This window comes from Arachis ipaensis, chromosome B1, assembly GCF_059453495.1.
Source record: "Arachis ipaensis isolate K30076 ecotype BB chromosome B1, ASM5945349v1, whole genome shotgun sequence".
NCBI classification, from domain to species: domain Eukaryota; kingdom Viridiplantae; phylum Streptophyta; class Magnoliopsida; order Fabales; family Fabaceae; genus Arachis; species Arachis ipaensis.
Window position 1 is genome coordinate 151,722,027 of NC_142436.1, and position 70,900 is coordinate 151,792,926.

The 70,900-nt window shown below is 33.8% G+C and overlaps 6 protein-coding genes and 1 non-coding gene across 13 annotated transcripts in view; 5 read left to right on the forward strand and 2 right to left on the reverse strand.

The window, feature by feature from the left end:
• The window catches only part of LOC148578892 (uncharacterized), a 2,097-nt gene extending 122 nt beyond the window's left edge, over window positions 1–1,975 (forward strand). The window contains exons 1-4 of the mRNA XM_088501544.1: window positions 1–330; window positions 405–495; window positions 613–1,657; window positions 1,818–1,975. The exon at window positions 1–330 is cut by the window's left edge and continues 122 nt beyond it. Coding sequence (XP_088357670.1) covers window positions 1–330; window positions 405–495; window positions 613–1,657; window positions 1,818–1,975 — 1,624 coding nt within the window. The remainder of the gene's footprint in view (window positions 331–404; window positions 496–612; window positions 1,658–1,817) is intronic.
• A 4,310-nt stretch (window positions 1,976–6,285) lies between these two features.
• Window positions 6,286–10,716, forward strand: LOC107620509 (mannosyl-oligosaccharide 1,2-alpha-mannosidase MNS2-like). The gene is made up of 14 exons (XM_016322659.3): window positions 6,286–6,608; window positions 7,103–7,150; window positions 7,275–7,481; window positions 7,812–7,924; window positions 8,103–8,168; window positions 8,321–8,492; window positions 8,814–8,903; window positions 9,092–9,216; window positions 9,330–9,395; window positions 9,511–9,619; window positions 9,693–9,791; window positions 9,887–9,967; window positions 10,041–10,211; window positions 10,335–10,716. The coding sequence occupies exons 1-14, from the start codon at window positions 6,408–6,410 to the stop codon at window positions 10,581–10,583; spliced, it is 1,797 nt and encodes a 598-aa protein (XP_016178145.1). The 5' UTR covers window positions 6,286–6,407; the 3' UTR covers window positions 10,584–10,716.
• Window positions 10,717–14,606: 3,890 nt separating this feature from the next.
• Window positions 14,607–14,679, reverse strand: TRNAA-UGC (transfer RNA alanine (anticodon UGC)). The gene has a single exon. It is a non-coding gene; the product is annotated as a tRNA-Ala (tRNA).
• Window positions 14,680–27,467: 12,788 nt separating this feature from the next.
• Window positions 27,468–32,110, forward strand: LOC107642822 (Double Clp-N motif-containing P-loop nucleoside triphosphate hydrolases superfamily protein). 2 transcript variants are annotated; one of them, XM_016346312.3, is made up of 3 exons: window positions 27,468–28,967; window positions 30,194–30,335; window positions 30,421–32,110. In XM_016346312.3, exons 1-3 carry the CDS (start codon window positions 27,589–27,591, stop codon window positions 32,017–32,019), a joined length of 3,120 nt encoding a protein of 1,039 aa, XP_016201798.1. In that variant the 5' UTR covers window positions 27,468–27,588; the 3' UTR covers window positions 32,020–32,110. The 2 variants fall into 2 exon arrangements, with proteins under 2 accessions (XP_016201798.1, XP_016201789.1); XM_016346303.3 differs by having other exon boundaries at window positions 30,197–30,335.
• Window positions 32,111–33,837: 1,727 nt separating this feature from the next.
• Window positions 33,838–35,238, forward strand: LYSOPL2 (lysophospholipase 2). Its single transcript, XM_016346350.3, has one exon. It carries the CDS (start codon window positions 34,111–34,113, stop codon window positions 35,080–35,082), a length of 972 nt encoding a protein of 323 aa, XP_016201836.1. The 5' UTR covers window positions 33,838–34,110; the 3' UTR covers window positions 35,083–35,238.
• A 1,368-nt stretch (window positions 35,239–36,606) lies between these two features.
• LOC107642834 (CLEC16A-like protein) lies at window positions 36,607–44,666 on the reverse strand. 6 transcript variants are annotated; one of them, XR_015902642.1, is made up of 23 exons: window positions 44,478–44,666; window positions 44,106–44,367; window positions 43,925–43,976; window positions 43,761–43,837; window positions 43,541–43,674; window positions 43,334–43,430; window positions 43,138–43,195; window positions 42,681–42,789; window positions 42,431–42,554; window positions 42,143–42,329; window positions 41,706–42,031; window positions 41,045–41,133; window positions 40,900–40,970; window positions 40,266–40,376; window positions 40,087–40,152; window positions 39,776–39,913; window positions 38,977–39,082; window positions 38,814–38,885; window positions 38,660–38,718; window positions 38,383–38,542; window positions 38,236–38,313; window positions 37,471–37,637; window positions 36,607–37,366 (listed from the first exon to the last, which is right to left on the reverse strand). XR_015902642.1 is itself a non-coding variant. In XM_016346331.3 (22 exons), the coding sequence occupies exons 2-22, from the start codon at window positions 44,156–44,158 to the stop codon at window positions 37,037–37,039; spliced, it is 2,586 nt and encodes an 861-aa protein (XP_016201817.1). In that variant the 5' UTR covers window positions 44,159–44,367; window positions 44,478–44,666; the 3' UTR covers window positions 36,607–37,036. The 6 variants fall into 6 exon arrangements, 2 of the variants coding, with proteins under 2 accessions (XP_016201817.1, XP_016201810.1); XR_015902641.1 differs by having other exon boundaries at window positions 36,716–37,366; window positions 38,133–38,313; XR_015902640.1 differs by having other exon boundaries at window positions 36,716–37,366; window positions 38,814–38,903; window positions 44,478–44,642.
• A 6,701-nt stretch (window positions 44,667–51,367) lies between these two features.
• LOC107620519 (uncharacterized) lies at window positions 51,368–51,838 on the forward strand. The gene has a single exon (XM_016322666.3). It carries the CDS (start codon window positions 51,486–51,488, stop codon window positions 51,693–51,695), a length of 210 nt encoding a protein of 69 aa, XP_016178152.1. The 5' UTR covers window positions 51,368–51,485; the 3' UTR covers window positions 51,696–51,838.
• The last annotated feature ends 19,062 nt before the right edge of the window (window positions 51,839–70,900 follow it).

Here is a 70,900-nt window from a genome sequence, read left to right on the forward strand (position 1 = left end):
AAATTTACAGTTGACTGATGAGATAAGTATACGTAGATATGTGAAGTGCCACATTATGTTGCTGATCGGGATAATCTTATTTGGGGATAAATTTGGGGCAGGTGTCCACTGGAAGTTTCTACCATTGCTACGTGATTTTGGTAGTATTGTACAGTACAGCTGGGGATCAGCCTGCTTAGCACACCTCTACAGGGCATTATGCCGGGCATCTCGCTTCAACTGCAAGGAAATCGATGGTCCCCTCACACTCCTGCTCACATGGGCTTGGCTCCGACTGCCTTATCTGTCTCCGCTTCCCAGGGAACCCCGCAGTTTTCCCCTAGCAAACAGGTAATAACATGTTACAATGTATCTGTTTCTTGATAATAAGAATTCAGTTGCACTTAATAAATATATCATATTAGGTGGCGTAACTGGGAGCGGGGTGACCGACGATATAGATATATGAAGCTAGATCACTTCAGGAAGGCCTTTGATGAACTTCAGGAAGGCCAGGTTGGTTTGCTTTAATTATGTATTACTTTCGGCTTTAGTGTTTAGCTAAATATGATGAAGCATTGGTATTGTAAGTGTGAAAGTGGTTGTAATAAGACTTTCATTCATGATTGGCAGTTTGTGTGGGCTGCTTATTCAATGGATCGCGTGGACCCGAATATAATTCCTGCTGAAATCTACATGCAGTCGGTTGTCTGGAGCGCAACAGTTCCGTTGGTGTCATTCGAATGCATTGAATGGCATGCCACCGATAGGATTAGGCGACAATTCAGTTTCGTTCAGGGATTACCTAACCAGGAGCAGAATCTGGACAAGGCGCATGGAGAAGTCCTAACTGGTCCTAAGAATCTTAACTGGGTCACGACACCAACTCATTCATCCTGGGTCATGTATTGGACAAACAGGTATAACCATGTTCTTTCTGAGGTTCCGATGCCCTCACAGTATCCATTGGAGTCTTATATGTACTGGTACCGATCAAAATTTGGGAACCGCTTGTACTTGTCAAACCTTGTAGCAGAAGAGAATGATGAGGGTAATCAGGATATGGATGAGGTTAATGATGATATGGATGAGGGTAATGAGGACATGGACCAGGGTAATGACGATATGGAAGAGGGTAGTCAGGATGCGGATGATGACAATGAGGAACAGGAGCGGCTATCGCCGCAACCAATGCCTCCCAATCCGATTCCACAAGAGCAACCTCATTCCTCGGGCCAGTATGTACCTCAGACACAGTTCACCCCGTCATTTCCAATGCAGCAACAATATTGGGGTATGCCACAGTATGAAACAGGAGAAGGAGGTTCCTTTAGCCAATTGCTTGGGTTCATGGCTGCAGATGCTGCACAGTCTCAATATCACAGTCAGCCTGATTTCATGGCAGGTAGATATTCATTGGATGCAAGGCTTCCAGGCCATACCTCCTCGGTTGCTTCTGGAGGATTCGTGTCTGTTGACTCCAGTAGAAGTGAAGGTGGGCGTGGAGTTCTTAACAGTCAGAATCCTAACCGTGTATCCATGGTACCTGTTCAAGAAGATGATAACACACTCGGCGAGGACACCAATGCATATCTAGTAGATGAACCGGATGACGAGGATGGTGAAGAGGAGGACGATATAGAGGAGTTCGATGAGGATGAAGAATCGCGTAATGATGGTAATATGATTGTGTATTTTGCTTTACATCCTTTATTAGTGACTTATTTTGTGTTCATAAATTGTATCATCCTCTTATTTGATTAAAACATATGTGGTATCTGTATTGTTTTGATTATGTACAAGCATAAATATAATTCTATTTATTAAATTGTATGCAGGTCAATGTGACACTCCGGATGACAAAGGCAAAGGTTACAATCTGAGGACTGATCCGCCACGTCGTAGCGCTAATCGCTACACTCCGTCCGTGTTCAAAAAGGCCGCTAAAAAGTGCAAAAACTTTGTTAAGGACGTGAAGTGGGCAATGAGAAAGTAGTTGTGGTGTAATAAATATATTTGTACAGTAGTGATGTGGATCATGTTTAGAATAACTTATATGTGTCAGACAGTATGTATTATTTACCTGGACTGTTGTAACAATACTTTGTATGTTGCTAATATTTTATGGTTAATGACCTTATTTATCTATTCAGGTCCTGGACTATCCATTAGTGTATCAAAATTTCGAATGTATTACTACGAACGGCAGTTGATTTCATATAATATAATATCACAGGTGGAGAATAATACTATATTGTTAATCTTTATAAAGCTACATGGAATTGGTCATGTTCCAATTCAGTTGATGTCATATTATTTAATGTTAAAAAGTGGAGAATAATACTAGATTTGTCTACAAAGATGGTCATCTCATGTCATATTAAGAATTGCTACATATGTGTAACCCCGTTAGAATGTGAACCTAGTGAGTATCGCCGCCGGGGTTTGCACGGCCGGTCTGACGGCATCTGCTACGGCTGTGTCCCTCTGTTCCACAAAGCGTACATCGTCTAGGCCGACGTAGCATACGCATGTCCATTTCATTCAAGAAGCGCGTCATTCTGGGCCGACCTTTTGTCACGCGTCTCAGGTATGGATTCGGTATGAATCGAGGTCCATTGTAAGCAGGCTATGTACTCGGATTACCTAGTGGCCTAAACCTTGCTCGGTACACACGCCGAACTTGGTCCATCTTATAGACATCGTGCACATACAGTTGCCAATCCAGCCGCTGGTTGGCACAACATGCGAACACATGCATAATCTGGAACATTTTATAAATATAGACAATTACGTACCTGCATTCGTATAATCTGGAAATTCCGGAACATGCATGGCTTCCAAATCCAAAACTCGCATAAATGATGGCTCCTCAAACGGAACTTCGTTTGCCAATGCATTTGCCACATCTGAGACATCCGGAGCCACAGCTCCGTCACCTTGATCTTCATCTCCATCTGCACCAACAACTTCGTAGTTGCTTTCGAAATCTTCTTCGCTGTCACTGTTGTAATCTTCCTGTAGAATATTCCGGTCGGCCTCAGATTGCTCGAACTCAACATACAACTCGATGAACGCGAGTTGACTACGATTTTCAATATACATTGAAAACATCTCTTGCATGCTCGCCTCGTCGGTTACATATTTGGTTTGAAACTGGACGAATCCACCAAACACTTGTACAAGGTATCTATACAGAATACAGGCTATTCTTCTTGCCCTCTCAGACTGAATCTTTTCACAAATCAAACCTTTAAGCTCTTCAAATGAGATTGTGAAGGGAATCACAACATCTAATGGATTTTCACAAACAAATCTCACTCCTTCAGGTGTTTGTAACAAAATCTGACCAAAATAATACACCTTCAATAAAACTCTGTCACTCATTACTCTTAATCACCTAAAGAAACTCAACAAAATTTAAGAAGTAGATCTGTACCTATTGTCTATTGCAACGAAGAAACAGGGAACAAAAACCAGACGAAAGAAAGAACCGTTGAAGAAGAAGAAGACGCGAGTAGGATCCTCACCAGCATTCACACACTTTTGTTTAGAGTGACCAACAACTCGGACCCTCCGATTAGTTCCACTTCAAAAAATTATTTAAATATACTAATCGTACCCTCCGATTAGTTCTACTTCATTCAAAACAAAATATTTTAACACACTAATCGTACCCTCCGATTAGGTATACTTCGTTCAAAAAATTACTTAAATTAACTAATCGTACCATCCGATTTCGTGTCTCCAGTTCATAAAAATTTTCTACGCATGCAACTCGGACGGTCCGAGTTCCAATCTCAGCTCATTCGAATTTTCCTCTTCCTCAAATCGGACCTAACGATTTGTTTGGCCAAATGTGAAAAACAAACATGTCGCAGGGTCCGACTTCCTCCACCTGACACCAGAAAAAAGGCTGCCCCACAGATTGGTATGGAACCCCATCATGCCATATCGAGGGATGACACGCAACCTGCTTCCATATCAATAAAAATGAGCCGTTATGATGAATGGATATTGTAATAGGATATGATACTATATGAAACATCCAAACGCATAAATTTAAAATCTTATAAGATATGAAAATACTATATATATATATATATATAAAATATTTTTTAAATAAATTATAATGATATTTTAGTATTTTATTAATATTAAAATATTAATTAAATTTTATTTATTTTTAATATTTTTTAATTATATAAAATATTTAAAATATTTTTTATTTTAATAATTAATAATATATATTATTTTTAAATTTATTTTAAAAATATATATTAAAAATAAAATTATATATGTTGATATCTAATGATATTTAGATGTGTTTAAATGTGTTTGAAAATTTTTTTATTTTTATTAAGATATAGTTTAGGCACAAAAAACACGCATATGAGACGAATATCAATAAATATCTATGTCTAAAATATGTGGGATACGCAAATATAACAACTCAGCCACGCCTAGGGGCTGACAATATATACTCTACTCTACCCTGTTCTACCCGCACTCCTAATATATATATAGTGAAAAAAGTAAGTGATGAACTCATAATATTCTTTTTATAAATACTTGAAATAACCACTAAATTAATTAATGATCATATTATTTATAATTTTATGTTGAATTTCTTTAAAATTTTATTATTTTTAATTTTAATTTAAACTTAATTTTTTATTTTTTATTTTATCAATATGTATATTTAAATTTTATTGTTTGTTTAAAAAAATTTTATTTTTCTACTAATAAAATTAAATAAGAGAGAATTTAAAACTTTAAGATCCGAATAGAATTAGGATAGAATCCAAACATTACCTTATCCTATCCATTTACCAACCCTATCCGCGCCTCGGAGTGCATGTGCCTCCAGAAAGAAAAACTAATAAAAAACCTATTAGATGATGATGTGAATGGGAAAGGTACATTCCGTAATGTAGAAGTGGTGCTGTAGAGTAACCACTTGTAGTGCTGTGTGTTTGTTTTCTTTGTTTGTTTTGTCTCTTTTCTTGGGCCTTGGTCCCTTTACTGTACCTGAAAAAAAATGTTTTGCATGAAAACTAAATCCATTGACCCTGTTTTTGGTTTCAAAAAATATAAAAGCATGTGCACCAAAAAAAAAAAAAAAAGCATATACACATGCACAAAATACGCAAGAATGCAAGCATAGGTCCCGTTAGTATTACCAAAAATAAAATAAAGAAAAAAAAAAGCATTGTGCCATTTTTGTCCATTTGATAAAGGAGTTTTAATCTTTGAAGTCTTTAACCTAATTTTTATGGGGTTAGGAGTGTTAATGGATCAGATCCAATCTGCATATCCGTGGTATTTATCCGAATCCGTTCTAAAAAATGTGGATATGGATCCGATCCGCAAGGCTTTTGGATCGGATCGGATCGGATCCGCACACTAAACGGATCGGATTGTGGATTTTGTGTTGGTATCCGCATATCCGCGTATCCGTAAAAATAAAGAAATAAATAAATAAATATTCTTTTTATGTTTTATTTCAACTAATAATTATCATATATGTTGTATTATTTTAATTTATTATTTAAGAAAAGTATGTTTAATATTATTTTAAGAGTAAACATATTTAAAAGAATAGAAAAAATGAATTTCATTGATATTTTTTTAATAAAAATAAGCTTTTAAAAATATTTTTGTGTTTTGCGGATATATCCGATATCCGATATTCGATCCAATCCGCAAATGTGCGGATCAGATCGGATCGGATCCAACCTTAAAAATTACGGACATTGGATCCGATCCGATCCGATGATTCTAGTGCGGATCGGATCGGATCGAAATTTTGGCCATATCCAATCCGATTCGATCCACGTGCAGCTCGAAATGGGGGTAATGCTAAGGAGAGAAAAAATACAGACAGAACTTACCTTATTTAGCATTCATTAATTGTCACAACAATTAATAAATACTATATAAAATAAGTTATGACTGTTTTTGGCTAATTTTTTTTTGTTACCAAATATTTCCGATTCTAAATTAGGAGATATAGTAAAAAATAAAAAAATAATAAAATAAATACAAAGTAAAACCTTTTTTTATACTGAGTTATTAGGAGTGAATTCTCCAAAAATAATTTAAACTATGTATTATAAATTAGCGTAAAACATGACAAGATTTGGTTATAGATACTATTGAATAATAAATAAGTATAATTTTGAGGAGATGATTATAGATGGTGATTGATTTACGTAAATAGCAAGCTTAAGTTTTCCCAAAAATGGAGACTTTCGTTAACCTCCATACGTTGGTTAGTGCGTATTGTGTAATGTGAAGAGAAGATACAAACTTTACGAGGCAGAAACAAAATAAAAGCTAAATTCCTTCGTTCCGATAATTAATGCTCCGTCAGAATAATCCTTGGGCTCCCTTCAATCCAAAAACCTTTCCATGATTCATTCATAATGGGGAAGAAATCGTCGTCATCATCGTATTCATCAGCATCAGGATCGTCATCGTCGTCGACCACATTGCGGCGGAGATGGCGGTTTTTTCAGCCAAGGTACTACGGAAAGAGGCCAAAGAGACTCGCTTTGCTCATTCTCCTCTGCGTCTCTGTCACTTGGATTTTCTATGACCGTCAATCACTCAACAGGGACCATCAGGTTCCTTCATTTTCATTTAATTTCCCTCTTTTCCTTTGTTTCACCTTCATGGCACATGTGTTTTCTGGTTTTGGAGCTTTAAAGTTTAACTTTTTATGTAAAATATATAATGGGGGTGGACAAAATGTCTAAATTCTAGGCTATGTAGTCATAAACCATTTATTTGAAGATATTAAAGTAATGCTGAGTACATAGTCAGTCTTGGCATGCTTCAAGCTAAGGGATTGGAAAAGTAATGGGAAAAAGAGAAAGCTGATTTCTTTATCTTCAGGCATTTGATTGCTGTCAATTGTTGTTCTGAGAATCTATAGAAAAAGTTCCAAGTTAATAAAGATGGATTATTACTCCATAGTAGTATGCATGCTTCATCTCATACCTTATGTTTTGAAACGAGTGTGTGTTTCCCATCATTGTTGAAGTACCATGTGTTGATCATGTTTTACATGTGGCATTGTTCAAGTGAATGTCTTGTTTTATTTCCTTTTTCTGTTCAGGAGGAAATTTTGAGATTACAAGAAGAGGTTGCCAACTTGCGAAGTGCGGTAAGATCTGCATATTGTGACTCTCCAAAGGATTGCTTTATTTTATTTTCTTTTACTTTAGAAGTTAAAATTTTTTCCCTTTCAATGGCAATGTTGGCTTAGTTTAAGTTATTTGAAATTGCAGCTGGAAGCTATACATGACCATATGAAAACCTCTGCTGAAACTGAAAGCATCCAAAAACATGAAACAGAAACTAGTATTCACACCAAGAGCACCTCTGCTGAGGACGATGATTCTATTTGTGAAAAACGGAGACAGAAAGTAAAAGATGCTATGCTTCATGCATGGTCATCTTATGAAAAGTATGCATGGGGCACGGATGAACTTAAGGTTTTTGCATAATATTTTTAGTTTGGTAATAGTTAATCTATCTCTTCATAGGTCTATCACTTGCATTGCTTGTTCCCTCCTTTTGCATAAGGTAGATGAGTTGTCTTATGTTTTACCACACAAGTTAATGAGTAATTGCTATGTAGAAGTCAAACTGAGTTTTATCCAGAACAGAGATGAAAAACTGCAACATAGCATGTCCTTCATATTCATTCTTAACTCTAGTTTGGAATGGTCTTCCTCATGTAAATCTGAACGTTTTGTTTATAGTGTTTGCTCATATTTTGGCTCTTGCGTGCAACTCAGTTGTTTGTTATTCCTCTCTCCCAGCCAATATCAAGGATCGGAGTTGACAGTTTCGGTGGACTTGGTGCAACTTTAGTAGATTCTCTTGACACATTATATATAATGGGTCTTCATTCTGAGTTCCAAAAAGCCAGAGAGTGAGTTACCTTATCTTTAATGCAGCGAACTATGTAATTGGTTTATAAGTGTGTGTTTTCTTATATGTTTTCAAAGGAGAGAGGAGTTCCTACAATTTGTGTGTGTTAGTTAATGTTAATATGTTGCTGTTGTTCTTTTGTTCAACAATTCTAAGAGTGCAATATGATAATTTTACAGGTGGATTGAGAAATCTTTATATCTTAAGAAGAATGTTGAAGTGAGCGTGTTTGAGACAACCATAAGGTTGAATTAGAAGGTTCAATCTTTTTTTTTTTTAATTTTTTTTAGTGCTTTCTCTCCAGCCTAATTATTATTGCAAATTTGGCTGATTGTGGCAGATTTTGCATTCTGGTCCATTCTTCTCTCATCTATCTATTATCTTTTGTTGTATTCAGAATTCTAGGTGGCCTTCTTAGTGCATACGATCTCTCAGGTGAAGAAGTCTTCCTTGAAAAGTCAAAAGAACTTGCAGAGAGGCTATTACCTGCTTGGGATACACCTTCAGGAATCCCCTATAATAGAATTAACTTGGAACATGGCAGACCAACTAATCCTAGGTGGACACGGGTATGTTTGCTCCTTAATATGCACTCCAATTCATTTACTCACTCACTTTTCTATGGCTAATGTCTTGCTAAATTTAGAAGCTCTGATTTTTATCATAAAGTTTTCTCATTACTGGTAAAATATTGTTGTCGATGATAGTCTTTTCGCATCTTTGTTTGGAGAGCTTTTGGATGTGGCCTTCTCAGACCCTAACTTGTGATGCTTGAGCATCCGGCTGCCCTTTATTTGAAATCATATTGTTGCTCAATGAACCTGTTAGGTTCTTTTATTTTCCTTGTAAATCTAACAATATGTTGTTAATTACTTGTTTCCTGTTACTAGGGAAGCAGTATTCTTGCAGATTCTGGTTCAGAGCAGCTTGAATTTATTGCTCTCTCACAAAGAACAAATGACCCTAAGTACCAGGAAACGGTAATCTCCTGCTTTATTTTAGATTTTTGACAATCAATAATTGTCAACATTATAAGTGTCTTCATCGAGGTGAACTTGTTCCAAGTACTGCTGCCTTTTTACATGCATAAGCATATCTATCGATAACGAGAATGTTCTGATTTTCTGCAAGAAAGTGGAAGTTTGTCTTCTGAACTTTGATATTTCAGGCAGAGAAGGTAATTGAACGGTTTCGTAGAATTTTTCCTGCGGATGGGTTGCTTCCCATATATATAAATCCACAAACTGGAATCAACCCAACTGGTTCAATTACATTTGGTGCTATGGGTGACAGGTGATGGCTCTGATAATATCTAAGAAACAATAAAAATCTGGTCTTGTTTCGTTATAAGGTTAGCTACATTAAACAATACCATACTTAAAAGGTTGCCAATTTTTGTGTTTCAGCTTCTATGAATATCTACTCAAGGCATGGATTCTTGGAAACAAGACTGAAGCAGTAAAATACTACAGGTATTGAACTTGGAAAGTCAATTTTCTTTCGAAAGTTGAGGCACAAATTTGTTGATCCAATTCTCCTGAGTCATAAGGCATTTGACTTTGCCTGTCACAAACAAATGGTATTCAGGGAAATGTGGGAGACATCAATGCAAGGTCTTGAAAGCTTGATTAAGAGATCAACACCATCATCTTTTGCATACATAACTGAGAAGCTTGGAAATACTGTCTATGACAAGGTACTATTTATTTATACATCCTTAACTGTGTATGTTGTGAAAAGAATCTCTAATCTCATTGTCTTCATTTCAGATGGATGAATTAGCATGTTTTGTTCCTGGGATGCTTGCTCTGGGATCTTCTGGCTATGACCCTGAAGAAGCAGGCAAGTTCATGTCTCTAGCCGAGGAGGTAATTCTTCTGAGAAGTTCTCGTGTTAATTCTTCGTATTTGTTGGTTCCGATTGCTACTTATCTTTCAGGCTTATACTGAATTCAATTTTGCAGCTTGCACGGACGTGTTACAATTTCTACCAGTTAACACCAACTAAGTTAGCTGGGGAGAACTATTACTTCCGCCAGGGAGAGGTTTGAATCTTCCATTAACATTTTGTTCTCCAAATTTCCAAGGTTGTTCTGCTAAAAGTAAAGAAAATTGTAGGATATGCTTGTTGGCACTTCATGGAATATCCAAAGACCAGAAACAATTGAGTCACTCTTCTACCTCTGGCGTTTAACTGGAAACAACACATACCGAGAATGGGCTTGGGATATTTTTGAAGCATTCGAATCGAACTCTAGAATAGCTTCAGGATATGTTGGACTCAAAGATGTAAGAACTTTGCAAACCCCTTCTTTGATGATTAGATTAGTATATTTCCCTCTCTGTTTAAAGAAAATGATCATATAACAAAGTCCTTGAGTGACTGCTTTCTAACTTTGCCTAAATATTCAGGTGAATACGGGGGCCCAAGATGATATGATGCAGAGCTTCTTCCTCGCCGAAACACTCAAATACCTCTATCTCCTCTTTTCTCCTCCTTCAGTCATCTCTCTTGATGAATGGGTGTTCAACACAGAGGCCCACCCTTTAAGAATTAGAACTAGAAATGATGTTCATGAGGAACAACTGAATTTAGACCAAGAAGATAAATTTCCAAGCCATTTGCTAGGTAGAAAAGAAGGTCGCTTGGAAAACAAGTAACTGAGAGTTGTTGCTTTAGGATCTTGGCGAGCGAAACCCGAAGAATGTGCTTAAGTTCCCTACCAAGTTAATTAGTTATGTTTGACAGCATTTGAGGCTGATCAACCACCTTGATATCAATGGTTGCAAAGGGGGACAGCTTGTTACAATTTATCAACATTTTCTTGGGTTGTCTATCACCACCAATGATCTTATGTATGTGGTGATATGGTGAAGATTAGCTTAACTTCTTTTTTCTTTTTCTAATTAGTAGGATAACTCTGGTTGTAAATGCCTATGTAAAAGTAGAAGCCCTACTTAGTTTCAATCAATTTTTGTACGGTTGTAAATCCTCTGTGGAGTAAGCTTAAAGTGAAATGAAATCTAGATATCAATGACTTGGCTTTGAGATTCCCTTTTCTTTTTTTCATGTTCTAAACAGCCCCCTTTAGGCTTGAATATCAGATTAGAAAAGGGTGAGTAAAAATATGTATGAAGATGTAGTAACGTATAGAACTGTTGCAATAAAGTTGGACACTTATTAGCATTGTGTTAATCTAAATGATGGCAGTTGATTGATCCATGATGTTAACTTTGTTATTATCAGAACTGATTTATATATGTACATATACTGATATTAACAATCACCTTAACCATCATTATTACTCAAAGTTCATTTTTTACATAATCTGTCACAATTAGTTAAATAATTAGCAAAACTTCATTTTTCTACTGTTTTTTACTTTCCAAGTGTGAGAAAGTGGTGGCAAATAAAGAATAAGAGAAGGTGACTACTTATATATTCATGTGAAGATGATAAATAAAAATCGTTACAATTTAGTTAAATATGTTAAACTATCTAACTGTTTTTATCTTTGTCTTCACACAGAGACAATTTCACATAAGTGATCATGGTAAGAAAATTGAAAGAGGAAAAAAGATGAAATGAAAGAGGAGGTGTAGAAGAAGCTCAAGCAAAGAGACATTCCTATGAAAAGAAAGAAAAGAAAAAAAGGGGGTATAAATTAAACAAAACTAATAGCATAAAAGCAAGGCATGATGCACCCCCACCAACTCAGAAGCAATGATGACACTAAGAGTGGAAGTGGAGTCTTTTTAAAGGTAAAAAGCTTGGGAAGAACTATAATGACAGAAAAAGTATCATTCCATCATACCCTACTAGTCTTCTTAAAATTTCCATGCAAATTTAAGGCAGACAACATGACATTATTCATATTTTAACTCTTCACTCAAGAATAATGTGTGGCATTTTAAAAGGAATAATGTGAGGGAAGCAAAAAAGTTTGAAAGTAGAATCTAGTACTATCTCTTGAGAGAAGTGATGAGGATGGCAAAGAGAATCCTTGTTATGGGGGGAATGGAATGAAGAACTTGAAAAGGTGAGCCTTGAAGGATGAGAGAGAGAGAGAGAGAGAGAGAGAGAGAGAGAGAGAGAGAGAGAGAGAGAGAGAGAGAGAGAGAGAGAGAGAGAGAGAGAGAGAGAGAGAGAGAGAGAGAGAGCTATTTGTGTCAGCTTGGGAAGGCATGCGTTTTTCTTTGAATGAATTTTGGGAAAAACTTGTTTGTTTCTTTCTTTGCTGAAACAGACACATTAGTAACAATGCAGCAATTTCTAAATAAATAGGCTATAGCCATTGGCTAAGGCTTCATTCATTCAATTCTCAAGTCTGAAGCCTCATCAGAACTTATATTCTGTTCATGAATTCTTTGGGGTAGTATGACACTCAATTCTATGGAGGATATGACCAAAAATCTTCAATGAACACAAGTTTAATAATCCATATTATTTATATATTTTTATAAATTGTAACACTTGTACTCATATAAGAATTTCTGATTGTCTATTAATTAATGTATATATATATTATGCATACAATTGCAATAACTCTCTGAGGGGGTGTGTGTGTGTGTGAGAGAGAGAGAGTTACACAAATTATAAGGTGGTTGGTATAGACTATATAGGATTAAACTTTAAAGACATCAAACATGTAAAGATACGACAAAAGCTTTTTCTGATTTGATCCTCAATCCAATGATTTAAATACCATAGATCCATTTCTTATTAGTGAATAAAGCTGGGTCCAAAAAAAAAGGTGTAAAAGGTGGGTGAAGGTTTTTTGACTATCACAGTGGTGTTGTGTATATTATGCTACCATTAATCTCAAAGCTACGAGAAAAATCCAAAATAGTCCCTGATAATTATCTCAAAAGACAATGAGATTTTTGACAAAAAAAAAAACTTAATCCGACTCCTGACAATTACCTCGAAAGGACAACGAAATTCTTGTGCAAAAAAAGAGTCAATATTGTTTTTTTTGCATAGGAGCTAATCCGTCCCAAAAAAAAAAATCAAGGCCGGATTGGATTTTTTTTTTTCTTGGAGGCCTCATTGTCCTTTCGAGGTAATTGTTAGGGGCCGGATGGGGTATTCACTCTAAACCTATCTGTTTCTTTAATAATAGAGAATTATCTATTAGTGATAGTGATAGCATAAATAAATTAAAATTTGCAGGATAATGATAAACAATGTACTATTATCAGCTAAACTATTAATTAAAATACCATAATTTAAAATCTAGCCATCTTAGCTAGTGACCCCAGCCACTAGACTTCAAAATAACAGTATACTAAATTCCAAAGCTAGCTATTGTCTTTTTCTTCTTTTTTTTTTTTTTAAAAAAAAAATAAAGAATTGTTCATCTTTCTCTGTGAACTTGTCATTTCACCTCAATAATATGCATGAAAAAATTTGTGTGCATTTTGCATTAACCACAAATTTTCAAAACCAATTGCATGCATATTGTGAAGAGAACTTATTATTAATTATTATACTTTGCCTAATTAATTATTTAATTTTGATGTTTTATTGAGAGAGAAAAAAAGTAATTTTAATAATTTCATGGTACCAAAGAAATGCATATATATATATAAAGCTGTATAAATGCAGTAGCATGTGATTGAATTGGAATGGACAAAATGCATTGACAGAGTTTGAAAACAACATCAAATCTTGTCCAATGTCAACCCCAGAGACTGTCTCAGATGATGTTAGGATAGTTTTCCGGGTTTGCTTCACTGACATGAAATATTTCAAGACATACATTGTTGTGCACAACATTACAACAAAAATGTTTATATATACATGAATGTATGTATTCATATAGATTCTTATTCTCTATGGAATCTGCTATCAAGGATTTGCAAATTCTCATTCTCTTTAGCTAGCATTATATTCTCTGCATGCCTACTTTCCTTACACAAATTAGGATTGAGATGAAAGAAAGTTGAAATATGATATGTACTATTTGGCTTTGCCTTATTGGATTTCGTATCATCCATATATATATGTTAATTACTTGTCACGCTTGAGTAAAAAGCTTTTCAGCAAGTACTAGAATTAGTTGTTGGGTTGATTAACTTAGTTTTACATCTTTGGATTTAAACTTTGGAATAATTTCTGTGAAAATAATAACAATAATAATAGATGTAAGGTGAAAACTCAGATGAAGTTGATTTCACGTGAAATTGATACCTGAGAGCCGTTGAATAAAAATTTAGTCAAATCAGTCAAATCATCTAACGGCTCTCAGATATCAACTTCACGTGAAGTCGACCTGAGTTTCCACCTAGATGTAAAGAAAAACCAAGAAAAGTGATAGAAACTAATATAATAAGCTAACAAGAGCAAAGAGCAGTTTTAAGAGGGAGATCAGAGAGGTCTATTCAAGAGTCAGGATTATTCTGTGAACATATTGCATTATTTTCTGAATTGAAGAATCTTGGTCTCATCATCTATCTAATTGCTCATTTTGATTTTGAGAGGTCTATTTCCAAAGCCAGCAGATTTTTGTTTGTTATGAAGTATAGTCTCTGACCTATTTTGGCACCTTATATATCTATAACAAATATATTATTTGTAACATTATTATATTTGTCTATGAATCATGTATGTTATATCAGATTAGTTGGACTAATGTTGCATATGTAGAACTGAAAAATGGATCAGAAAAAATAAATCAAAATTGGAGATGCGGGGGATCGAACCCCGTGCCTCTCGCATGCAAAGCGAGCGCTCTACCATTTGAGCTACATCCCCCTGTCGCTAGTTTGGCAGGCTTAGTTTATTATAATATTGTAGAACTATGGGCTATTTAAAGGGATTAAGGTTGGCCCTAGGGCTGGGTACAAATTCATAGCTCTAATTTTGTTTTACATAGATATAACAAATCACCTTGAAGGTGTTTGGTTAATGATTATTGTCTATTTACTTCTATCCTCTATGGTTAGATCTCAGTACTTACATGTATCATGATGTGTGGATTATTATTTGGTGCTTTAATTTGACATATATGTCAAAAACTAATTTGTCATATGAACTGAAATTTTATTTAAATATTTGTTCTTAGCTAATAGTTAATGGTTGTTGTATGTACACAGCGAAATTTAAACTCAAATACTTGTTTAAACGACCAAGTGATCAGTTAATTAGTAAGTCAACGTAAATTAATTAGTTCATAGTAATATTTTTAGAGTGAATACCCCACTTGATCTCTGACAATTATCTCGAAATGACTACGAAGTCCAAAAAAAAACAACCAATCCGGTCTTTGATCTTTTTTTTAGAGATTGATTAGTTCTTGTGCCAAAAAAAAAATAACGTTGACTTTTTTTAGCATTGGAGTTAATTAGTCTTATAAAAGTAAGGCTCAGGAATCAGGTTAGATTTTTTTTTAAAGGCCTCGTTATCTTTCGACGTAATTGTCAGGGACCGTTTAGAATTTTTTTTCCATATTTTTACCCTCGGCCACTGAGTTAGTTACATAGATTCATAACTTAATTAGATTAGTAATTTATACATTATGTGACATAGAATCCCTTTTAATTTGATATTGAAAGAGCTAATAAAGACAATGTTATAATACAAAAAAAAAAAAAGAAAGAGATGGTAGTGACATAACGGATCAAAAGAAATCTTGAAGCAGCTAGCTAGGTAGGTATGTATCTGACCAATAAAATAAAATAAATAAAATAATTCATGCTACATAATATTCTTATTCTTTTATCCTAGACAGCTTTTGAAATTAAATTTATTTAGTGAAAGCTAAGGGGGGGTGTGTCTCCAATGTAGTGTGGTAAAACAAAAGAGAGAAAGCTAACATTTTTATCGGGATTAGCGAACAAAGAGAGGGTGGCAGCAATGATGGGTTAGTGTTGTCATCGTTTTGCATGCAAATTAAAATAAAGGAACATACTTTCATGACATGCTCCTTTTTTGTCTTTGATCACTTCACTTTCTTTGCTTTCAACTTTAATCTGTCTCTTAGATTTCAGTAACAAAAGCCACCCTCTTCATTCATTCCTCTTTTTCTCTCTTTACCCATTACACATTCTTTCTTCATTTATATATCTCTTGTTTTACAAGTAATTATATTACTTTAACCTTAGTTTATACTAATTAAGAATTGTCATTCATGTGTAAAGCATGTGATGACGAAGGAATGCATTATTTTATTTTCGGATGCAATCATGATTATTGGAGTGTGAATTTTTTGTAATTTAAACTTAAATTTGATCTTATTATCGTTACGAAATTACTTATTTCAAAAGTTTAATTAAAAAGTTTAAACTGATAGAAAAAGTTAATTATATGCTTTAATAATTATATCTCAAACAGTTACGCAATTCTAGTGCAATTCTTATTATAATAATATTGTGATTATTGAGCCTTAATTTAGAGAAACTAAAATTTATTTTTCAACAATTGGTAACGTTTGCTTTGTTGTTTTGTAGTTTTTCTTCTGCTCTTACTACTAAAAAATTAGTTATTACAGACAGATATTTTCGACAGATTTTATCCCACGGAAATACAGAGGAAATTTTAAAGGAATTTTTTTTCGAAAAACAAAAAAAAATGGATTAGCATAAATTACAGACGAAAAAGAGAATCCGTCGATAATTCCATCGGAAAAATTAATTTTTTTTTTGTGAGAAATGGTTACAGATGGAAAATTCGTCTGCAATTAAATAGACAAAACGCTACATTTTGTTAAATTATTACAGATGGAAAATCCGTCTGTAATTTAAATTAAATACGTCGGAAATATTGAAAACCTAATTTTAGTAAATATTACAGAGGAAAAATCTGTCGGTAACTGGTAAAAATTCGTCGGTAATTTTCCGACGGAAAAAATCTATCGGTAAATAATTTTCGACGGAACTTTTATAGAGGAACAAAATCCGTCAGTAATTTCGTTAGTAACAAAAAATTTGTCTATAATAAAGACTAAATCTGTCTGTATTAATCCATTTTCTAATAGTCTTATTTTATAATTATATAATTTAGTTAGAAGTGAAAGGTAATAAATGATATTAGTTAGTAAATGTTAATGCGCACTGAATAAAAAAATGAGTAGAACTTTTAATTAAAATTTAAATTATAAATTATAAACTTTAAACTTCTGAATTTTAAATTTTAAATTTTAAATATTAAATTTAAATTATTAATATAAAATATAATAAATAAAAAATTAAAATTTATTTAATTAATAAAAAATACAATACTATATCTACTAAGTAAGAAATATTTAAGAATGAGCTATTATTTAAATACCAGCCATTAGAGTTCTTAATTGTTTGGTTTAGAATCATTTGTATTATTAGTTTTCGATCATAGATAGATGTTGGTATACATATATTTTATAAGATTATGTAAAATATTCTTTAATTTTCCTCTACAACAAGAATGTAATATATACAAGTATATATATAGTGTTATTAAATATTACCTACACATGCATGTGAGTTGATTCCAACCTTATTATACACAAAAATAGTATACTTGAATTCTCTGATCTCAAGTTGCTTACAAATAAATGAACAGAACTGATTTATGCAGTTATAATAAGAGAATCATTCATGTATGTATAATACTCATTATTCCTTTTCGAATGTCAGTCTATACCATCATTGTGTCGCACCACATAACAAATGATTTTCTTATCTTTCTTTGTTTTTCAAAACAAAAAGAATAATGACATGCAATTTAAGACTACTAGCTAGCATGTAAAACTTGTGATCTATATGTGCATTCTTCATTATTTGGTTGATATTTTCTCTAATCATTTTGTTGGTGATAAATAAGAATAATAATAATGCCCTAAAACTTATTAATGAGAAAAAACGCTTTTGTTGATCTCGTTGAATAAATCATCATATAAGTAGGAAAAAAAATCTCATTTTTTAGGTTAATAAAAAACATCGAATACTTAACAAAAAAGACACTACAAGAAAAAAGAGCTATTTTAACATAATTTTTTTTAACAACCATAATTAAATGTAAAAATTAATATATATTTTTGACAAATATCACAAATATCAAATTTTCTATGTTTTTTCGATGAATAATTTGATTGTAGAAAATTACTCCTCAATTTTGACATTCATTTGTTTTTAACTTACTCTATTATTATTCCTTTTCTTCGTTGAGTTTTGTCAATTTTGGCATCATACTGCTCTCAGTTTAGGATCATACTACTCATTCTTCATCTTCAAAATCTCAGTTTATTCTTCAATTTCAAGATCTCATCTCATTCTTTGTTAAAAATTTTTGTTGAGAATTTTTTATGGTCAATAAGTATCAAAATAAATAGTATTTTTTACGGTTAATAAGTATCACAAAAAATATATTCTCAAATTTTTCTAATAAATTATTTTTGACGGCCAATATTTATCAAAATAAAATTTAAACTTTTTTTATAATTACTTATATATTAAAAATATTATTTTTGACAAATTTTTTATTAACATATTTTTATAGTTAAAATAGTGTCAAAATTTATTTTTTTTGACGAATTTTAATTTTTTTGACACATAATAATCCTAAAAAATAATTTATATTGTTGTAGTGAGACAAATAAATAATCTAAAATTAAGAAAAATATATACTATATACTATATAGTAAAGGGAGAAGGCATATTTCAGGCACATGAGGAAATTAACTCTGAAGCAGTGAATTATTAATTAAGCACTATTGTCGACGATATCTTTTAATTCGACAGAATAAATATTAATTTATCGCAGATTTAAATTCTATTGAATTGCTGCATGTATAAAACGAGATTCAAATTTACAATACTTGCTTAAACAAATAAATAGACGGACTACTCGACCAACTTAAGATGCTTATCTAACTAGTTATCATGATAAATCAGTAATAAATTATCTATTAAGTAATGAATACTAAGCATTCCCCGAGGAAAAGGGGTTTTTTTTTTTTTGAACGAGAGCATAGGTAAATTAAAACTAAGATAGATAGAGAGATAAATATAGTGGAGAAGTAAGTGTAAATGGAAAAACGAAAAAGAAAAATGTATGTTTCTGGCGACATTTATTGTATAAAGTTGCACGCTACTTATTCTTTTCACCTCCCCAAAGATCAAATATATATTCTAAATAAACCTTTTGAGTCACCAATGACTTGGAATCAGAGATCAATTCCCTTTACATCTTGTGGGTTCCATTGTCCTTACCTCCTTCGTGGGACCAATCCTATACACCTATACATTCATACCCTCATTCTCATCCTTAATTATTATCATTATTATTATTATTTTGAAAATTAAAATAAGTTCAACACATTAGGTGAAACAAAAAAAAAAGAACACAAAGCAACTCTTATGTTATTTCTGACATAGCCATCAACAATATGAATTTGTTTCACATCATTTCTTAGAGCCACAAATTATTCTAGCAATACATTTTACTACGACCGTTGTTTTATTCTGAAAAATAACTTCATTTTTACACAACCAGATATTCTATGTCACGGAGAAAAATTTCACTAACTATATTTTGCGCTCCTCTTTTTTCAACGACACCGTCCTCCAGCTCTCAAAAAATTCTCTGATGGATCTTGGAATGCACCAAGCCCTACTCACATGAGTGATCCATGCGCACCATACCTGCCAAGCATACTTACACGTAATAAACAAATGTTGCACAGATTCAAAGTCCTTGTTACACATCACACAAACATTATCATTCTGATCAATAATGCCGAATCTACTCAAACGATCCTTCGTGTTAACTCGACTTACTAGTACAAACCAAGTGAACAACTCCACTCGAGTGGGTACTAGTCCTTTCTAGATTCCATTTGTGTACTTGTATTTAAGGATATCATCCTTCAAGGTATGCTCCTGCAAGACCTGCACAAATGAGTTAGTAGTATAAATGCCTTCCTTGTCAAAATTTCACATCACTCTATCTTGTACACTTGCTATCAATCTCACAGCATGCAAGATATCTAGCATTTGATTCAAACTTTCAGTCTTCCATTGGTGAAGTTCCCTCTTCCATTGGAAGTTTCACACCTACTCTAACCCATCCCAAAACCCACAATCCCTAATTACGGATCATTTGTTATTTGAAATCAAGAAGAGTTTCGGAAAGGAGTCTTTCAACTTTTTCGTCTGTAACCATGTATCCTCTCAAAATCTGGTTGCTTTACCATCTCCTACTTTCATAGCAAGTCCATCAATTATCTTCTATCTGATAATTTGCTCCTTTATTTGCAGGTTACATATATCTTTCCACAGGCCCCCTTTTGCAGATAGAGCTTGGGTCGATAACAACTGGTTCAGGTTCAGATTATTGCACGAGCATACAACCTTCTTCCATAATGGGCATTCTTCTTTAAAAAATCTCCACCACCACTTGAATAATAAGGAAGTGTTGCGAACCATGGCATTTTCCACCCCTAGTCCTCCTAATTTATTTGGTGCCTGTATTAACTCCCACTTTACAAGAGCCAACCAGCTCTTCCATTATTATTATTATTATTATTATTATTATTATTATTATTATTGTTGAAATTCTTGTAAATTACTATATTATGATGATGCAGCACTTAACGTTTAAGTTTTAACAATCATTTTTTATGTTAAATTAATTACTATATAAGCATGCTACGTATACCGACCATTATATTCTACAAAATCTCATACGCATGAATCTCAAGATAGATACGCCATGCAACTCTAAGTTGTTTATAGTTAACTATACATATAATAACCCTGAAGAAAATAAACGTAGGTTATTATCTCAGATCAGATGCTCTTGATATGCGTGCTTCTCATCAAAGACTTTTTTTTATAAGTGATGACAAGCTTATTCTTTTGACAAATCAAGCTTTTAAGGAATTAATTAATGAAGAGATGCATGCTAATTGATTAATGTTTTAGCTAGCTAGGTAGAACCAATGTAAATATCAATCATGTATGTCACCATTCAGCGACTGTATATAAAATTACATATTTAGCATCTATTTTTTTTATTATACTATTATAAATAAATTTAATTATTCTATTATTGCAGATTTAATATTTTATTACAGCAAGATTAATTATCCTAAACTTTTAATAACTGATTATTCAATTAAAAAAATATATTATATATAATATGTTGGTGTTTAATTTTTTAATTATTTGATACAAAAATAAAAAGTGAAATTTATCTTTATTTTTCTTATTTTTTTAGACAAATTAAATACTAATATCTTATACACTATAAAATATATATAATAATTATTTTAATAACTGATTTTTTGTGTGCTATTCATTTTTGTATATATATAATCACCACAAAAATTGATCTTTTAGTACTTGAATCAATAGGAGATTATTGAAAATTAAACTTGAAATGCAACCTTTGAAAATTTTTTTCTATGAAATTAAAGGAAGATAAGATAAGGAAGCCCAGCCAGCTGTAAAAATATTGAGAGTGTGAGGGACATGCATAGTCCATTATTGTGGAACAGTCAAACCACGCAGATTCTTGCACTACCTTTCTTTGCTCTTTTTAGAAATATTTGAATAATGACCTTTTAAGAATAATTAAAGCTGTACAAGTAGTAGTTGTAAAATTCCAAATCAGATGTATATAGAAGCTAATAAGGGGAATTAGATAATCATAAACAATATAATATAAAAGTAGTTCTTTCACATAGTGATTAATAACAATATTTATGCATCAAATTATTAGGACGAGGTATAAAATAATTAAACTTTGTAAAATACCCGATAAGCCCTTGAATTTATATATAGGTGGGCCTGATCTGTCTGAGTTAATGAAGCCTCTTAAGTTTACTTTCATATGCTTTGTTGAAAATCTGTTAATGAACATGCAAACCAAATCATTCCATCATCAAGTCCAAAGATTAGGGTGAGCACGGGTAGCAAGTATCCGATTACTCGTCGGAATTTGAATCGAACCAATTAAATTGGTTCTGAAATTAATGGGTAATCGAGTCCAACTCGAACTAAACCGATGACTTTTGTTAGTGATTGGTTCGGGTATCGGTTTTGGGAATGCGGAATCCGAACCAACCCGCGAACCCGATCATATATTAATTAAATAAAAAAATAAAAAAATATATGACTTTTTCATTAGACAATGATTATTCATTATTAATATGTTTGGATTTTAATGAGTTTAGTTTTTAATGTATTTGGTGTTTAACATATTTAGATTATTTCTATTGATGTTACATGTTTATTGTATTTGTTAAATTTTTAAGATAAAAATTTGGTGTATTTTTTATGAATTTCAAAGTTATCAGGTACCCAATTACTCGAACCGAACCAATCCGTTCTTCATCGGTTTGGTTTGGTTCAGATACATATACAAAAAAATACAAATCCGAACCAAACCGAACCAATTACATTTTAATCGGTTCGGTTCTAATTTTACCATAAACTCGAACCAAACCGACCCGTGTTCACCCCTACCAAAGATATTATTATTATTATTATTATTATTATTATTGTACTATACTACTAGCATAGCTACATAGCACTCATTTTCGATCACAATGAGTAACACATTCAAAATTAATCCATAAAGGGATGCGAGATCCCTTGCTTCAAAGTAGAGAAATCCAATAATACTTTTCAAACTTTGAAATATAATGTTCCAATGATTTGAGCACGTAACCCCTCCTTTTAATAAAAACCACATACATATATATATATAATTTTTTTTTTCTACTGCTAAAGGGTTGTTGTAAGAGCATTGATGAGCCCAAAATGAATGAGGCTCATTATTACCTACTTAGTGGTGCACTTCATCTTTAATCGATCGGAAGAAAAAGATAGTAATAAAGAGTGTTCAATGATGAATACATTTATATATGTGCTTCCATCTCTTCCCTTCTCTCTTTCCAAAAATTCTACTCATATTATGATATGATATGAACCACTCACTGTTTTTTTGTTAACTTTATTTAACTTTTCACAGTAAGCAAATTAAAGCAATATCATCTCTCATCATATATTATGAAACTTTCAATCATGAGATAAGTGTAAACGACAAGCTTAAAAGGGTATTAATTGGATATATTCCATAAATAAATTAGCCTTTTAGAAAGAAAGTAACAAATAAACCTAGCTAGGTCATATCTTTGCCTGCCATATACCTTTTAATTTGACTGTTCAAATTGTGTATAGTTAATTAATTAACCTCAAAAGTTTCAAAACTCTGTTTGTTGTTAGTTTAATTTGTGTACTAATTCTGAATTATGATCATTTATATATGCTTCTTTGATAATGTTAATTATGATCACATTATACATACACTTTCAAGTGTTCTTTAATTTCCACACAGTTCTTCTTAGTTACAATACTTAGGTAGCGTTTGGTGGAGAGACAAAGACGGAAAGATTGAGACTGAGAGACTGAGACTAAGAGACAGAGATTGAAATAAATCTCAGTATTCTGTTTGGTGCAAAATGGGAGATAGGAATTGAAACAAAAATGAAACTCTAATTTAATTTGCACAAAGGGTAAAATTGGAATTAATTAATTAAAATAAAAGTATTTTAGGTATAAAATGTTATTAAAGTTTCAGTCTCCATCTCTAAAAATTTCAGTCTCCTGTGTCCCTACTTTTTGGAGGTACTGAAATACTGAAATTTTAGAGACAGAGACAGAAATTTTAGTACCAGTCTCTGTCTGAACTAACAAACACGATAGTCTCAGTCTCTCGGTCTCTGTCTCAGTACCTCAAAACAAACGCTACCTTAATTTTTTTTTTGGGTGACTGAAAATTTAAAACAATCAAGTAGAAAAAAAAAATAAATTCTTAAAGCACTAAGATGGCGCAGGACAATTTTTTTGAATACTCATTTCAAGTTCCTTCTAAAGCAATGGAAGTTTTACATGCTACGAATGCATCTTTATCATGGTATTTGTTGCTGTATTTGCATCTCACATAATCAAACGAAAATCAACCCATCACTTTCAAGTCATGATATCTCTAACTTTAAATGCCAAAAAGTCTGTACACCCGACATTATTATGAGAATTGTTAACAAGAATAAAAAATATTGTAACTCTCTATTATTCTCAAATAGCTTCGTTATCAATTTCTATTCCAGTCTTTCCTAACATTTAATTAGAGTGGAAAATATGGAATATACATATATAATTAAAATATATTTAGGATTATCTACTTTTCTATGCTTTTGTTTGTTTATTTTTAATTCCTCTCTATATATACCTTTAATTTTATTTCATGTTTTGTTGGGCTAGCTAGCTATTTTTTATTTTTCTTTTAGAAATTACTAAGGAAAAATTGATTAAAAAGTAAAGGTTATAATGATTAAATTTCATATCATAGGCTTCGAATCTAGCAAGGGGTCAAATTAATATGACTACGTTAGGACCCATATGCTTCAATTCATTTGGTCAAAGATATGTCTAATCCTGCTTTCTCAGTAACAACTATTTATTTTGCATGGGAATTATTGAAGACGTCACAACGAGTGTAAGTCATCAAGTACCAAAAGCCGAAAATGTAATTTACGAACCTTCATATAAACATTTTGTTCATTTTAATCTTATCTTATTATTTATTAATATTACAAAAATCTATCTAAATCATATATATATATAATAAGTAGTGTCACTGTCGTCGTTGTGTAGATCTATTTATTCCTTTAACATTATGCATGTGACATAATTTATGTCATCTGATGATAAAGTTAATTATATCAAAAGTCCTTAATTAATAATTATCATGCACAAATTAAATAAAAGCAACAAATAACGTAACCCTTATCTAACAAAAATGTAAAAAAGGGAAGTTATTATTAATTAACTATATCTAAACAAATATATACTATATATAGTACGATAGATATCTGGAGATCCTACCTCTCATGCATCGATCTCAATAAGAATCTAATCTATTGATAAGGATAAGATAAAGCTTTTATTAACTCGGATTAAAAGAAGGTAGAAACTTAGTTGCAGTCAATTTTACATGAAATTAATAATTGAGAGTCGTTAGATGAAAATTTAGTCAAAACAATTAAATTATTTAATAGTTCTTAACTATTAACTTCACGTGAAATTGATTGCATTTGAGTTTTTATATTAAAAGAAGGTATAAAAGGAATAATTTAACTAGAATAATGCAATGAAAGTTAAACAAAATATTTTAGATTGAGACAAAGATAACTAATTTCGCTTTGATTTGGTCGAGTGGTCAGTTTATTTGTCCGCTTAAACAAGTGTTGGGGTTTCGAATTTTGTTTTATACATGCAGCAACTCATTAGCCTATAATAAATCCTTAAATAGAATTTAGATTCGCGACAAATTAGTTATTGGCCTACGTTACGTACAAAAAGTTTAAAATTAGGTTAAACTCTTGTAGGAGTTCTAAGAGAATAACAAAATGGAGCAATAATAACTATAACTATTGTGTATATATATATATAAAAGAGGGCAATAATGGTGGTATAGCAGAAACACCCTTGCTTTTTGGGTCTCTTTATTAAGACAAATTATGTTTTGGTATATATATCCATGTTCATATTTTGTAAAAAGGAGAAAAGGAAAATGCATGTGATCTATTATTGCAATTTACTTTTATCTTCTTTTTATATTTTTAATCTGTTTGATGTTATTGTGTTCATTCTTTTTCCGTTTATTTTTGAATTTTTGGGGGGCTTGTTGTTGGGTCGGAGTAGTGAGTAAAAATTTTGAATTTTTCGGGTCCACAAACATGGGCAGAGAGACATGCAGTGAATAATAACGTAGCAGAAAATAACCAAGCAACATAATCGAATCTACGTATTCAATAGTTTTTGTGATCTATATATATATATATATATATATATATATATATATATATATATATATATATGCTCTTCTTCTATCTGTATAATAACGATCAAATTATTATTAATCATGCTTCAACAATATTATTCTGGTGCACCTACCACATGAACACCTATAAACTGCAGTTAAATTAAAGTTCAACTTTTTATACTTGTTTCTCTCTCTTTATATATGATTGTATATTATTATATTATAAGTTAACCATGTTTTATATATAAGATCATGCATATGTAAGTCGCTATATTGCTAATTAAAATGACGTATGTATAAGAAATCAGAGAACTGCAAGTGAGAGGGTATTAGCTAGCTAGCTAGTATATATTAATTTAAAATAAAGAGATAGAAGTGCTTGAAGACAAACATAATCATCTGTTGTTTTTAGTTAGTAATGTTTAAAATTATGAATTATCAGAGTAAAAAAATTGAGCTAATAACTAAAAATTGAAAAAAAAAAAAAAAAACAGTTTTTGCTATCTCTTGAGTTTTTTTCTAAAATAAAATAAAGAGTAAAGTATATTTTTTATTTTTGAAATTTAGCAAAAGTTTTAAAAATATCCCTAAGTTTTATTTTGTTTCAATTTCGTCTTAAAAGTTTTCGATTTGTATCAAATATACCTTCGACGACTAAATTTTCAAAAAAATTAAGACCAATCTAACAATAATGCATGAAAATTATACTTGATTTGCTTATGTTAAGGGTTGTTCTTGTGAAATTGTTGTTGAATTGGTCTTAAATTTTTTGAAAAATTAGCCGTCAGGGGTATATTTGATGCAAATCGAAAACTTTTGGGATAAAATTGAAACAAAATAAAACTTAGGGGTATTTTTGAAACTTTTGTCAAACTTTAGAGACAAAAAATATATTTTACCCTAAAATAAATTATAAAAGAAAACTTATTTATCTAATGTAATAATAGCTCAACACATTTTTATATTGTTTTTTTTTTGGTAGAAAAAATACATGAATAATTTTATACCTAATATATCTTTTTATACTATATATATTTTTTTGTTTGGTAAATATTTGCATAATTCTTTTTTTTATATGTCTGATTCTAAATTTTTTTTTGTGGAATTAATAAAGATAAAAATTTAGACTTTTATATTATGGAAGATCAATACTATATATTATAATTAAAATTATTTCTTTTAAAATTTTAAAATAATAAAAAAGATGTATAAATAATTATATTTCTAATATAACCTTTTAAAAAAGGTGGGTACTTCCATGAAGATATTATAATTGTCTTCATGTGATGATTTTTCTTTTTGACCCTTAGATAATGAATTGTAGGGTTAGATTTTAATATGTTATAAAAGTGTTATTTTTATTTAAAATGTGGCCAAATTAATAAATCACACTTTTATACAAAGCATCTTCATAAAAAGATATCTTTTGCATCTTCATTTGAGTAGCTCCCTTTAAAAAATACCAATTTAGTTAAAAATCTTTAAATAACAATTTAATCAAACATATATCATCAAATTAAATCATCCAATATTTATAAATTAATAACTATCATCTTTATAAGAAGGCATATTTAAATTTTCACCGTATCTAAATAAATTCTAAATATAGGTGGATTTAATTAACAAAAATAAAGCTGCTTTTAATTTAAAATTAAAAATTAAAAGAAAAGGAAAAGGAGAAAGATGGAATGAGAAGAAGTATAAAGAAGGTGGTGTGTGGTGTGATATTATTTGTATCTACCATCAACGAATCGATCATAGAAACCAACGAAATTCAAAAGCTTTCTCTGTTTTGTTCTGATCATCAGAGTGAGGTGGCGGCGGCGGCGGCGGGGTGGGGGTTCCATTCAAGTTATGCGCTCATCAGGACTACCAAACTGCGGCGGTTTGCAGCAGACTCTTACGGCGGAGGCTGCTTCTGTTCTCAAACACTCTCTTGTCTTGGCTCGCCGGAGAGGCCATGCTCAGCTCACTCCTCTCCACGTGGCACCCACTCTCCTCTCCCTCTCTCCCTCCTTCAAACGAGCCTGCCTCACTTCTCACCCTTCATCTTCTTCCTCTCAACACCTTCTCCATTACAGAGCCCTCGAGCTTTGCTTCAATGTCGCCCTCAACAGGCTCCCCACCACTCCCTCTCCATTTCTTCACTCTTCTCTTCAGCCTTCTCTCTCCAACGCCCTCGTTGCCGCTCTCAAGCGAGCTCAGGCTCACCAGCGCAGAGGCTGCGTCGAGCACCACCAGCACCACCACCAGCACCACCACCAGAACCAGAACCAACCTCTTCTGGCCGTTAAGATCGAGCTTGAACACCTTACCATATCCATCCTCGATGATCCTAGCGTCAGCCGCGTCATGAGAGAAGCTGGCTTCTCCAGCACCGCCATTAAGAACAACTTGGAAGACTTGTCTAATAACTCTTCTCCACCTTCTTCTGTTTTCCATTCTTACAACGCTTCCGCTCGCGGTGGTGGTGTTTTTTCTTCTCCTTGCTCCCCTTCTGCTTCTGATAACACCACCAACCACCACCTTATCTTTTCTTCTCCGCCTAAGAAACCACCGTCCTTGCTGTATCCCTTCATCACCACCACCGCTACTGCACCATCATCTTCTTCTAAGGAGGATGATGTCAAAGCGGTTATGGATATTCTTCTAAGGACTAATCATAACAATAATAATAATAATAAGAAGAAGAAGAAGAACGTTGTCATAGTTGGTGACTCCGTTTCGTTGACGGAATCTCTTGTCGGAGAGATCATTGGAAGGTTTCAGAGGTCAGAGGTGCCTCATGAGTTGAAGACAACACAGTTCATCAGATTCCAACAATTCAGATCATTGAAGCACATGAAGAGAAGCGAAGTTGAGATGAAACTCATGGAACTCAAGAGGAAGGTGGATGATTCTTATAATGGCCATGGCATCATTATCTACATTGGAGACCTGAAGTGGACAGTGGAGGAAGAAAAAGAAGAAGAAGAAGGGGACGACGGAGTTTGTGGCGGCGGCGGTTGTTATAGCACAGTAGTGGATCATGTTGTTTCGGAAATAGGCAAGTTGTTCTCTTCTGCAACAACTGAATGTGGGGAAACAACAAAAAAAGTGTGGCTAATTGCAACAGCAACATATCAGACATACATCAGGTGTCAAATGAGACAACCCCCTCTTGAGATTCAATGGTCTCTTCAGCCTCTTCTTCTTCCTTCAGCTGGACTTGCCTTGACTCTCCATTCTTCCAGGTATTAACTAATCATCAACCTTTCCAAATTTTTTCATCACATTAAATTGTTTTCATGCAATAATAACAGTAGAACTGTTAGATAATTTTACATAATATATAATGGAAGTATGTAAGATTGGGTATATAACATTTTTTTATTTAATTTATAGAAAAGTTGAGAGATGAAGAGATAATACTCAATTTCGTCCCTAAATTTGTATACGAGCTTCAATTTAGTTTCTAAAGTTTTAATTGCCTTTATTTAATTTCCAAATTTTGCGAATATGACTCATGTTAGTCCTTGAAAGAATTTTCAATGTATATAATTAATAGAACGCTGTTATGGACAGGCAAATGCCACACTAGAATATGTAAAATGATGTCATTTTAGTTTTGACACTCAAATAATTAAAAAACAACTTCATAAGTGGTGTTTATTGAAACTTTATCTAACAACTTTACATGTTTCAGTGTGGTATTTGGTTGTTCATTTCAACGCTCCATTAACGTTTTTAACTAAAAATCGTCTCAGACACTAATATGAGGCACATTTATAAAATTTGGGGACTAAATAGAGGTAATTAAAATTTTAAGAACTAAATTGAGATTCGCATGCAAGTTCAGGCCAAATTGAGTATTAACTCAAAAGTTGATTAATGAATAGGTTAATGTCTATTAGTAACTAGCTACTTTAGTGTTTAATGTAATTATGGAAAAATGTGTAATCAGTGACTAGAAATGAAACTGGCTTGCTTATTAATTAACTAGGTTGATATAATGCAAAAATTGTGAAGAAACAAGAATGGAAGAGAAAGTGAAAAAACATAAGCATGTAAAAGTTGGGCAGGCATGATGATTCGGGTTGAAAGCTTTATTGTTTGTTTTGCATATTGTTTCGTAGTACTATGTACGGTGGTCTGGGCTATGGTCTCAAAAGCAAGGTTGGTTGGTATAAGGCAGAAGTGATATGCAGAGAAACCCTTTTTCTGCTTCGCTTTATTTTGTCAGTGCATAAACCTCTTAATTTGACATTACGCATTCACATGATACTCAGTTCGGGAAACACACAACTTTTACTTTATCAAAAGCAAGAATAATAATAACACAAGAAAAGGAAGTCTTTTCTAAACTATGCATGCAAACCCTTCTTCTTATTATTGGTATCAATTATGAACCAATAGTGATTTATCATCATCATCAATCAAGTGATTTATCATTATTGAAGTTAGATTATTTTTTGGCCAGTAGTGTAATGGAAACAAAGCTCAATTGCTGTGAAGAATGTGCCTCAAATTATGAAAAGGAATCTCAATTTCTCAGACCAGGTCACAACAAAACGTTACCTTTATGGCTTCAGCCTCATACCACCGAAACAAATCATCAGAAGGTAATAGTTAAACAAACAAATAAATTAAGTTTAGTGATTAGTGATGGCTTATGAATAATAATTGAATGTATTAATTAAATTTCAGGATGAATTAACCGAGTTGAAAAGAAAATGGAATAGGCTATGCCAGTGTCTTCACCAAACCAAACAAGAAGCTCAGGATTATTGGAGCAACAACAATAGTTGGAATGCAAAGTCCTACACTTTTAACAATAATTCATCAAGTTCTGTGTCTTTTACAGATAAACCAACACCAACACATGGTTCCAATCTTGTATCTAGATTCAGGCGTCAAAATTCATGCACCATTGAGTTCAATTTCAGCGATAAAAGGCAAGCAACAACAGAACCAGTCTTAGGTTCCATGGAGTTATTGGAAGGTAAAGAAGTAATAAAGACTACTCTTGCTCTTGGGAATGGTGGTTCTAGTTCAGGTAGTGAAACGGTGGTGGTGGAAAATATAACCGATAGAACACTGCGAAGAGCTCATTTTTGTAAACTGTTGCAGGAGAATTTGCCATGGCACTCTGAGACTGTTCCTTCCATAGCAGAGGCCTTGCTTCATTCCAAACCCGCAAAACAAGGTAACATCACTTTGTTGTTCTTGCAAGGAAATGACAAAGTTGGCAAAACAAGGTTGGCACTTGCTGTTAAAGAATCACTTTTTGGCTCAGAAGATAACAAGTTTCTTCACATGGACATGCTGAAGAGGAAAGAGGCTTCCTTGGCTTCACATTCTGAGATGCTGGTTCAAGCATTGAAATCCCATCATCAAAAACTTGTGGTGCTGATTGAAAATGTTGATTTTGCTGATGCCCAGTTCAGGAAATGCATCTCTGATGGATTTGAAACGGGAAAGTTTGGAAATTTAAGAATAGCTGAAGAGAATTCATCAAGCCAAGTAGTGTTCATACTGACAAGTGGTGGATTCACAAGCAATAATGAAGAGAAAAATCAGGACTTTGTGATGAGTTTTATGTTGCAGGTCAGTGAAACCAAGCCTAATAACTTGGAGCCACCAATTTTTGGCCACAAGCGCAGGGCTGAGCTGGATTTGTTTTCCAAGATCAAGAGCCCAAGAATTGAAGAGAATAATGAAGATACATCCTTGGTTCATGAACAATGTAGTAGCAGAAAAAAGGACTTATCAAGAAACTCAAGCTTTAACACCCTTGATCTCAACATGAAAGCTGATGAAGATGATGATGACAAAACAGGAGAGAGTAGCCCAATTTCAAGTGATTTGACTCTTGAAACTGCGGCTGATCCACTGAACCCAAATGGATTTCTTGATTCCATTCAGAACAAGTTTGAACTCAACACAAGTCCAGCTAGGGAGAGGGAAAAGTCAGAGATGTTCTTAACTAAGATCAAAGGGTGTTTTGAGGATGCTTGTGGGAAGCAGAATCTGATGAATTTTAGTATAGATGAGAGGGTAATTGAGGAAATTTGTAATAGGTGTGGTTATTTTACTAACAGCCAATTTGAGAAATGGCTGAAAGAAATTTTTCAAAGAAGCTTATTAGAAAGAGTTAAGTATGGAGGGGGGGAAGAGAAGGGTATACTTTTTAGACTTTGTTGGAGTGGTAATGGTAAAGGAGATAATAGAAAATTGGATAGGAATGAGGGGTTTATGGGTTCATCTCTGCCAAAGTGTGTTCAAGTTAATTACTTGATGAGGTGAACGATTTTGGGTACTATTTAGAGGGTTTCTTTGTAAAATTGGTCCACAAGGTGTAAAATGGAAATGGAAATAGCTTTGTTTAAAGTGTTAATTAATCTTTCATAATAGCATGTGTTTGTTTTTCTTCTGTTTTATTTACTGAGTTCAATGGTCTTGAGAGAGTAGTGGTGATTTATAATATGCAACAACAAGGTATAAATAGGATCATGCAGATATATGTCAGTGTCAAATGAGTAATTAATTAGCATCTGTGTAAGTGTAACACATCCTTAATACTCACATTTAAAAAAAAAAAAGAAAAAAATTGGTGCTTTGGAATGAAAGGTTGGACCAAATGACCGAATAAGGTAAAAACAAAACAAAGTTTTATGCTAATTTTTCAAAACTTATTCTTTTATGTGCTGTGTAATCGAAGAACACCCCATCATTATTATGTGTCTTCGAATTTCACCACCAATACATAAATATAGATATGCAGAAAGTACTAAGCAATCTAGCTTTCTACACTAGAAGACAATATTGACATTATTGTTCCAATTTTATTTCTTCAAAGTTGTGTATCATTACTTTGATCTCAAAGTGTTTCATGATTTATTGAACGGTAGAAGCTAAGTGCGTGCGTGTGTCTTTTTTCTCAAATTAAAACACCATTATGATTTTAATTTTCTGCATGAAGATCAAGAAATTTTATATTGGTTTTAGAAAAAAGCATGCACTTGAATGTCCTGCTATTTTACAATTTTCATAATGATGCTCTATGATAGTTGAATGATAGATATTCACGATGGACATGAAATAAAAGGAAGATGCTCGTAAAACGTCTTTTTGTAAAGACACTAAGTGTCACATTATTATTGGACGTATTAATAAATTGATTATTTTTTAATTTTTTAACAACTTAGAATAAAACCGATTTTTTTATAACAATAACAATAAACCCAATTGTTATTAAATCCAGTCGAACTGATCAATTTACATAATCCACAATTTACATAATCCACTAGATCATAGATTTTTTTTTTCAAAACAAAAATCAGGAATATATTTGTCTTTTTATCAAAAAAATTTAAACATGATTCGATTTAGATGGTGTAAATTGGTCGGATCAAATCTAGTATAATAATTATAGTGCGGATAATTGGATTTTTTGTTGTTATAATAAACCGATTTTGTTCTGATTTATTAAAAACTAAATTATTAATCGATTTAATAAAAATGTCCAATAATATCGTGACACATGTAAACATCTTTAAAAGAAAGATATTTTTAATGTCTTTATCAAAGTGGTCTCCGAAATAAAATTGTCGTGGCAGTTCAAACTATGATTCCGAGAGGGAAAAAAATACAAATACAAATTCTTATGTGCTATTTATTTTAACTATTAAAAACATACATACCACTTGTTTGCTTAATATATGTTACCTGAAGGCTGAAACTATTTTTCTTTTACTAAGATCTTAGATCGATTCAATATTATAAATTGATTCATTAAGAATGTTATTTAGTATTTACATTCTCCTGGTTGTGGCCCACCGTGTGACATTCTTGGCATTTGGTATATTGTACCAACCACGTAATGATGGCTTTGAGTTTCTCCAAAAGGCATGCCTTCTAATTTGGCTCTTTCAAAACCTCAATGCTACTTGGGTCCCTCGCTTTAATTAGTGGTAAGAGTTATCCAATTTTTTTAAGTTGACAGAATAGTTCACAAATCACAATGGTGGTGCAGTTCTTGTTGTAAAGCAAAGTACTCCTACTAAAGTTTTTAAAAAGAATAGAAGTTTACCATCCTTGAGAAATGAAAAAGGTGTTGTGTTGGCCATCTCTCACATATTTTATTAACGGCCCAGTCTAATATAAAACAGGCCAATAGTAGGCCCAAAAAGCGCGAAAATGGTGACCAAAAAAACAAGGCCCAAAAAAAGTCAACAACCACAAAGAAGGACTTGTTATCAGCTCACCAACTAGAAATTTTTGAGGAAGTGGTGGGGTCCACATGGGGTCAGTTCACCAACTTCGAGGGACCCACCGCCAACTACTCTCTCGCCATTCTTCTTAATTGCAGTGACTCGATAATTGAGGGAAACAACAATGGCAGCAGAGAAAGCGGAGGTACCCCCTAACTTCTGGGGCCACATGCCCGAGGAGGAGTACTACACCTCCCAGGGGGTGCGAAACACCAAATCATTCTTCGACACGCCACACGGCAAAATCTTCACGCAGAGCTTCCTCCCATTGGACCTTCAACCTAACGAAGTCAAAGCCACCGTCTTCATGACCCACGGCTACGGCTCCGACACCGGTTGGCTCTTCCAGAAGATCTGCATTAACTTCGCCACCTGGGGCTACGCCGTCTTCGCCGCCGATCTCCTAGGCCACGGCCGCTCCGATGGCCTCCGCTGCTACCTCGGCGACATGGACAAAGTGGCATCCGCCTCGCTCTCCTTCTTCCTCCACGTCCGCCGCAGTGAGCCGTACAAGGATCTCCCGGCGTTCCTCTTCGGTGAGTCCATGGGTGGTCTCGCAACCCTGCTTATGTACTTTAAATCAGAACCCGATACGTGGACGGGCCTGATGTTCTCTGCACCGCTTTTCGTGATCCCCGAGGATATGAAGCCCAGCAGGCTTCATCTGTTCGCGTATGGGCTTCTTTTCGGATGGGCCGACACGTGGGCCGCTATGCCTGACAACAAGATGGTTGGGAAGGCAATCAGGGATCCCGAGAAGCTGAAGATCATAGCGTCAAACCCGAGGAGGTACACGGGTCCACCTAGGGTTGGGACCATGAGGGAGCTCCTTAGGGTTACCCAGTACGTGCAGGATAACTTCTCCAAGGTAACGGCGCCGTTTCTCACAGTGCATGGCACCTCTGATGGCGTTACGTGTCCGTCTTCATCCAAGTTGCTGTATGAGAAGGCTTCGAGTGAGGACAAGTCGTTGAAGCTGTACGAAGGGATGTACCATTCTTTGATTCAAGGGGAGCCTGACGAGAGTGCTAACCTTGTATTGAGTGATATGAGGGAATGGATTGATCAGAGGGTTCATAGGTATGGAAATAAATAACAACAATTCTTGGTAAAAATATTCGCTGGGTATGTATGAGTCTTAAGGGTCATTACTCATTATTCAAGACTTGATTAAAGATGAAGTGGAATTTGTTATATGAACGGCGTTGTTCACATTTTAATTATATTATGTGGTACAGCTTTCACTTGTGTCTTTTTTGCTTTCACAATTCACACATAATTTGAAGGAGTTTGTGATCCTGGCAGCTCAAAAATCTTGTGTGTACCTGGTACCTACCTACATTTAAACAAAAAAATACTATTGAACTACCGAACTAGATGCTGATGCAGATCGCAAAAAAATACTATGTGCGGTGCGGTTTGGATTGGATGAAATTTTTTTGAAAATCCGATCCGATCCGATCCGATTACAAGCGGTTTGGATCGGTTTGGATTTGCGGTTTTTTAAATAAAAAAAATTAAATACATATAACAAGTCTCAACATCAAATTTTAAATAATCAACAATGACATAATAAGTCTTTAACAATATCTTAAAAAGCCAACGATAACATAACAATAGAAATAAAATTATAGGTTAGTTAAAATAAATAAATAAATAACATTTTGAACATAAAATATTTATTAAATAATAATAATACATGAATAATAGAAAAATCTATAACAAATTAAACATGTTATAAGTATAATTGTAAATATAATAATAAAATAATAATATTATAGCACATTGTGCGGTTTGGATTGGATTGGATCGGTTATGAAAAGTAGATCCGAAATCCGATCCGATCCAGCGGTTTGCAAAAAATAGAATCCAATCAAATCCGAATTAGTGCGGTTTTAATCGGTTTTCGGTTTGAATCGGATTAGATGAGCGGTTTAATTTGGATCGGTTTGGATTTGAACACCCCTAGTTCCAATGCTGTGTGTTCCGCCCCAATAGGGTAGGGTGCCTCTTTTCGACTGAACAATAGGCAACAAACTAGAGCCGCTCGGACAGTCAGACGGGATTTCATTTACTAAATAGAGAAAGGGTTAGTATAGTTCCATCAGGAAAAAGCTTCAATAATTAGCAATGTCAATGCATCGGCCAAACTCCAGTGTTGATTTTGAATGCTCGACCGTTTTGATCTAGCGAAATTACGTTAGAGCAGCCTTTGTGGCTTAGATAACTTGAAACCAACGTAATTAACCCCCCAACAACCATATTCGAGTTGTTGCAGTATTACCCTCAGCAATGAACAATGACACGTACTCTATACCTCTTTCAGTGTGTTTCGAAGCATTAATTTTATGTTAAAATTCAGTCATTTTTAATAAAATTGAGATTTTGACGATTTTATTGTTAAGAAGTTAAAGGACTACCTTGTCCACAAAATCTACAAAATCCAAACCCCAAATGCAAAGTATCCAGCTCAGAGTGTGAGACGTTGTTGCTACTCAATGCATTGCTTCATAATGCTTCTTTCTCCTTTATTGCATTACGAGATAAAAATGAACAGTACTAACACAACCCAACATAAAGATAAGTATATATCCACTTGGGCAAGGGGGGAAGAGAGAAATAGGCAAATAGCTTTCATTACACCATATAGTAAGCGTTAGGGCACATTTATACCCCAAAAAAAGAGAGAAAAGAGAGAAAAGGGAGGGGGGAGGAAGTAGACAAGAAAAAGAAGGGGGAAAAAAAGAGGAGGACTTTCTTTATGGGGTTCCCTCAGATTTACAATTGCTACAGAGCGTACATAATAGAAATCGGGAAAAAGAGATGGGATGACCTAAGTTAGAGCTGCTACAAAATGAGAGGAGCAAGGGCAAAACTTACAAGATGAAGGCAGGGAAAGGCTAGTATACAAAAAGAATGACACTAAGCCACATTTGCTAATCTACAAATCTGCTATATATTTTGGGAGCATATACAAAAGGGTGATGAGACTTAAATAATTTCTCACCCCTCAACCAAACAACCCACTACGGTAAACCAAGCCAAAGAACTTACAATGAATTAGGTTGTGTTCTAAACGAAGAGGAATCATCAGGATCACATACAGACGAGCTTGATGAATCTGTTGCAATTTCAAGGTTGAGCAACGGTTTTAATCTTCTATGAACCTCATCACTCTGCAAACCCATCTCTTCAACAATCATCAGTAAAGCAGACTTGCAAGATTCCTCATCCCGGAAAGCTAGTGTCCATCTTCCATCTATCAAAGCTTTTGTCTTTGATTTCCCATGATCATTGAATTTTGCAGGATCCAGAAAGGGCAAAGCGGATGGCCGGATCCGCACATGCAACCATTTTGGATGTTTATCATCAATCTTGGGCTAAACAATAAGAATAAAAAAATTCATAAGACTATCATATGGAGATTAGCTGAAGTCTACAAACCAATGCCCAGGAAGATAACAGTGTGAGGCAATATACATACGTTACAACCAGCCAAAGGTGCAGCAACCCGAATGACTCCATGGGTCTGCCTCAGTGGCAATTCTTCTGCAAGGACAAGCCACCCAGATGTTCCTACAGAGATTGCAAGAAACCAAAAATGGCGTTCCTTGCCCCTTTCAAAAGCAATTCTACAGGGCACAGCATCACCTGCAAATGGAAAAATAAGAGAAACTTAACAATCAGTAGTTGTGGCCAACTTAAGTCAGAAGCATGTAGCATTCGTAAGTAGAACAGAAAGAAACTACATGGAAAATACAACCTGATGGAACTACCATTCATGTATACAATTGAGAAGCCACTACAATTTACACACTAAATTATTATTAAGACAACTCAGTCTTTCCTTAAATGTTAAATTTGGAGAATTTTACCGCCAGGTGTGAAGTTTATTGCCAGCTTTATAAATTTAGGTCGCTTAACCATCATAATCCATTATATGGCATGCCAATTTCCCCAATCCATTTTACTGCTTCAAAATCAACATAAGTCTTTCAATATATTATTTCATAAACACACAGCTAATTTGAGATGAGAGATCATTTGTTTTGTGCATGACCACTGGCTAGTACAGAAACTTCAAAACAGGCATCTCATTAAATGCCAAAGCCAGAATAATTTTGTTGTCAATCATTAGTCCATTACTTGGTTATCAAGCTGAGCATATATTTACTATTGGTTGGGTTTGACTAGTTCACTTTTGTACATTGTGTTGGATTCTTGGACATCTACTTGCAACTAAGATTACCACTGAGATGTCCTTCCTCTGTTTTCCTTATCTCCCTCTCCTAATTATCTTCATCCTTCCTTTATTGTTCTATCCATCCTACACCGAGTAAAAACCTTAAGTAAAATCAGTGGAAAGAATACAGGATTGCAGTTTCGGACAAATTACCAAGGCTGAGTTCAATGCCTGGCTTTGGGCCCGACACATCAAGCCCACAAGTCTTGGCACGATGATTCACAGGGAGATCCCCAGGAAGATGAATTGGAGGTTGTTCAGGTAAAGGTTTACCAAGAGCGAATATTTGAAGTTGATGTTGCAGTACAAATACCTAAACAGGAAAAAGACACCATCCACGAAGAACAGCAATTAAGAATAGTCCACCGGTATTGGACATCTGTATATTAATCTGCATTTAAAATAAATGAACATAATATAAAGCACAAACCTTCACCAACTCAAGCATTCTTTCTCCGGCAACAAATGATGATTCATCTGGAACATCAACTGTAGAAAAACACACAGGTCATTTAACTACTCATGCTTCCTTTCATTACAGCAACCAGGCAAAGGAAGTTTTTTTTAAATAGATAGAGGCTTACCTTCAGAAGAGAGCTTGTGTGGTGGCAAAAGCATGCAAGTCCATTCTTTCCGAGGAGATGATGACTCCATTGCTACAGTTTGAAAATTTTCTAGATCAAACACATAAGTAAACTCTTGAACACTACAATAATTAAGCAGCACAATAAATTATATGAAATTCACCTCTTTTACACTTTCTCCACTCTTCACAGAGAACAGTAACAAGAAAGTCGGACCAAATACCTCTAGCCTCCTCCATAAGAGCAGAAGCACAACTATTGTATGAAACCTGCATGAGTAATTTCATCCGGAAATGCATACAACACCACAGATGAGATGAAATTAGTATATCCCTGGGGCATATATCAAATCTTTTCTTTTTTACCCTTGGTTCATATATGGATTTCTACAATCATGGTTCTAAATGCGGGTTCAATATCAAAGACAATGAGAACATAGAGCAGTGCTCACCAAGGCATGGTTTATCAAAAAGTGCAATATTTCAAGAAACCCTATTATTATTTCTACTTAATATTCTCCTATTTACTTGTTTCAATTTCTATTTTCTTCAGCATGCAGTATCCTGTCCTTTATACCAGTCACTCACATGGGAAAGATAAATTCATATCTGTACTCATGTCATGTACTAGTTCGTCATTAATCACTTAAATCATTGGTACAATTGCACGGTAAAGAATCCCATTACTATAGATTAAAAACAAAAATGATTCCATCATAACTTTTGTAATGCATGTAGAGTACTAAATAATTTTGTATTGGTATCTTTCTCAAACTACTCAGCTTCCTTTAAAGCTCTACTGAATTGATGTTTCAGAAAGTAGTCTAGAAACTAGAAAGTGACCATTGGTACTTCAATATGGCAAGCATAAATATCAGTTCAACTTAAAAAGCAAAAGTGGGAAACTTTGATATATCTGTAAAACGATATGCAAATTGTTGGAGAAGACAATTTTGTACGTACTTTCAGCAATTCAAGGTGGTTGCTGTTGAACTCTGACTCACTGTAAGGAAGCAACTGGCGTAGAAGCCAACCACCATCCCACAGTGTCTCTGCAGATATATTAGAACGACAGAAGAGGCTAACTAATGCATCAATCACCTGAAAAATACACCATACATAAACATAGGAATTAAAATTTTTATTTGGATTTGAATAATGTGCCTAACAGTAATCCATAGGAACTTTAAAACGGTCTACATAAACTATTGCAAAAACAATAAACAAAGTAAAAATTATATCATAACAAGAACATACTAGAGAGAAAGATTTACCTGAAATCTACGTACAAGAGGACTTGTTCCCACATCAGTAGCCTGAGACGATACTCCATAATGCTCCTGTAAAACATGGTAATTATAAGGAAACCAACTATCAAGCCATGGAGCTTCTAAATATTGGCAGCGAGAAGTAAAAATAAAGCAGTTAAGGATGCACAGAGGGAAGTGCAAACCTTGATCTTTTCATGATAATACTCAAGCTCACTACCCATTCCGTCCCTAGCTAAGCTATTTTTGGGAGAAAAAAGTTGCTCTTCACCTGAAGCCTCACCAACCAAAGCTTCCTGCAAGAATATGCAATGCCAATCAGGCATCATATTAGCCATACATCAAAATAAATAAAAAATGAATATTACTAGGTTGGCTGGTTTTCAAACCTTCAAACGATAGGCAATTATCCTAGGGCATACATCACAAAAAGGTGAATTTTGAACATAATTCACATCAGTTTATATCGTAAAATCAACCATTGTGTCAGTTCACTTAAAATTCAGCTCTCATACTGATCAAGGCAGTCTATGCCACTTAATCCTTTCAATTGTCAGCTTAATAGCTTACTTCTCTAGAAGTGATTATGATCTAAGCCTCTAACTTAACATGCCACCCACACGAGCACTCTCTTCCTCCACCACTACTTTAAGAAGCACCCCACCCACACCAAGAACACAAGTGATAGGTGCCCTTCAAGCCCACCCCAAACACGTCAAATGAATCTACTATACCAAGAAACGGAGCAGTGCAGAGTGCAGAAGCCCATTGTAAAATTTTACATACTAGAAATAAGTTAAATGGAAGAATGTGGCTTACCAATAAGAGTTTCTTGTGTTGTTTACGTTGGGGTAGAATTCCAAGTCCATCTAGCATTGACTCGTCAAGTTCTACAAAATGAGATATATCAAAATACACAGAAAGGGATGTAATGGTAAGGCAAACAAACACACAGTGGCACAACCTTTAGTTTGCAGCAGGGTTGCAAGCAGACCCAAAGAACCCAACACTTCAATATCGTTCCCTTTTGTTACATATGCAAGCAAAACTTCCCTACATCAATCATAGAAGTCATTAAAGGCACTCAAGACGTGAAGTTTTGATCACAACTTAAAGTAGCACAGCTGCATCAAAAAACTTGTTTTTAACATACTTTAAAATGTATTATGTCAATTTCGATGTGTACATAAGTACACACAACAATTTCAAATCAATATCAAGCTTTATAACAATAGACTTTCTATACAATGGTAAGTCTAGTAAAAAAAGATAATAAAAAAAAAAAAAGTTACCTAACGATGTAAGCTTGTTTGAACTTACATTGGTAACTTGATCCAAATCATACATATATAAACTCCTAAGTTGCAATTTGCTGTATTGAAATATGTTTTAACTCTACGAGCATCATCAGAAGGATGTATGTATGTGTGAACCAAAAAGCTAGTAATTTCTCTAATACAACACAATATGATACACTCATTAACATATCCAGGACTGTTTGGGCAGGAATGATACACTCATTTACATGCCCAGTTCCAGTGACAAGCAGGAAAACAAACAGAGAGAACAGTTCTTGGTGTAACTTGACATTAGTACAAGAAAATATGACTTAAATGCCTTTTTACCTTAAAGACAAATTTGAACTGCTACAATCATTTTGTGAGCGAGCATGGGCTGAATGAAACCCTGAAGAACTAGGTACGTATGGAGCATTGACCGTCGAACATCTTGGATCGTAGCTGTTAAGATTATCATTTTCTGACACTTCAGTTTTAGATGTGAAACCATCACCAGATATATGACCATTGAATTTACCCCAAGAACTCTGTGTAAAGGCCTCTAAGGGATAAAAAAGAGCAGCAGCTATGGTATTTGCCAAATCTTTGATTTTGAGTATCCTCAGTATGCAACAAAGTAAGTAGAGAGAAGTGACAACACCACTTTGCATTTCCTGGATTAATGTACTACTAAACATTAATAAGAACCAGCTACATAATAAGAACAAAAATCTACCTAAGTGGATCCAGGTGAAATGAGAATGTCATAAAGTGAGGTTTCATACATTATCACCAACTATCCTCAAGGAAGGAAAAAGTAACGGAAATATCAGAACCACCAGAAAGCTGTCCGTTATTAGCGTCCCAATATCAGGAATTCCAGCGGAGACAATATCACTGAAGTAGTACAGGTTATCCTCAATGTCATCAACAGCTGCAATTATTGTAGAGGTTGAATCTGGTCCCGGATTTCTGTCTCAGTATTTAGTAATGAAGTAACCACAATTGCTCTTTCAGGACACAAGAAAGTCTTAAACTACAAGATGAAAGAGAGATAAATTTATGAAGCTTACGTCAAAGTATCAGAGACGAGTTTATTAAAATCCATGCTCTGCTTCCTAAAAAATGAAATCAAGTTTGAGAAGTAATCTGCATGAGGTGCGCTGGTTATATATCTATTTACAGCATCGTCGCCAACTGAAAATTAAGAAGAATATGTCATAAGAAATCATAATTTTCATAAAAAAGAACCAAGTTCTGGAAGGAAATGAAGAAAATAACAAATACAGAGTTCAGGGTTTATGTAAAACAGCAAAATCTCACCGTGATAAACATTAAGGGTTACAGTTCGTACTGCAGTGCGAACCATGTTCTCCTCATGAAATGCAAACCTTATGGCCTCAACATACAGTGGAAACGAGACAATTTCATCCTAATTCATAGAAAGATAAAGTGAAAATGCTTGGACATCACAGATATATAAAGCCAGTTTTCTCCTCAGTCTTCCCCATCCAAAAGATAATTCTTTCTTTAAAAGAGAAAAAAAGCAATCAACTATTCTTAAAAGAAAACCTATTTGAATACAAATCCACTTAAGGTAGAAAAGCCAGTATCATTGTCAATCTTGTATAGTCAAAGCCTCAAAGGCATACAATTTCAGTGCCTCATAAATCATAAACACAATAGTTGCTAATCAAGTATGTTGAAGACAATATTACGCAATTCTAAGAGATTTCAAATCATCACCAGAAGACAAATATTCTGAGAGCATAAATCTTACATCACAAGTCTTCACAAGCAGAGAAATTGTGTTCTTGTTCAGCTTTCCACTTATTGCTCTACAAAAAACCAACACACAAATAGCCAGGGATCTGATTAGCAATGCCAACGGGAAAGATGTAAAACAGGTTTTACACAGCGCAACCATCAACAGCACTCGTCAATAAGATTAATTAGAGTGAGAGCTCAAAACAAACCTTAAAAAAGATATGTAGTATGACAATAGTTCTTCATTCCGAAAGTCAAACGAATACGTTATCAGGTAGTTCATATGTTCGTTACTGAACATATAATCTGCAAAATTTTCAGCAGAGAAATATCATTAAGCCCACCAACATACTTAAATCTGATTGAAAGACCAAGTAAACTGCAGAACAGGGAACTTCACTAGCTTATTAACTCACATATAGCATGTTCACTTCTAAGGTTCTGGATCATAATGCTCACTGTTTGCAGCAACTGAAGTGGAACGCTACTGATCCTGCTCAGCTTTAGTATTCGCACAAGCTCGCCCATGACTTGCTTTTCCATGAAGTGTCTGCCACAATCCAGGAGATATATATAAACTTTCACACCACAACAAATACGTAATGGAACATAACCACTAAGAATTAGGAATCTCACTCAAAAAATCTAGGATCGTGCTGGTCGCCATATGTTATCAATTCCGCAATCGATCTCAGTGCCTCAATAACAAAATCCTTCCCCACACAAAACACAACAAAATTCAGAAAACTGGAAACACAATTCACAAAGCTCTTAAGCTGATATGGAGCTAATCGTGTTACCTTGTTAATCTCATTAACAATTTGAATCTTTGTCAATTGATCAGTTAAGTACCTAAACACCAGAATTCAAATGAATAACTCAGTAAAAGCACGAATTAACCAGAATTCTTCGAGATTCAGAATGCGGTCATGAATAATTTGAGCGAATTGGAGATAAACGAGGGGGAATGAGGAGTGTGACCTGAGTTGATCTAACGAGAAACGATCTCTGGATCTCCAGAAGGATAACCACATGGTTGTGTAGAATCAAGCGTCGAAATCGAGCTCAATTGAATTCATCCTGCATCGAAGATTGAAACTGCTCGTCGATCTTCGCGAGCAGCTTCGGTCGGAAGAGAGAGAAAGAGAAGGAAGAGATAGTAGGGTTCTGGAATCTGGAGAGATCGTGCGTTTTGCCCGAAAAAGTGAAGACTGAGTTTTCGATTTATGAAAGCTAGTGCAAACTGCAAAATTGCAAATAAATAACTAACAAGAACAATAATAAATAATGATGATAATAACAATAAATATTTAAATAGTGAATGATGAATGAACAGAAAACACAACAACACACCACAACTGAAGGTGGTGGAAGGAAGTGCCGTATCGAAGTTCGAAGGGGAAACTGGGGGATTTCTTTTTCAAAATTTAATTAATTGTTAATTGATTGGGTTAATGCAATTCGTAATACATGGACATGGAATATGCCAGAATGGAATGACATGCGTTACTCTTGCGTTCTGTGGAGGTTAATGTCAACTACAAGACACGGAGGATAATGGACCATTTTTTTTTTGGTCTTGAGGATAATGGACCATTAACGAAGCCCAATTCCAAAACAATAAAAACGTAACCAAACTCCGAATTGTTACGGGCTTACAACCCAATTCCACATGTTATTCTTTCCGGCCCGGGCATGTATTTTGGGCCGGTTAGTTGATCATTTTAAAATATATATATATATATAATATTAAACTAAAATTTAAATGTGTATTTTGTATTATGTCTTAGTATTTGTGTTTTAATAGCTGATTTTATTATAGGAAAATTTTTAAATGTACTAGTATAGGGGTGTACATGGGGCCGGGTGAAGCCGGGTTCGCCGTGATCCGAACCCGACCCTAAATAATGATCGGGTCTATTTATAAGATCCTTACTCGACCCTAGACCCGATGAAATCGTGTTACTTTCGGACTACACTTAAGCCGGATTTAGACCGGGTGAAGCCCGGGTCTTGATCAACTTTATCACGACATCACCAAAAATTAGATTCTACATCTTTTGAACCTCTAAATTTTGAAAAATAATTATTCCATAACAATGCAACATTCGCATAATAATAATTATATCAATTACACATTAAACATTCAAAGTTCAAAAGACAATTAAAATAAAGTTAACAACCAACACAAGATTAACATAATAATAATAATTTATAGTGTCATACCAACCAATAACAATAAAATATTAAGTAGCAAACAACTACACGGGTCAAATGGGCCGGGGTCGGGTGATTCGAAACTTGGCCCAAACCCGATTTAATAAATAACCGGGGCCATCTATTAAAATCTCGGGTCTGACCGGACCATAACGAAGCCAGGCTAAATTAGCCCCGAAGTCATCGAGTCCGTTCCGGGTCTTCGGGTCGGACCGGGTCTTGTGCACCCCTATACTGGTATACCGGTGTTTCAGTGATTTTTAATCGTTGATCTTAATTATAAAAAGTATATATATAATATATAATTAAGATCAACAGTTAAAAATTACTGAAACACCGGTGTACCGATATAGTTAAAAGTTTTCCTTTATTATATACCTAACATAGTTGTATTAAGATATAATAAATATATATTTAAAAGAATACTTAAGTTAAGGAATAATTTATAACATTATCATTACTAGTATATTAATAGGTACTAGGATGTCTATTGATTATTTTTTTTTATTTATTAAATATGTATAAAAATAATAAAGATTGATTTAGTTGAGATAGTAAGTACTTTATAATTTAACAAAAAGTCTTGGATTCAAATCTTAAAAATAACATTTTTTTATGAATCATATTAACAAAAAAGTATTTGAAAAAAAAAAGAAAATTAGACCCTAGTCCTTTTTGTATTTCTATTATATATAGTGTAGAATTATAGATAACAATATGCAAGCTAATTAATATAAATACTCTATCATCAAACCAAATGCTTATATCTATAAAACGTCTAAGATAATAGGTTATTATTGATCGAGTTAAATATTTTTTTAATATGACAAAATACTTATATGATATAATTATTGAAAGTTGCTAGCGGAGAAAAAGTGCTTATTAATAAATCTTTTGCATTAGGATTTAGAGTACAATCTTGTTATTTTGATCTCATAAGTAAGAAAAATTACAGAAAATTAACTTTAATTTATTAATATTAATTAATTTTAATATTTAAATTTAAAAATTAATATAAAGATTTATGATTTAAAATTTAAGATAAATAATTTTTCTTTTACAAAAAATTTATCTAACATTACTCTATATATATATATATATTGATATAGTCATCTTTTGTTATCCATTATTTATTTTGGTCTTAGGCATCCCCCAACCTTGGTCTTAATAAGTAACAATGCAAGGGTGTGCCACACAACCTATATATATATATATATATATTGGTTGCTGTAGCTATTAGTAATGACTTGCCAATCAAGACTTCTTTAATTTTCTTTCTCTGATAAATATAAATAAATAATGGGGCTGTTAGCATCAAACATTGTTGATCTGCATCGCCTATCAACATTTAATATTATATTTGCTGCCCATCAAGTTAGGTGCAACATTTTCCCTTTAGCCTCTTAAACAAATTTCCAAATTAAACAACAACCTCTGAATTTTATTTACTTATTTGTATTCATGCATGCATGCATACAACGCATAGCTATTTATATGTGAGGATAATTCCACTTTAGAGTTTGGAGATTCTCGTGGACGCAGGATTATTTTTTTTTTTTGTTTCCCACGGTATCCCCCAACCCGGCAGGTCAAGGACTAATCCGTCGCGGTACTGAGCTCCATTTAAGGGTTTGCCGCTGGCCAATGGGTTGCTGCATGCACAAGGCGGGATTCGAACCCCCGACACTTGCTTAAGCGGACTAGTGAGCTAACCACTAGACCAACCCAACTTGGTTGGACGCAGGATTATTTGACTAATGTGTTTATGAAAGGTACATTTAATCTTTTCAATATTTTTTTTTTAATTAAAAGTCTCAAGAATTTTTTTTTCCCATTTAACTAATCTCTCACTTTTTACCAATGTTCTGAAAACCGGTTCGAACCGACCGGTCGAACTGATCGAACCGAAAATCGTTAGCAAATACGGTTCGGACAGAAGGCAAAATCGCTAAATTCAAGAACCGGAATTGAACCGTCGAACCGGTCGAAGAATTGGTCGGTCGAACCGAACCGTGACCCGGTTGGTTTTCTAAATTTTGCCCAAAACGCTGCGTTTTGCGTTTGCATGCTGAAAGGAACCCTACCCAATTAGTCACCCACCCATTCACTCCTCTGGCTCTCTCCTCTCGAGCCTCCAGCCCTCCACTCTAACTTCTCGCTCTCAGTTTTCACGTCTCCAGTCTCCACCGCGAGCTTCCGGTGCCACTTCTGTCCAGCCACCGCCGCTGTCGCAACTTCCGTGGAGCGAACGTCAGCCAGCTCTGTTCGGGCAGCAACCCTCCGTCGCGGTCAGCCGTCGAAATCGCAGCCACCGCCAGCTCCACTTGCCGTCGCGCAAGTCTTCCCGCCACCGCCAGCTCTGTTCGACCCTTCCACCCCTTCAGCCACTGTCTTGCCTGTTGCCAGCCATTGTCCCTGTCGCCGCCAGCTCTGCATTCTTCCCTGTCTTCCACTAACCCTAAGTATAAATTTTTTTCACAGTTTGTTGTGCAGTGTTTGTTGCTGTAACTTTGCATTCGCCAAAACTTCCCAACCAACAGTGTCACACTGTCACATAAATATTCTCTTGTCTCTCAGTCTCTTTTTTCTTAAGTGAAATCTCAAAATTGTTGGAAGTTTTTGTAAAATTGGAATACAAGAAGGGTTATTGAGTTGCACTTTGAATTTTAGGGTGAATTGCAGAATTTAGGGTAGATGTCTAAGGTAACAAACTAGAAAAAGGTTTGCAGAAGAGTAAGAGCAACACACCAAAATTAAATTTATTCTAAAGCTTTTGCTTTCAAGTTTCAAAGTATTTATGGCTCACCTATAGAGGGACCTGTAGTTTGAACTCTTAGAGTTTACATTAATAAGAAAACAATTAATAGTTGAATATGTATCACCCACTTCTAATACGCATTAGTTGTATAATGGTTTACTGCAGGATATACACATTGAATAATGAATTTTGCTTAGAATTATTCTGGTAGTATTTTATATTATTCTGTCTCTCAGTCTCTGAGACTAAACATGTACACCAATGGCCATCTCTTTTCTCTTGAGGGCCTTATGTTCTCCTGTTCTGCATAAAATGGCTGGTTGATTCTTTGATTTTGTGTGTGTGTGTGGAGAGAGAGAGAGTATGTGTGTGTGTTTGTGTATATATTGTTTGTTCTCTCTCCCTTTTGTTTGGTTTAGTTTGTATCTTTTTCTTCATAGTTTTTCTCCTTTTTGTTTGGTTTAGTTTGTTGGATCAACATGTATTTGGTTTCATACTTTCATTAATCAGTTCTTAATATGTATTTTTATTTTTGGTCAGCAATTTTGTTATTGCTTTTTTTTGTTATTCTGTATGGTAGGTAGATCATAGTTTTAACTAAAATTACTACCAGGGTTATGTCCATTTGAAAGAAGTTATTTACTTCACATCAAGCATGGGTTCAGGCCATTGGTTTAAGACAATCATCCGATTAAGAAAATAAAAACAAAGTAGATCAAAGAAATCAAAGGTACAGCACACTTTCTTTGTGTCAATTTTACCTTCATTAATAACTCATCCTAGTCCAGGATTTCATTGCATGAGAGTCAAAATGATTATGTAAAACTATGTAGTACCACTATGTAGAGAGATTTGAAGTTCATGTATATCTTATTACCAACAAGGCAACAAGGCCGGTACAAATGTAGTACCACTATGTAGTACCACCACTTTATTTATTTATATTTTATTTATTATTTTATTATAAAACAGTTTTTTCGGTTCAACTACGGTCGAATCGGTTGAACTTCTGAACCAATAAACCAATAACTAGAGCGATTCGATGATCAATTCGATTTTTAGAACCTTACTTTTTACTAAATAATTTTTTTATTTTAAAATATTTATGAGAGTGAGATATCCGTTATTTTTTTAACCAACTCTTAAAATTGAATTAAACACATTCGGTATATCACCAATTCTAATACTAATTAACTATAGAGTATAGACACGAAGTGTGCATATATAATAGTTTTCTATTAATTTAGTGATTGATTATTGCACACTAAATAACTAGCATGCAAATCGAGATATTTAAGTTTTTGGTGTTAACATGGATAAAAGAAAAGCTCACCAAATGGTAATTAATATTTTGCTTTCTTTTAAACCAAGTGAGAATCATGGATTGAAGAAGGAGGATTTTATTTAGTCTGCCAATCATAAATTAGCCGCCACAGTGCTTGAAATGTTGACGTTGGTTTGAAAAAAAGAGTGGCAGCCAAGAAATTGAGATTTTGAGTCAGATTATATTATGGTCCAAACACAAAAATAAAAAGAATTCAATTCACAGGAAACACGCACATATATACGTACATGAACTTGCATTCATTTTCAAACCTTGTCCTTTAATTATAGCTGAATTTTCTGTGATTCACTTTACGTTACAAAATCAACGATACAACGTAACGGCTCTTCTCTTCAAGCTAAGCTAAGTGTATTTCTGAAAGTAGCCATAAAATGATTTTCTTTCTCTTTTCATATGCCAGTCGTATCATGCATTAATGAGGTGTAACTCCGAAAATTGATGAGAATTATTACATTATAATATTTTATGATACAATAATAAAACTATGGGTAAAGTATACTTTTTGTCCCTGAAGTTTGGCAACCCCTAAGTTTTATTTTATTTCAATTTTGTCCCAAAAGTTTTCGATCAAATATACCCTCGACGGCTAAATTTTCAAAAAATTTAAGACCAATTTAACAATAATGCATGAAAATTATGCTTGATTTGTTTGTGTTGAGGATTGTTCTTATGAAATTATTGTTGAATTGGTCTTAAATTTTTTGAAAAATTAGCCGTCAAGGGTATATTTGATGCAAATCGAAAACTTTTGGGACAAAATTAAAACAAAATAAAACTTAGAGGTATTTTTAAATCTTTTATCAAACTTCACAGACAAAAAATATACTTTACCCTAAAATTATTAGTAGTATATAAGTATTTTATTCCTGAAGTCCGCCTTTTGTCTGTTTCATGCAAGAACGGTTTAATAGGGGTGTCAATAGGATGGATTTTTTACTACCTAATTTCGCTCCACTTTACAATAATTTACATAGAATCTGTTTCATTTTTATTCGTAGATAGTAAAAAGTTAAACTTTAATCTATTTCTATGGATATTCATTTCATTTCTACCTGTTTTTATAATTATTAAAATCTCACCAATAAAATTAAATTTTAAAATTTATGTAACTATTATTTCATACATAATATAAATTAAAATAAAAATTTAAATATAATATATTATTAATTATTTTACTAATTATTTTATATATATTACATATATTATATATTTTATATACTGGAACAAGTAAAAACGAATTTAACCTAAATTCGACCCTGTCCTGCCCTACCTAAGAATCCGTCCAGTTAAAAATCTGTTCTAGTGCAGGATTATTCGTCCCAAATGGATAAAGATAGAATAGATACCCACATATTCTAAAAATTCACCCACGTTTTATATATATATATAATTATAACTTGAACAGCACTGGAATAGAAATGATAAAAATATTTTTTTAAAGTTATTTTTTTAGTCCAATTAAAAAATATATTCTAAAAAAATATAGATTAATAATAAAAATATAAATTACATAAAATTATAAATATAAAAAAATTATATTAAATTTTTTAAATTAATATAATTTTTTTAATTTTAACTTTACAAAAAAAATTATTCAAAAATTTAGAATATAAAAACAATTATTAAACTAAAAATAAAACCACTAATAACAAAAATTGATAAATTAAAATATAAATTTTTAAAATTAAAAAATAAAAAAAATTATTATGTGTATAAAAAATTAATTATTATATATTTATACATAAATATATAAATTATTTAATTTATTTTTAATATATATTTTATATTAATACTTAATTTTAATAACTGATTTTAGTATATATATAATTAGACCCACATAAACCCTGAGGTGGAAAAAGAGAAATTGTATTTTACATGATGATTATAAGTTTATAACTACACCACCTACCTACCATATAGCATGAAGAACATTATAAAAGCAACAATGGGAGCCATGTGGTGGCCATAAAATAGACCCATAAAAAAAGGGAGGGGTATATAATTAATCATCCATCGGTTTTCCATTATTGTCCTTAATTAAATGTGGGTGGTATATGTGTGCGACGAAGAAGAGAGGGAGCTTGGGAAGCAGCAGGCACCGGGTTCATGCCCTTACTGCGGCGGGAAGGTTGAAGCCACCGATGTCGAGACTCAGTGGAAGTTCTGCTTCTTGCCCATGTGCTTCAACATCAAGCGAAAGTACTTTTGTACCCTCTGCTCTCGCCGTCTTCAACTCTCCTATCATCACTAGTTTATTTGAATCCGAAATTTCTTAGATGAAAAGACTATGTTTTATTTCGTTATTACTCATTATTTTTATTATTAACTCATTCAACTTCTTAATGTAAATACTATCTACTAATCAAATTAAATGCTATTTTTTTCTTTTTATTATCACCTCTTGTACTAAGCTTCATCATGTTTATTATCTTTCCTAATTTCTTCTTTTATTATGTCTTTCTTCAGTTTTGTTTAGCTTTGAAATCAAAGCTAGCTACCTTGTTCAGCAGCACACACATGTTTTTTTTTTTTACTAAACCGCCAGTCTTTGATTTTGCGGCGGTTTAAAACTGCCGCTGATTAAAAAAAAAAATTGTCGCTAAGCAATGTCTCTGTGTACTGACAATTTTTTATTTATATTTTTTTTCAACACCTACTAATAATTTAAATTTGAGACTAGGGATTAGAAAAATAAAGTCTAGGTTGCTAGTAGAATTTTAGTTAGTATATTGTCAATATATATATTTTTTATATGTCAATAACTACGTGTTAACTATATGAAATTATTGGAGATGTAATATGATTAATTATTAAAAAATATTTATTATTACTCTAACAAATTATGTGATGATATAGTGTAATATAGACTGATATGATGGTTTAACAGAAACAATACTAGAAGATCATGCATAGTGTCTTTCATTTTCATCCTTTCTGTTCTTTCTTGTTTTATTTTCTTCTTGCTCTGTTCTTTTTTTTTTTATTTCTCTTTCCATCATGTCGTTTTCGTTTTTAATTTTTTTCCAAAAAAATTCATACTTTATGAAAGCGACTACTGATTTATTTGGCATATTAGAGAATCCTGTCTCTTATGATTCTCAAACCAGCCTTTTGAATAAGAAATAGATAGGTAGGAGTTTTGAATTTGTAAATAAATACATACACACAGATTTGTTCAATCTTCGTATATTATTTTTTAAAAAAAGTGCTAAGGTGAGTAAATTTTGTGATTTATAGTCATTAATTAGTTATTATTAATATTTTTAATAGTGTGAGATTATATTTAATAATAAAAAATTATTCTCTTTTTTTTGCTGATTAAGTGTTGGCCAGATTTTAATAAAAATGTTATCCTCTAGAGTTTCTCTATTTTAATTCCGCACGTAAATGATGCTTGCTAATGTTATGTATGGTTTCAAAAATGCTATTTGTACACAAAAATTAACCACTAAAATCAGTCATCAATGTATTTATGTATAAATATATATGTGGTTTAATTTATTTTCAATGTGTATTTTTATTCTAACATATATTTTATATTAGTGGCGAACTTTAGTGACTGATTTTAGTGTACATGTAGCGTTACTCGTCTGGTTTAGTAGTAGAATTAGAATTTATATAAAGTTAATAATCAAAGTTATAATAATCTAGCCAATGAGTTATAGCTCAAACAGCATAATCTCCTCATACTCAATTAAGAGGTTGCGGGTTCGAGTCTCCTATCTTTGGTAAAAAAAAAAAAGTTATAATAATCTAACTAGGGTGCACATGGTCCGATCCGTCCCGAAAATTCGGTCTGGTCCCGAACAATTTATGGCCTAATTTGGTATGATTTTATCAGGTCTATGATCGGATAAGGGTATAAAAAAAAACTCGGTCATTATTTCGGGTTGGGTCCGGGTTATGATGAGCTTGGTTTTACCCGACCCATGTGCACCTTAAAGAAATTAAAAAAGATATATATGGTTTAAATTAATTTCAATATTATGTTGTATTAATTATAAGTTTATTGTTCTATTTTTAATCACACTTGTTGAATTAGAAAATAGATCAAAGAAACATCAAATTAAAATTTATAGAAAAATTTAAGTTCAAATATAGATACCAACTTTTCGATAATAAATTTATTCTTTATAAATAAGTGTATCATAAATAATTTTTTTTTATAAATTATCGTTAAAATTTTAAAAATTTGGTTTTTATCTAATTTTGACCTGATATAATTGTCGTTCAAAAATATTTAAATTTCATCAGGTTTAATATCATATTAAAATTTAGAAAATAGATTCGATATATATTTAAGATCGAATTTATATTAAGACAAATTCGATTTTGCCCTCCCTATAAACATTCCTAAATCTAACGGTGGCAAGTGATGATTATATTATTGACAAGTTTTAGTTAACAATATTCTTACCACTGAAATCCTCCCAGTGATAGATTATTACTATCGCATTACATTATTAGCGAGGGTCACAATCATACTAATTATTAAATAACGTTTAGCTTATAGTGGCTGAGACATTAAAGCTAAGAAGCAATCACTACATTAACTATATCAATTTCAAATAATGTATATAATTAATTAGGTGCTTTTTATGGTGCCTAAATTTTAAATATAAAATTTAAAAATAAAAGAATGAATTTTATCTTTTTCTATTACTATTTTTAAGTAATTTAGGCACAAAAATTATAGATCCAAAAAACTCTCCATATATGTATATATATACACATAGTAGTGCAGTGTATATATATTATTTTATTATAACTGACATTGTTTAGTTATAGTAGTGCAGTGAGGACTGAGGAGGGTGGAGGACCACAGAAAAAGACAAACAGGAAATGGATTATTGGTTGCCAGATATGCAGCTTTGTCTTCTCTCCATTTCATTTCATTCCATTAATTTTTTTAAAAAAAATTTAATTTTAATAATTAATTTTAATTAATATATTATACATATATTTTTTATAACTAATATCAATTATTAAAATAACTACAATAACAATGTTCCAAAAAGCCAATGAATAATAACTCAAATGACATAGTCTCTCCATACTCAATTAAGAGGTTGCGGGTTCGAGTCTCATATCTTTGGTAAAAAAAAAAAAAAAAAAAACAATGTTCCAAAAACATTTAAAATTCTTCTTTTTACATTTATGTTAATTAATTGTATACACTCTAAGACCTATACACAAAAGTAATTTAAAAATGATTATTCTCTATCAATCCATAATATATTAAAGTTATTAATTAAAAACGTTAATAACAATTTTAATTTAGTTTGTGCGCAAATATATAATAATTCCTTGCACTTTCTTGTTGTTAAGAGTGTTAAGCTAGGTACATAATTAGGAGTTTTGGTGGAATGTACGTATACAAGAGTGGCAATAGGTAGGGTAGGGTAGGGTTTGGATTTAACTCTAATTCTATTCGTGGGTTGAGATTTTTATATAAACTCAATTTTATCCTACCTGCGGGTTGAGAATATCCTAATCCTAACCCTATCCGCTCTTAACTCGCGGGTACCTGACTCTATCCGCGGGTTACAAAAAATATACAACATTATTATATAATTTGATGATAATTTAAAATATAATTGATTTTTATTTAAAAGAAAAATATTAAATTATCAATTAATGATTTTTTTTTAGTAGTTAAGGATCTTTTGCATTTAGTGAGAAGTCTTTGATTCAACATCCATTTAAAACATATTTTTATATAAGTATATAACATAAACATATATAAAGGCGGCTTGGTCGGGTAGAGTTGAGGCTCAACTCGCACCCTACCCAACCTGCACGAGAATCCTACTCGCATCCTATCCTACCCGTTGTGGATCGGATTGACAATCCTACCTGATCAGGTTGGGTCGGGTTGGATACCCACGAGTAAAGTACATATTGCCACCCCTATGTACAAATATACATACGGAAGAGTTTCTAGTGTACCTGGAACATCAGTGTTCCAGTTATTTTAACCATTGATCTGAATTATAAAAAATATATATAATATATATTAATTAAAAATCAACGGTTAAAATAACTGGAATACCAATATTCCGGGTACATTTAAAATTTTTCCTATACATTATGTACTTGGTAGCTTGTATTGTACTTGGTTAATTATTGATCACGGGTGGGTGGATTATTATTGTTGATGATTTTAGATGAAGAGAGTTGAGGGTTGCAGATATGAGTAGTGGCTGACACATGCAAAAACTGGGAAAATATATAGTACTGTGAGGTGGTGCCTGACATGCATGCATGCATGCATCATTCAGAATCTGATGACTAGTCCCCACCATGAATTGATTTAATCCTCATCACCTTGCTTGCTCTTCCACAAACCTGCCTCCATTAAAACCCACATGCCATTTCAATAATATATGCTATATATACGGTTTTCTAAATGTTTATCATTGAGTAATTTTATTATTTTCGATTAATATTTAGTTAACACTCTAACTTTTAATTATTAAATATATAAAATTTAAATATTAAATTCTAATATTATAAAAATAAAGTATTAATAAAATATTGACTAATATTAATAAAAAGTACTGATCTTCTAATATTTTTTATAATTATATGTGTTCAGGGATTCTTTCACTTCTTTGTATTAAATATAATTATATTAAGTGTATATTAAGATTAGTCACTAAAATTAGTCATTAGTATATGATATATATTAAAAATAAGTTAAACAATATATATATATTTATACACAAATATATAATAATTAATTTTTGTATACAAATAAAATTTTTATATTAAATAATATGAGTAATAATACCCTAAGTAGGTACTAAGAACATTTTATATATAGAACATTTTAATTAGTCTTCGAAAAATCTAATTAAGGAAGAAGGATATAATATAAAAACACAAAATAGTTTTTTAAGTGAAATTTGGCAACTGGCTAATTTTTTTTTTGTTTATCTAAATGTTAGAAAGAAAAAATTTGACAGTGTATAACTAATATTGTAACCAACATTAAATATACAAAAATTTAAAACTCTTAAAAATAAAAATATAAAAAATTTAATTTAAAAAAAAATTCCAAAATTCAAAGTTAAACTCATGTATCATGATGGTCTTCATAATAATTTCGTTTAGCAACTTACTATAATATGGTCTTATTATTATAAGGAATCACTCAAATAAAAACGCTTAAAACGTCTTTTTTAAAAAAAATATTTTTTAATAATTAAAATTTAATACATATAATTAATTAAACTGTGTTATTTTTGTTAAAATTAGATCAGATAAATTGATTTCGCCAAAAAATCGATGAACTACACCTTAAACCCATCTAAATTAATATTTTTTTTTATAAAAATGACTATAATATCTCTATCATAAAAAATAACTAAAATACTCTTATTCTTATTATTATTATATATACATACATATATATATTTTGAGAATCCTAAATTTTAACTCTTCTCTTCTCTCTGTGTCGTCATAGGGTTAGGATTTAGAGTTCTCAAAATTTTTTTAAAATATATATATATATAATAAAAATATTTTAGTCATTTTCTATAATAGAATTATTGTAGTTATTTTTATTAAAAAATATTAATTTAGACCGGTTCAAGATTTGGTTTACCGATTTTTTGGCCAAATCAATTTATCTGATCTAATTTTGACAAAAATAACATAATTTAATCGATTATATGTATTGAATTTTAATTACTAAAAAATATCTTTAAAAAAAGACGTTTTAAGCGTCTTTATCTGAGTGACTCCTTTATTATAATATTGATTTTCTAGTATTACTCATGTTAAAAATAACAACATAAACACAATTTCCTTTTCGAAAATGTTTAGTAACCAAAGAAAATCAGCCAAAAATAGCCATAACTTGCCTTATTTAGTATTCATTAATTGTTGTGACAATTAATTAATGCTAAATAAAGCAAATTCTAGCTGTTTTTTTTGTCTACCTAACATTACCCTTTTATCTCTTCGTATATTTCTGTCATGAGACAATAACTAAAAGCAGTAGTGTATAATTATATCCACATGTGATTAATTATATACGCTTGAGAAGGTTATTAATTAATAATAATTTCATTAGGTGCCAACTTAATGAAAACTATGACATTATTTAACTTTAATCACATTCTAAACGTTGAAAATCTCTCTCTTTATTTAGGTAATATCAATGATCGAGCACTAGCTGCTGCTGGTGTATTTGTGTTGGATTTTTTCTTAAATTAAATATTCGGTATATGGTATGTATAATATACGCGAAGAAAAAGGATGAGTGCATCTTTCATATGTAGTTTTTTTTTTTATTGCTCACGGTATCTTTCTATTCGAGAACTAATCCGTCGTGGATTTGAATTCTATTTAAAGATCTGTCGCTGGTTAATGAGTTGCTGTATGCATAAGATGAGATTTGAATCTCCGATATTTATTTAAATAGACGAGTGAGCTAACCACTCGACCAACCTAAATTAATTATTTCAAATGTAGCTTTCAAAGTCATTTTCCACCTCTCATTTAAAAATATTAATGAGCAAAGGTTAGGAAGAAAAGTGAATTGGTTGTGTTGTTGTTAATAGCAGCCATGTTGACCCACAAGTGGCTATGTTGGTTTAACAGAGAAAGCTGATGATATTGGCAACTAGAATGCCTTGGCATATTCAGAAAAGTTTTGTGTGTTTAGGTCTCTAGCTTGTTTGCTTTTTAATTATTTAGTAGTGATATGTATAGCTAGTTGCTTTCAATTTAGGTTCTAAAAATAGCAAAGACTATTTCAAAATTTTGACTGTGTGAAATCCATGTCATGAAGAACAGTAACCCTCCTCACATAAATTATTATTACCAAAAAATACAAGCTTGTCTGACTTTGAGATCATCATCATCATCATCAATTATTTCAATTTCTCAATGCTTCTCTTCTTGCATTGAATTCAACAGATGAAATTCCTTTGCTTGAAGAAGAAGAAGGGCGATGAAGGGAATCATCATCATGCTAATCAATAATCATATTGGCACCAATTCAAGTTTAGCAAAGTTCGAGACCAACTCTAAAAGAGTCACTTTTATCTATCTATTTTCTTTTAAAAAAAATTCAATCTGTTCTCGATAATTGCCTTTTTTTTTTTTAAATCGTAATTTTTCTTTGTGTCTACTCATCTTTTAGTTCCACTGCAAGTACACCATTTTTGTCATTCGAGTAGTTAGAATACATCTTGTTTCGGTCTGAAACTAGATTCCGAGGTGTAGTTCATCAACAAGGGAAAGAGCACCATTGACGTCCTTCTCCTTTGCGTTGTACCACGGGTTCCTTTCTTGTCCGAGCTAATGTGAAAAACTTGCAAAAAGAATTTCGATGCTCAAGTCAGTTTTCGATCTTAAAATTATGAAACTTAAACTTGGAAAGCTTTGTTTAGTGGTATGTCTGTTGTAGTAAATTCTGCAATGAAATTGGCTAGCACTTGGGATTTAAGGGAACCCTGAGCTTGGTAGCTTATAGCGTATTCGGATAACTCCACAGACCACTTTGTCAACCTTTCCGCCAAATCTGGTATGGCGAGTATTTGCCTTAACGGTTGATTGGTTCGTACTATTATCTCATAGCTCTGAAAATAGTGTCGGAGACGTCTTGCCGTGATCAAAAGAGCATAAGCTAATTTTTCAATGGTTAGGTACCGCGTTTCCGCGTTTGTAGTATTTTACTAATGAAATATACTGGATGCTGTTCCCGGTTTGTTTCTATTACAAGTACATATCAAATTGAATTAGTAAAAATTGAAAGGTATAGATACATTGGTTTACCATGTATTGGTTTTTTCAATATTGGTGGGGATGCCAAGATCTTCTTAAACTCAGTGAATGCTATCTCACATTCATCTGACTATGTGAAGTTATTAGACTTTCGCAAAGTGTTAAAGAAATGGCATGATTTTGTTGTTAGTGTTGGTAAAAATCGCGATAAGGCCGCCAATCTTCCGGTTAACTGTTGGACTTTCTTGATCGTTGTTGGTGACTTCATTTGTATGACTGCATTGCACTTGTGAGGGTTTTGCTTCAATTCCCCTATGGATTAACATGAATCCAATGAACTTACCTCCCTGTACTCTTAAGGCACATTTTTTCGGGGTTTAGACGCATATTATATTTCCTTAGCTGTGTGAAGACTTCCTTGAGGTCAGACATATGGGTTTCTTTAATTGCCGACTTAACAACCATATCATTGACATATGCCTCTAAATTTTTGCCGATCCGATTCTGAAATACTTTATCCATCAATCGTTGATATGTGGCACCTGTATTTTTAAGACCGAAAGGTATTACTTTATAATAGAAATTCTCATGTTTGGTTATGAAGACGGCTTTATTCTAGTATCTGGTTATAACCTGAATAGGCGTCCATAAAACTTAAGACTTTGTAACCAGAAGTGTTATCTACGAGCTTGTCAATGAACGACAGTAGGTAGGCGTCTTTTAAACAGATTCTGCATACTGCTCAACAAAGAAAAACCCGTGGTGCAATGCAAAGGAAAAGGACGTTAGTGATGCTCTTTTCCTTGTTAACAAACTACACTTTGGAGTCCAATTTCAAACCGGAACATATCCTATAACAATAAATTAAAGGTGATCATTTCTTCCTAATCTTTTTAAATTAGGCTTAAGCCTCATTTAAATTATATTAATGGTTGATACTCAAATTTTTATAAAATTTTTAAAATAAATTTTTTATAAAAAATAATTTAAGAAAAAGTAATGAATAATTAATTTTTATTTTTAAAAATATAACTGGATTTAGTAATATTAACACGAAAGATGGACATATTAAATTATAAAAACAAAAATAATGACAAAATTTACTCATATATTAAAAAAAAAATCAAATATCATGACTATAATTGTAGTTACTCTATAAAGATCAATAAGACACGTAGAGCATAATTATGACTAAAGTAATTGTTTATCCTCCATTCTAAATATGAAATTGAGCAAGTGTTTGACCTTCCGAGTCTATGTTCTTGATATGTAGCTCCTAATTATTTTATAGTATATTGGTCCTTTTAACTCAATCAAGTAGTGCATTGTTGTTTCATGTTGTGTCGTACTTGAAGATGGTACGAAAAAAGGGGTGAAACAAAAGTTTTTTCGAGTAGTTTATTTATATGATGTCATTATATTCATCCCAACCACTTCGAGTTTTAAAATAAAAACAACGTTGATATAATGTTGTTCAATTATTATTTTCAAAAATTTTTATTAGTCGGAGTTGTGTGACTTTTATATGCTTTTCACTTACTTATATTATGACATATGTGATTCATGACTAAATTCTTATAGCGTTAAATTATACAGAATGCAAACACATGAACATTGACTTGGTTTTTCTTGACGAGTGAAAAGAGAACAATCTATTGTTAGACACATACTCTATGCAATGTATAAGATTGACTTTAACATTTTTAAGCATTCTTTTAACATTACATTAACTTTGGAGGGAATTAAACATAGGCTGGATATACAATTGTTGGAGTCCTCTTTTCTTACCAAAGGTTCTCTTATATATCCCAAAAGCTTGTCGATCACATTCTCTTATTGAAGAATCACTTTGATTATCTTGTCTTTGGGGTCATCTTTTAATTTCTTACGAAAGGATCATTTTTTCAGTTCTTTAATATACATAAGATAGTTATTATAATGCTTACTGTATATGTAATAAAGAGACCTTATATCATGACATGAAATGCTAGCACATCTATATTCAAAAACATTTAAGATACTCCAGTAAAATTCATGAAAATCCTATATATATTCCAATGTAAATAAACACGATTTGTTAATGAAGAGAGACTTGTTCCATGACTAAACTTCGTGTGTATTTTAATGTAAGTATGAATCATTGGCTAAAGGATAGATTTTATTCTTCTAAGTACATGAATGAGATTAAGATTTAGAGTGATTATGATTTGGTTAGAAATCGATAAATCATAAACCACTAATAAAAATAATATGGAGAACAAATAAATGATAAGTTATGATGACTGAAATGTCTTACTCGATAAACTCAATATAAATATAGAGGTTGCGGAAGATATAGATCTTATGCAAATATCTATGTTCGTGTTGGCTTTATTATTGAAAGAAAATATCTATATTCCTAATCTCCATAGTTAGATTTTAGAGAGGATATCTTCTCATACAATCTATTAATGAAATTTATGAATAATTTGACAAAGAATTTAGAAGATTTTAAGGAAGTAAGGCAAGACGAGTTTTTCTTATAATAAGGTGGAGAAAGTATATGAATGACAATTTGTAGAAATAATAGAAGATAAAAGAGATCGGTCACCTAACATTTTTGTATAGAAAAGGGGAATAAAACGAGAAAAGAAGGATTCAAATGACTCTTAGATATGTGCAGATTGTGTTAGAAAAATCTAACTCGTGTTTAGGTGAAATTTTCAATCTAGATCGTTACTTTGCAAGCTCTGTTAAGTTTTTTAGGTTTGAAATTTAAAAGTACTTATTATATACAAATATATAGAAGATTGAGCCAGTTTTAAAATAAACTTTGAACTAAGTCAATCGAATAATTATAACTTTAAATATTTACAAAATACTGTTAGTATGTTATGCGAGTTAATTTTAGCGCGATCTTCTAAATGAACTTATAACAGATTTATCTACCTAATTGAATTTAAATTTGATTTTATATTAAACTCAAAGAATAAAACCAATTTTCTCGTTTTTTTTTATAACCAAAGATTATTCAAATGCAATAATTATAAAATTAATTATAACTATATATTGAATGGTTGTCTATTGTCAATTAAGAATTTAGTAAAATTAGTGTTTCATGTTTTTAAAATTCAAATTATATATGTTAGTTTTTTAAGTGTATTATCTTCAATTTTTTATTTTAAATGTTAACTTATTATAATTTTAATTCATTATTAAATAATAAATATGATTAAAAAAAATTGAAATGTTACAACCAACTTCCTTCTAATGTTCAAATTGAGATAATCAGTTTCATAACTCATGATTTGGAAGATAGTATTATGTTTTTAGAGTTGTGGTTGGACATTTGGACTTTTTGGATAAAGCTCTAAAATGAGGCTTTTTTTTGTTTTAAAATATTGGAGTGTCTTTAGTGTTATTTTTTATTATAATGTGAATTCGTGTTTTACTTGAATATTAAACAGAGACAGAAATTACTGCCAGCGATTTGTGGAGGAACGAAAAACGACAAAAAAAGCTAGAAAAAGGGGGTGATTACTGAACAGGTATATGGAGTTTTTTTTTATAGAACAAAATAGAGGGGCGAATTGATAGATGATAGGGGTGACTTGAGGTATGGTGGAGACTACTTGACACATGAAGGAGGCAATTTGTCCAGAAAAAAAAAAATTTGAATTGCAGCGGCTACAAATAAGATCTTAGCCAGACTTCGCATTCATCTTCCTCATCTTGTTGTTCTTCTTCTTACTATGTCTCTGTGTTTTTTTCATTCTGGCAAATTTGTTGCTGTTGTATCTAATTTTTTTTAAAAAATATTAAAAAAAAATGGGTGATAGAGTTCGTTTGAGAGTGTATTATAATGGCTAAATTTGATTTCAGACATTTAAAGGTGTAAAATTTAGAGTGAATACTCCATCCGGTTCTTGACAATTATCTCGAAAGGACGAGGACCAAAAAAAAAAAAAAACACCCAATCCCGCCCTGATATTTTTTTTGGGACTGATTAGCTCCTGTGCCAAAAATAACAACATTGATTTTTTTTTTTTGCACAGGGGCCTCGTTGTCCTTTCGAGGTAATTGTCAGGGACTATTTTGGGTTTTTCTCTAAAATTTTATGTGTGAGAATCCATGTGATATTATTGTTCCTTTCACCATATTATTTGAAGAACTAAACTGTATAATTTGTGAAAGGATAGATCCTCAGATATTAAAAATAGTGACTAATGTTGTGTACATGATAGTATTTGGAGAATTCATACAATTCGAGATGAAGTATGTCACTGATGAAGCAACGATGCAAGAAATATTTTGAATATATCACGAAAGTCAACCACAAGACTTTGTCATCGAGCTATACGTTGAGTTCGAACACTTGACTTATAGTGTTGAAGAAGCCAATGGAGACATGAATTGGGAAGGCTACAATAGTAAAAGCAAAGATGACTTTGAAGGCAACTATGAAATAGATAATTTAAACGTAGATGGAGACGATGTTGATTGCATTAATGAGCCAGATGTAGAAGAAGTGGCAAATGTCCTAATAAGTCAACATCCATTTGGGAAGTCATCTTTTATGCGCGCTTTAGATCTTGCGATATTGAATGCACTAGAATTTCTTAAATATGTGACTACTGATATGTGAATATGATATTAAGAGAATAAATATATTTTTTTGTACTATGATATGATAATTCTACCATAGTTGGCAAATCATATTGTATAATTGATATTTATGATATTGTTGCAGACTCACCTATTGTTGACTACCAATTTAAATTTAATCGGTCTTATTTTGTTTGTTTCATACTCACATTATTTTCAATGTTTTTTAATTTTTCGACTATTGACGAGTTATTTTCATCTATGATAGATGAATTTATTTTGACTCTAATTATTATGTTTTTTCATATTTTAATTATTTACACTAATTTTTATTGTGTTTTTTTTGTGACAATTTTTATTGTGTTTTAAATATTTTAAAAATATTTTTTATCTCGAAAAATAACATTAAACAGATGGATAATAGACAACACAACATAATTAGAATGTGTTTAGGATGAGATATAAACATGAGTTGTTTTGTTCGTACAAGTGATTAAGGTCAGTTTTGATAAATAATTTAATTAATTTAAAAAAAATTAAAATATAAAAATTTATATTAAAATAAAACTAATTTATAAATAAATTATTTTATATTTAATTTTTAATTATAAAAATATTTATTTATAAAAAATAAAAAAAAATTATATATATTTTTTAATTTCTTCATTAGCACTTTAAATAAATTTTTAAAATATCACAAGTAAATTTTAAAAATTATACTAAATATTAAGGCAAAAAAACCATATTGAGCCAAAGCAAGAATCTTGTAACCAAAATGCGCCAAATCCAATTTCGTTTCAGCAATGAGCCAAAGTGTATTTTAATATAATTCGAACCAAGCTGGTTCGAATTGCACTCCTTCATAATTCGAACCAATGTGGTTCGATTTAGTGTTCTAAGTTTTTGAATAATTCGAACCACCAAGGTTCGAACTTCTCCCATACATAATTCGAACCAATGAGGTTCGAACTTCTCTCATACATAATTCGAACCAGGGTGGTTCGAATTATGCTTTGTATTCGATTCCATGTAATTCGAACCAGGCCGGTTCGAATTACTCCTAGTGAACTCATTCATAATTCGAACCAGGCTGGTTCGAATTATGTGTGATTCGACTATATAAGGAGTTCGAATCACCCTCATTCGAACCATTATCCCTCCCCCTACCCCACAAAATCTCAGAGAAAACGACCCAGATTCTCTCCGAGGAAGACCTGAACGGACTACTCTGCTGATGGGGGACGATCCGGCACGGTTATATCGGTTGGACGGAGTCGCTCATATAGCCGGGGTCATCAACGACGAGGTTAGTACGGAAATATTTTTGATTCAAGCGTTAGTTGTGCCTTAGTGGTTTTGTATCTTGGTTAGACGGTACTTTATGTTAGTGGTTTATGTAGGTGGTTTAGGTGAGGGGATTATGTAGGTGGTTTATGATAGTGGTTTAAGCTAGCGGTATAAGTTAGTGGTTTATGTTAGTGGTTTAGGGTGGTGGTTTAGGGTAGTGGTTTTTGTTAGTGGTTTAAGTCAGTGGTTTTTGGTAGTGGTTTATGTTGGTGGTTTATGTTAGCGGTTTTTGTTAGCGGTTTTTGCAAGCGGTTTTTTTATGTGGTTTAGGGTAGTTGTTTAATGCTAGGTGGTTTAAGTAAGCCGGTTTATTGAATTTGTTTCTTGTTAATGGATCTCGTTAATTGTGGTATATGCTAGCGGTTTAGTTGTGTGGTTTAGGGTTTGTTTTCCAGTTAGTTATCTTTCATGTAATGTTATGCTGTTTAATTTAGCAAAATGGTTAATGTAAACCGGTTTACTGTAAAACCTGTGTAGTTATATATCTCAGTATGTGGTTCTTTTCATGCGCAGCCCGAGCGATGCATTAGGAGCATGAGGCGGCAGCAGGGCATGCGTCTTGATGACAGATACGTTCCATACTTGCAGATGGCAGGGCTATACCATCTTGCAAGGCTGAACGACCGGTGGTTCCGGCTAGACGAGGCGCTCGTCAGTGCATTCGTGGAGAGATGGCGTCCCGAGACGCACACGTTTCATATGCCGTTCGGAGAGTGCACGATCACACTCCAGGACGTGGCATACCAGCTGGGTTTGCCAGTCGATGTCCGTTACGTGAGCGGGTGCCTGTCAGAGTTCCATATATACATCGATGGCGGCCGTCCACCCTGGGTCTGGTTCCAGGAGTTGCTAGGAGTTATACCTCCTCCCAGTCAGGTTCAGAAGTACGCAGTGAACTGCAGCTGGTTTCAGGAGACCTTTGGTGAGTGCCCTGAGGATGCAGATGATGACACTGTTCGCCGATATGTCCGTGCGTACATCATGATGTTGCTGGGCACGCAGCTGTTTGCGGACAAGTCTGGCAACCGGATTCACATTAGATGGCTTCCATATGTAGCGAGGCTGGAGGAGCTGGGTACGTACAGCTGGGGTTCGGCAGCACTGGCCTGGTTGTACCGGTGCATGTGCAGAGTGGCAAACAGACATGTTGTGAAGTTAGCGGGCCCGCTCCAGCTACTGCAGTCTTGGATCTTTTGGCGGTTTCCTCAGTTTAGGCCTGCAGGATATGAGACGTTCAGCTGGCCGTTGGCGTCGAGGTACTATACTTGGCCTATTCTTTTTCAATATGACTTACAGAATTGCGTGTATGTTAATACTCTATTGCATAATGTAAACACAGATATTAGTATATGTAACTCATGTGCATGGTGCAGATGGGCAGGTTACAACCCTTCCGGTAGCGAGAAGGGTCCGAGAGTGCGGACGTGGAGGCTTAGGATAGACCGGTTACAGTCCAGGGAGGTTAGTATGCTAATTAATAACTGATGCTCTTTTAGTTAAATATTTTACACTTGGGTCGTACAGTTGCCCTGATAAGGGTGGGTTTGTTCTGCAGTTTATATGGATGCCGTACAGTAGCCCCGACGTACTTCAGGTGTTGCACCCGGAGGTTTTGGAGCCTCGGCACATGGCGGTGTGGCGCTCTGTGACCGCGCTGATCTACTTTGCTGTCATAGAGTGGCATCAGATAGATCGTGTTCTTCCTCAGTTTGGAGGGGTACAGGCCCCTCCGCGTCCCGCCTTGAACATCGACTTTCTGATGTCCAAGGACGGGAGAGGCGGCGATCGATGGTTCCCCTCTTCCATGCCGAAGTGGCATGCATACTGGGACGCTCGTCAGGACAGTGTATTGAGGTTCGACGTTGTTGCCGACCCTGGACCGTCTCATCAGTTCCTTCAGTGGTGGAGTCAGCATGGGAAGAGGTTCTTGTATTTTGTTTCGCATCTGTTTAGATGAGTCACATTTCATGTATTTTGTTTCCTCTATTTCAGTCATGTATGATAATTAGGTGTAGTTTTCTTGTTATGTAGTGCTCTGTTTATGTATGTTGTTCGTAAATTGTGTTCGGGGACGTTGACTATTTGTATTAAATGAAACATGATAAGGTATAATGATTTCGTTTAGTTATTAAAATGAGGATCAACGAGTCCTGTAGCATAACTTCTACTGAAAGACAACATATTCATTACTACTCACAAATACCAAAGTTCAATGCATTAATCTCAACAACTTACATTCGTGGTCAAGCAATGCATCTAACAAGACAACTTAAATGTAAATAACACTAACAATAACATGATGGAAACTAATTTCGCCCTGTCTGAGACGATCCTACTACCTGTGGGCATCTACGTCTAGTGTGTCCGGGTTGGCGACAAAGGCCACACCGTTTTGGCCTGTTTGGATCTGCCTCATCCATATTCGTCCGTATCCTTGTGGATCTAGGCCTCCCCTCTCTCGCACGCCTTCTGTTTGGGTCCGGAATCACCGTGGGCCCATCGTAGGGTGGCCAGAAGCCCTCCGGGATTGGAGGTGTGAATCCCATCCGATAGACATTGAACACCGAGCTAATCTGATAGACGCTATGAACATAGGGGCTCCAGCTCACACGTGCGTAGGCACAGCATGCAAGTGCGTGCTGACACGGGAAATGAAGCGCCTGAAAGTACCCACAGTCACATGTCCGGGAGGCAAGCGATACTCGGTAAGTACCCAATGAGAAAGTACCAGTCGGGGTGGTCTCCGCTACGGTGAACTCGGAGTTATCACGGTCATACAACGTCACCGTGAAGCACCTGGCCGTCTTCAAGTTGGCCTCAATACACTTCACCAAATGCTGACTGAACTGCTGTCCGGTGCCCATCTGGGCCTCAGCCTCTCGCCCCTTGCGAACAAAGAGTTTGGCCAGCCTACCATATGTTGCCTTCACCAGGGATGCTACAGGAAGATTACTTACACCCTTGAGGATTGAGTTCACACACTCGGAGATATTCGTCGTCATGTGACCGAATCTCCTCCCCTCATCGCGATGCTGCGTCCACAAGGAGTAATCAATACGGTTCGCCCACTCACACATCGCCGGGTCTTCAGACCGCAGTATATCAAACCAGTAATCAAACTCAACCTCAGTCTTCGCGTACGCTGCATTCACGAGAACCCTCCTAGCGTCTTTGCCCTTGAAGGTAAGGGCGAAATTAGCCGCTACGTGTCGTATGCAGAATGCACGGTACGCAGATGGTGGTAACCAACCTCCGTCCGGGGCCTCAAGCGCAGACTTGATGCCGTTGTGCCTATCCGATATAACCAGCAGACCGGGCTGCGGGGTCACGTGCTGCCGAAGGTGCGAGAGAAAGAATGTCCACGACTCCGCATTCTCACCCTCTACTAGTGCGAATGCGACAGGTAGAATGTTGGAGTTCCCGTCCTGTGCAATCGCAATGAGCAACGTTCCCCCATACTTACCATATAGATGTGTGCCGTCAATGCTGACTAGCGGCTTGCAATGCCGGAATGCCTCGATGCACGGAGGGAAAGTCCAGAAAAGTCTGTGGAAATAAGCTTGAGACTCGTCCACCTGTCCTCCAACTAGAACCGGGCTCGTCCTGAGGACCGCAACAGTACCAGGCATCGTCAGCTGGACACCCAACACCCACCTAGGTATCTCGCTGTATGACTCATCCCAGTCACCGTAGATGAGGCCAACGGCCTTCTGCTTCGCCATCCAAACCCTCCTGTAAGTCGGCCTAAAACCAAAATGCGCTGCCGTGGCGTTCAGGAGCACCTTGATGCTAACCGATGCGTCAGCCCTAACCATTGGCATAATGAACGCCGAAATCACAGAATGATCCAAACTTCTGTGATCACTTGATATGGATGTGGCCAGGCAAGTGTGAGGGCCATTGTACCGTTTGACCTCCCAAATGCCCTTGCGCTTCCGGAGACTGAGTCGAATCAACCATGTGCACCCATTCCCAAACTCGGAACACTTGCCCACATACCGGTGGTGATCGGACTCCACCACCTTGTACTGTACCCCTCGCCGGATGCTGTAAGTCTTCACACTTAACAGGGCCTCATCTTTATCCTGGAATTGCTGACCAACCTGGAACTCTGTGAGACCAGCATTCCCTTCCGCATCTCTAGCTCCGAATCCAACAGGGTGCCCTAGCGCACCCTCATGCGTCATGGCGTCCAGGTCCAGCGAAGAAAAATATGGTGGATACTGCTGTGTGCCAGAGCTAGAACCACCGCTAGCCAATGCAGGCCCAGCCGCTAGAACCTCGTCCCCGCTATCATCCTCAATCGTTTCGGGCTCAACGTCGTCCTCATCAGGATCACCCAATTCTCCGTCTCCGACGCCAACCGGTGGAACGCCGTGTAAAGCGTTTGGCAGAACATCAAAGGATCCTACCTCGTCGCGGACGCCGTCATTCAAATCAACAGCAAATGACGGAGAGGCGACAAGTTGAGCCGCTGGCTCGTAAACTGGGACGGAGGAAGAAGCCACAGCAGCCATCGAACTGGAGCCAGCTGCCGTGGCTACATTGGCGGTATTCCGGTTCGAACCCCCTGAGCTGGATACCACATCAACCAGCTTTGCCAGCAACTCTGGTGTGCGGACCTCCGGAAACTGCCTCCGACAAAGAAACATGACTTGGAGGTCCTCATCACTACCAATCGTGAGACAATCATACTTCACCGTATCGTGCAGGATCGTGACTGGAATGCGATAGAAAAACTTCTTAATCCGCTTCGCACCTTCCAGGCCAAGTTTCATCAGCACAGCTCTAACCAGGTCATCATAGCTTGTCGTTCGATTCACCACAATATAGAGAGGATTCTTATCTGTAAACTTCACCCCGGACCGAGTTTTCCTCTTGATGGATCCTCTGTGGTGTACCAAAACAGCAAAACTCTCCTCCTCACTAGCCATCTTACGTCCTCTAATGAGAGCAAATCACGTTTACAGCGTTTATATAGAGCTCTGACTCCTACTAATTCGAACTAACCTGGTTCGAACCATGATACATGTAATTCGAACCAGGCTTGTTCGAATTACTACAATCAACCTCTCTTTGGTTCGAACTAACCTGGTTCGAACCATGATACATGTAATTCGAACCAGCCTGGTTCGAATTACTACAACCAACCTATCTCCCCATAATTCGAACCAACCCGGTTCGAATTACATGCTCTCCTGGTTCGAACCTAGCCGGTTCGAATTATTCAAATTTTTCCAGTAGTAGTTCGAACCAAGATGGTTCGAATTACTAGCTAATAGAGTTCGAACCTTGGTGGTTCGATTTATATAAAAATGCCTCTTGGCTTATTGCTGAAACAAATTTCTGTTTGGCGTATTTTGGTTAAACTTTTCTGCATGTGGCTTAATATGGTTTTTTGCCCAAATATTAATGCCATAATTTTTTATGGGTTAAAACTTAAATAGGGGTGTTCATGGATCGGATCCGATTCGTATATCTGCGGTGTTTATCCGAATCCGATACGAAAATTGCATATATGGATCCGATCCACAAAACTATCGGATCAGATCAGACCCGTACACTAATCAGATCGGATTGCGGATTTTGTGTTGATATCCGCATATTCGCGTATCCGCAAAAATAAAGAAATAAATAAGTAAATATTCTTTTTATGTTTTATTTCAACGAATAATTATCATATATGTTGTATTATTTTAATTTATTATTTAAAAAAAAATATGTTTAATATTATTTTAGGAGTAAACATATTTAAAAAATAGTAAAAATGAATTTTATTGATATTTT

What these genes read in the sequence shown, in the direction of transcription:
- LOC107620509 (XM_016322659.3), top strand. Translation starts at nt 6,408, where the DNA reads ATGGGGAAGAAATCGTCGTCATCATCGTATTCATCAGCATCAGGATCG. An exon ending in TTTGGTGCTATGGGTGACAG is followed by an intron (nt 9,217 to 9,329) that starts GTGATGGCTCTG and finishes TTTGTGTTTCAG; the next exon opens with CTTCTATGAATATCTACTCA. An exon ending in GAAGCAGTAAAATACTACAG is followed by an intron (nt 9,396 to 9,510) that starts GTATTGAACTTG and finishes AATGGTATTCAG; the next exon opens with GGAAATGTGGGAGACATCAA.
- LOC107642822 (XM_016346312.3), top strand. Translation starts at nt 27,589, where the DNA reads ATGCGCTCATCAGGACTACCAAACTGCGGCGGTTTGCAGCAGACTCTT. An exon ending in TTGACTCTCCATTCTTCCAG is followed by an intron (nt 28,968 to 30,193) that starts GTATTAACTAAT and finishes TTTTTTGGCCAG; the next exon opens with TAGTGTAATGGAAACAAAGC. An exon ending in CCGAAACAAATCATCAGAAG is followed by an intron (nt 30,336 to 30,420) that starts GTAATAGTTAAA and finishes ATTAAATTTCAG; the next exon opens with GATGAATTAACCGAGTTGAA.
- LYSOPL2 (XM_016346350.3), top strand. Translation starts at nt 34,111, where the DNA reads ATGGCAGCAGAGAAAGCGGAGGTACCCCCTAACTTCTGGGGCCACATG.
- LOC107642834 (XM_016346324.3), bottom strand. Translation starts at nt 44,158, where the DNA reads ATGTGGTTATCCTTCTGGAGATCCAGAGATCGTTTCTCGTTAGATCAA. An exon ending in AACCCTGCTGCAAACTAAAG is followed by an intron (nt 40,971 to 41,044) that starts GTTGTGCCACTG and finishes CTCATTTTGTAG; the next exon opens with AACTTGACGAGTCAATGCTA. An exon ending in CACCTTTGGCTGGTTGTAAC is followed by an intron (nt 37,367 to 37,470) that starts GTATGTATATTG and finishes CTTATTGTTTAG; the next exon opens with CCCAAGATTGATGATAAACA.
- LOC107620519 (XM_016322666.3), top strand. Translation starts at nt 51,486, where the DNA reads ATGTGGGTGGTATATGTGTGCGACGAAGAAGAGAGGGAGCTTGGGAAG.